Raw genomic sequence first — 72089 nt, 5'->3', positions numbered from 1 at the left:
TACCATGCTACTTTGAGTACCGTAGCTTTGTAATATAGTTTGAAACCAGGGAGTGTGATGACATTGGCTTTGCGCTTCTTTCTCAAGATTGCTTTGGCTATTCAGGGTCTTTTGTGGTTCCATACAAACTTTAGGATTGTTTGTTCTATTTCTGCAAAAAATGCCATTGGGGAGCTTTCTAATTCAAGTTGTAGGGTTAGATAGTTTACTAAAAATTGTTCTTGCTTTTTGAGGTAGGCCTGCAGTGCTATGAACTTCCCTCTCAGGACTGTTCTTGCTGTGTCCCATAGATTTTGGGTTGTTGTGTGTTCATTTTCATTTGTTTCCAGGAAGTTTTCGATTTCTTTCTTGATCTTATTGGTAACCCATTAATTGTTTAATGACATGTTATTTAGCCTCCATGCGTTTGAATGTTTTGAGTGTTTTTACTGTAGTTGATTTCTAATTTCATGCCCTTATGATCTGAGGTGCTTGATACGATTTCAATCTTCTTGAACTTGTAGAGACTTGTTTTGTGTCCTATCATGTGGTCTGTCTTTGGGAACAACCCATGTGTGCTTGAGAGGAATGTATATTCTGCAGGTTTGGGGTGAACTGTTCTGTAAATATCAATTAAATCCATCTGATCTCGTGTGCCATTTAGTCACTGTTTCTGTGTTGACTCTGTCTGGAAGATCTATCCAGTGAAGTCAGTGGAGTGTTAAAAAGTCCACGACTGTAACTGTACTGCTGTTGATCTCTCCCTTAAAGTCCTTAAAGTTATTATTGATAGGTCCTTATTTATTGCCATTTTAATTCTTTATGCCTATGTTTCTCTCTCTATTTCTTCTTATGACAGTAGTCCCTTTAACATTTCCTGCAATGCTGGCTTGGTGGTGATAAACTCCTTTAGCCTTTTTTTTTGTCTTTTTTTTTTTTTTGTCAGGGAAGCTCTTTATTTCACCATCTATTTTAAATGATAGCCTTGCCAGATAGAGTAGTCTTGCTTTCAGATCCTTGTTTAGCATTACCTTGAATACTTCATGCCATTCTCTTCTGGCCTGTAGAGTTTCTGGTGAGAAGTCAGCTGACAGCCTTATAGGAGCTCATTTGTAGGTAGCAGGTTGTTTTTCTCTTGCTGCCTTTAAGACAAACAAATCTATAGTTATATTTAGTGGCAAAAATACAGAAAAATATTTCAAATGACTTTAAACTGCAGTAATTTGACTATATATATATTCCTAGGGAGATATACCCTATGGATTCAAAAAAGCTAAAAAATTCAGTTGTATGTTATAGACCAGATCTGGGCATGTAGCAACCCAAAACTGCCAGGAAATGTGGGAAACCATTTGACTTTCCACTCTCTGTAGTGTGAGGCAGCAAGGGATAATGGGGTTGGAAATGGCTTTGTGACAGCCAATCAACTGGGCCAGCCATTGTTATCTACTGGGGCCACCTCCTCTCAGTTTCCACTTCCCTTGGATTGGGGTACCTAAAACCTTTTCCCAGTAGCAGATAAAATGATGGTGAGGGTTGCTACCATGACAGAGTTGGGCACCAAATCTGGAACTGTGTCTTTTCTGACCTATGGAGGAAAGATTCTAAGTTTGTTATCAGTGGTTACTAATCTCTCATCTCCAGGTTAACAGTGGAACACCACTTCCATCACTTATTTTTATGTTGAAGAAAACAGTAATCATGCTTAGAGACACTTAAATTTCGTAACAAGACCTGTGATTTAAAAAATATATAATAGAAACCTAAAGTCTGGAAAGATGCATGATGTGTAACTTCAGTCATCATTGTGCAAATACATATGCACATAATAAATCCAGAGATGGCTGAGTATATTTTAGAAATATTATAGGCCCATTGTTTTGACATCCTGCAGGAGGTAGATAAATTGTGAAGTATATGTTATAGTATACTGAGTAGCTTGTTAACAAGATGTCTTTTGCTGGAAAATATTTTAGCAGAAAAAACACCCATCAGCACATTTCCAGCTTTGTTCTCCTCCTTTGATTTCACAGGCACATTTAATAGCACACACACAAAAATTCTTATTTGATACTTATAATAGTCAGTGAATTATTGGGACCACAGCTCATTTTCCCATTTTATAGATTAGCAAACTGAGGCTCTTGGAGTTTCAATTATTCGCTTTTAAGATCAGCTTGGAGGCAAATTTGGATTAGAAGCGTATATCTGATTAGTGTCTTTTGCACTGTGACACTTGTACCCTTCTTTCACTCTCTTCACTTTTCAGATTGAGATTGCTTGGGATAATTTGGCACCCTCAGATGAGTGACTAGGCCATAGATTTCTTCCTTAGACATATGGACCTCAGCTGCAGAGTTTAAAGACTGACAAGAGAATTCTCAACTCCCATTAGCAATTGCAGAGTGTAGAAAAGCTGAATTAATGAAGATAATAGCCTTGCTAGGAATTTTAAATAATGCACTTAGTGCTTTCTCTGTTGGCCTCTTAGAAATATCATGGGTGGTTTTAAAAGAGCAAGGAATGGCATGACAAAATCTGCTACCTAAGGACACAGCTGGGTATGGATAGGAGAACAATACTCTGGCAGACATAGTAGCCTGATAGCAGTGATTTTCAATTCTGACCACAAATAATAACCACTTGAGGGACTTTTAACGATTATTTTTAATTGAGTTTTAAAATAAACATATAAATACACACAGAACAAAAATCTTAAGTGTACAACATAATGAATTTTTCCATATGCTTCCACTTCTGTTACCATTACCCAGGTCAAGATTTAGAACATTCCCAGCACTTCAGAAGAATGCCTCTCATTCAGCACCTTCTTTCAAGGGTTACCACCCTTCTGTCTTTATCACTATAGATGAGTTCTGCCTGTTTTTGAACTTCATAAAAATAGAATCATAGCAGGTACTCTTGTTCTGTCTTGTTTCACTCAAAATTATGAATGAGAATCATGCATACTTTGTATGTATCAGAGAGTTACTCTTTTCCATCACTGTGTGGTATTCCATGGCAGGAATCTACTACATTTTATTTGCCAGTTCTAGTGTAAATGGACATTTAGATTGTTTCCAATTTTTCTGCTACTATGAATGAAGCTGCTATGAACACTTTTGTGCATGTCTTCTGGTGGACACGGGCACTCATTTCAGTTGAGTGCATACCCAGGAGTGGATTATCTGGATCACAGGGCAGATGTATGTTTACTCTATAAGAAACTGCCAACAGGTCTCCAAAGTGAATGTACCCCGCCAAAATGACTCAGTCTCTGAGAGTGGGGCCTTATCTGAAGGATAGGAGTCCTTGAGAATCTTGGCTATTCTAATGCAGTGAGAATGAGAGCCTCTGTGTCCCGACCTTAATGCCCAGACATGTATCTTTGTTATTATCTCAGCCCCAAAGAGATATTCCATTTATTGTTCAAAACAAGGAAATCATTCCTTGTTCATAGATCTGACAAAGAGCTGGGATTCCTCCTGTGGGGTTTGCCTCTTAGTTCTCCCTTTCTTTCATTTTACTCAGTGGGGATCAAAATAACTGCCTTACTCCTCCTCAAATCCCTGAACACAGGAATGGAAGGCTTTGTCATATGCCAATGGGATTTTATGCATCAGGAAATATGATGTGTGGGGGTGGGGCAGAGAGCTCTTTCCACATGGATAACCTCAATCTTTTTTCTAAGTGCAAAAATTCACCTCCTTCTAGCATTTCTCTACCTAATTATGCTGAAGGATTGTCATTCTCTTTTCCATCTGTCAATGTTTTGAATCAACTTTGCTTAAAATAAGTTTTACAAGCAATATGGCCCATTTATTTACGGTTCATCTGGGATCTACAAGAATAGCTAAGAACAGCTAATATTTAGCATTTACTATGTGTAAGGCACCCTGCTATGGCTATGCATTCATTCTCCCTCAAAACAAGCTCATGAGCTGTTATCAAGCCCATTTTACAGATGAGGAAACTGAGATTTTGAGAGCTTAAGTAACTTGCCTGAGTTCATGTGCTGATATAGTATGGAGCTAGGATTCAAACCCTTGCATTCTGACTTCAGAGATGGAACTCTTAATCACTAATCATGTCATCTCTACTTGACAATCAGAAGTTTTGAGAGTTATTTATGGTTTGATACATAAAAAACAGACTATAGACCTTTCTGAGTTACAAAGCTCCTGGAATGAAAAATGCCAAATAATGGTAGTGTCTTGAATAATGGAGCAACATGGAACGGCTGAAGGGCATCATGCCATGCATTTAATGCCACTTCTCTTCTGTGGTCTTTAATCTAGAGCAATTATAGAGGATTCCTGTAAGGTTAGGAGGGTAAAGCAGATGGCAGACTTCCCTGAAAGGCCCTGCCTGGAGATGGTAAATGGGAAGTCTGATAGAGATATCAGTTCTTCAGACTAGTCTCAGAGTAGTATTCAAAAAATTAAATTAGCTGTCAATATTTAAACATTGAGAAAATTACCACAGACATCAGAATTTTATTTATCTCCATTGGAGAATAGGACAGTGCATGCTTACTTCCTCAAGTGGCACTAGCACTTGCTGAATCTGGATCCCTTTAGATGGGGCTCCCAACAGCCCCCACCTGGCCTGATTCATGCAGGTATCTTACCTGCCTGCCCTTAACCTGCCATGTTGCATCTAAACCCCTGCATCAGTCTAGAGCCCTTAGTGCTAGAAGACTTTGTCTCTGTTTGGCTGCTAGCCAGTGCCACTGAGAGCCTTGCCACCCAACTTAGGGAGAGTATAAACAGACCAGAGTCAGAGCCCACATCCTCTACTTCTTGGAGTGTTCTGTGTCTCCCTTCTGGCAGGTGTGGATTTCCTGGGCCCTGTTAAGGAGACATTCTGTGCTTTTGTTTCTCTTAATGTCACTAAGAGACTAATTTGAGACTGGCTGGAAAGCACATTTATTCTGCCACCTGAGCTCAGGTGTGCATACTGGCACAAGATAGCTTGACCAATCCTTCCAGAACTGTCTGGGACTCATGAAGAGATTTTGTTATGATTGCAAATGACAGTATCATAGTCAGTTTGGGCTGCTGTAACAGAGTATCATAGACTCAGTGGCTTAGACAACAAACATCATTTCTCACAGTTCTGGAGGCTGGAAGTCTGAGATCAGCATACCAGCATGGTCAGGTTCTTGGTGAGGATCACATGGTGGAGAGAGAGCGAGCTCTGGTCTCTTCATCTCCCCATAAGGCATCAGTCTCATTATGACCTCATATAAACCTAAGTTCCCCCAAAGGCTCCACCTCCAAATACCATCACATTGGAAATTAGGACTTCAACATATGAATTTGGAGGGGACACATTCAGTTTGTAGCACACAACATCAATATTTCTAGCAAATATTAGTACCCATCAGCTATGTATTTTTAAGTGATATTTCCTGGGTTAAATTCCTTTAGATTTTCTGGGTCTTAGATCCTTGAAGCTTAGAATAATTCTACTGCTGCATTCTGCTTGATGGCATTTCCCCTACTCTCCAGGAAGGAAGAAAATGAACCTATATATTCCAAATCAGCTGGAGCTCACCTTTTGCTCTGGGAGATTAATGTGGTTGAGAACACCTTCCCAATTGCACAGCTTAAGCAAATATTGGGCTTTTCCCACTGTGTTCTCAGTTCCAGGCTGGATTTCCACAGGGTTCCCTCAACCTCCACTGCTGAATTCATACTGGGCATCTTGATTCTGCCCTGAACTTACCAGAGTTCAAGGCTCCTCTGCCAGTTTTTTAAAAAACAACATCCATGTAGACTCATTAGCTTACAGATTTAATCCAGCTCTGGGACTCTCATAGAAAGCTTTAAACTGCCTCCTGAACAACTCTTCAACTCTTCATTGTCTCAGCAGCTATTAGCTTACCCCCCTACACACACACCTCTCTCCCTGTCCCTGTCCCTGTCCCTGTCCCTGTCCCTGTCCCTGTCCCTGTCCCTCTCCCTCTCCCTGTCCCTCTCCCTCTCCTTCTCCCCCCCTTCTCTCTCCCCCTGACTCTCCCCTCATGTTTGGCCACCTTCAAAGTTCTCTAACAAGGAGCATGTTTTCTGGGTCTTCCTGCCATTTGAAGCTTCCCTAGAAAGTAAAATTTTCTCTATCTTGTCCCATGTACCAAAAGACAGTATGGAAAGCAGCATTACCTTTCAGCTCAGATATGTTTTTCTGAAAATCACTGACTTGTACCAAACCACAGATTTCATCAGTTCCAAAGCATATATTTCCCTCCTGCCACATTTTAACATCTGTGAAACTGAGACATATATTATGCCTGGTAGTGGGCCATGATTTAATTGCCAGCATGTTTTCTTTCGTAGTGATATATGAAATAGTTGTGTTAGAGTTAATAACATCTTAGATTTGCTGAGCCATAGTAATATGAGCATCTTGCTTAGAAAATGTTTTCTTGAGACATAACCCATGGACACAGACAATAGCATGGGGAAGGCCTGGGGTGGGGCAGGGGGTGGGTGGAGGGAGGCAAGAAGGGAGAAAATGGGAAACATCTGTAATACCGCCAACAATGAAATAATTTAAAAAAAAAGAAAGTTGGTGTCTAAGGCTGTATAAGGATGAATTATGGGAAGGAAGGGGTTGGGAGGTCTAGGGAGAGACAATAATATTTGCAAGGCATCTGAGCTGGGAAGAGAATGGCCTGTCCAAGAAACCAAAAGTGGTTTGGGGAGGCAGGAGTATAGAGAGCAAAGAGGGTAATGTGCCACTTTAAATGGATGTGAGGGTTGCACAGAAATATTTCTGGAAAGTGCTTGGGACTTACAGGCACTCTATAAATGGTACTTTGATTTGGTTTGTTTTCTGGACAAATGAATGAGAAAATTTGTGGTATTTCATCAGTTCTCTCCCGCCCCACCCTCGCCCTCCTCCTTCTTTTTAACATTTTAACGCCTCTGAAATTGGGATGCATCTTATAGGCTAGAGTGTTTTATTTATTTGACAGAATTTCCCCCCATAAGTGGTATCTTAACATTGATGAAACATGGTATATAAAAGAAATTGTTAAAATTGACACACCATCCCCTTGTTCCTGAGTCAGCCTGAATTCCTGATCTCCTACAAATGCTGATCTGTCCACTTGGAACTTTTTTACTGCTGCTTTTCCTAATCCAGGCTTAGATTGTGGCTCACCTGGCCTGGTCCATTTGTGCCTAGACCCTTGATGTCAACAAGGTCTTGTAGGGCTGACCCGAATGTCATTTTGGGCTTCTCCAAACCTGTGTAGAAAGGAACAGATGGGTATTTGAGGAAACAAACTTTATTTGTATGTCACTTTCCTTTGTAAAAAAAATCTTTGATAGATTTCATATTCATATTGTCTTTAGAATCAAATTCAAACTTTTCAGCCTGCCATTCAAGGCTTGCTGAAACCTGAATTTAATTTACTGATTCAGTTTTTCCTTTCAGTGTCCCCTGAAGTCCTTTTTGGAAAGTTTTCTCCTCAACCAAGTTGTTATATCTCACGTTTAGGCTCAAAGAGCTTTTAACAACAGCTCTCTTGATAGAGTTCTATGCTGAAATTGCACACCTCTCCCTTTTTATGGTAGTTTTAGGACAACCCTTCAAGAGAAGTATTATTAGTTCTTCTTCACATATAAGGAAACTGAGACATCTGAAGCATTGAAGTAACTCACTAAATTCACACATCTGGGCGACATGTTCAAACCCACATCTGTCTGACCTCAAAATCACATTCTTTCTACCATACCTCACTGCTGGCTTCTGATGTTCCCTTTCCCTGGAATCTCTCTCTCAGAAGTTTCTCATTGTAGTCATGTTTTTTTGTTTTGTCTTGCTTTGTTTTGTTTTATTCTCATCTGAGGATATTTTTTCCACTGATTTTCAGAGAGAGTACAAATGGGGGGGGGAAGAGAAAGAGCGAGACAACATCGATGTGAGAGACACAAGACACAATCCATTGCTTGCCTCCAACCCACAGCCCAGGGGCCAGAGCCTGCAACTGAGATACGTGCCCTTGGCTGGAATTAAACCTGGGACCCGTCAGCCCACAGGCCCACGCTCTAACCACTGAGCCAAACTGGCCAGAGCTGTAGTCGTGTTCTATCCTCTTCAAGGTCATGTCCTCTAGGAGGCTCTCTCTATCTTGCCCAGCATTTGAGGATTGCTTCCTCTTCTATAGTTACTCTGCACGGATGCTTTATGCCTGCTGCCTAAAACTTGACTTATAATTTGTGCCCCCCCCCCCCCCCGTACAGTACCTTGTGTAGAGTGCCCTCAAATGTGTGTGGCTGAGGTTGGTTGAAAGGGAATTTTAGGAGCTTTGATTGCAGTTGAAAAGCTAACTTAGATCAAGAAGGAATAATGAGAGATGGCCCTATATCCTATTTCTTATTCTTAGGCTTCTCTTGGGAAATGGCAAAGAATCAAAACTTGTCAGAAGGCTAAAATAGGTGCTGGAGAGGATTTCAAACCAGAAGTTCCTGGTGCTAATGTCTGCAAGTGTTTGAAGGAATACAAGCAATCACGAAAGTCTATTATGGGTTCTTAACTACTTGGGCTGAACAGTGGTAAAAGGTCAAGGTGTTATTTATTAGATGTTATTTCTTGGAGGACTAATGAGCTTTGCTCTGGTCCTCGACTTCTGTATTTCCATGAACACTGGCCAGGCTTGGTTATTTAACTCAGGCTAGCTATTTTGCCCCTCACACTGAGGTCCTGGACAAAATGGGGAGTGGATGAGTGACTGGTGAAATGAAACTGACCCCTCTTCCCTAGGGAGTTAACAAAGCATGGCTTGAAACAGGTAGTTACGAGGGCAGAAGGATTACTTTGACCAGGGAGAGGCGCCAAAGCAGACCAAATATTAGACCTGGAAAATGGTTGAGTTGCCTTTCTCATAGGATGGCTGTTTTTGATGTGCTTTGAAACATGTCACTACATGGGAGGCAAGGGCAGGCTGTGGATGTAGGATAACCTGGTCATGGTAGAAGCTTTTCTCTCTACTGTAAGTGTAAAATTCAACTGTGTGTTATTCTAGCAGGCAGCAAAAGGCTTCTAAGCACTAGGCTTTTTAACTCCTTCCAATGAAATTTGAATTTTTGAGTGGATCATATGCTTTGAGGCTCTAGGTGGTAGGAGTGCAGGTAGGGAAGAGGAAGGGACAGTAAATTCTATCCCCCCCCCCCCACACACACATACACATACACATACACAGAGTACAAACTTGAGGATGCTTCTCAGGACCAGCTTGTCAGCAACCACTCTAAATCGACTATGATTTTGTCCTTGCCTCTCTTTGTAAAGGTTTCTTTTTCAGAATTTTCAGCCAACAGCTTCCAAACTGTCATTTACAATTTACGGAAGGACAGAAAGTAGAATAGTTGTCAGCAAGCGGCATAATTATGTGCCAGGAAATGACATGGCAAACAGTCTAGCCTGGCAAGTGCTAGGCGTCTCTTTCCCTATCTTCTAGCTTCAGGCAGGAGAACTACAATATCTGCTGATCTTTTTGTGACTTATTTTACACTTGAAGTGCAAATTACTAAGGAGTATTTGGTCTGGAGATCAGAACTTGGGCAGAAATTTATTTTTTAAAAAGTGAAGCAGTGGTGAAATAGGACTTGGAAAGTAGGATTTTATGTTATGTTATGTTATGCAGTGCTGTGCTATGCTGTGCTGTGGTATGCTATGCTATATACTGTTACATGTTGTTATGTGTTGTTCTGTTCTGTTCTGAAATGTTATTGTGTAACCCAGTGGTTCTTAAAGTGTGGCCCCTGATGCAGCGGCAGCTGTATTACTTGGGTGCTTTTGTGAGCCATCCAAGAGCTACTGAATCAGAAACTCTGCGGCTGGAGCCCAGCAATCTGAATTTTAATGTCTTGCAGGCAATTCTGATCTATGCTCTGGTTTGACAAACACTAGTATGTGATAGATGGCAAGTAAATCCTACCTTGTTTTACTTGTTTATTAGTTATGAATGCAATTTGCTACAGAAACAGAAACCAGAAAGCCTAGCAAACAGTGGGTGTATAAGTAAGAAAGAATTTTATTATTCTCACAAAACAAGAAATACCAAGGAAGGCCATCCAGATTGTTATCCAGGGCTCAAGGATAAAGTCTAGGGATCCAGGCTTTTTCTAGCTTTCTATTCTCCCACTCTTAAAAAGCCGCTTTTGTTACCAGATTTGCAAGATGGTTGTGGTGCCTCCAGGCATTATTTCTATGTTCCAGACAGGGAGAAAAGGGAAGAACAAGGCCTTCTACAACTTCATTCAGGTAGAGTAATTCTGCTCAAGGATTTCTGCCTGTATCTCATGGCCAAAACCATGTCATATGGCCAACTCCTACAACACTAGAAGTTAAATCAACTTTAGCTTTTTAGCCTTTATGATAGAGAAAGTCAAGGAAAAAGGGATGGAGGTGAGAATAATTTGGGGGAAGACCAATCCATAATATCTTGTTCAGCTTGAAACTTGCAGCTAATTCTGTTGCTTTCTTTTATTTTTATTGAAATTCTTGGGGTAGACCATTATGGAAAAAAATCATCACCTTAATGTTTAATAGGAAAGTAGAATTAACAAAATGTTTTCCATTTACACTTTAATTTTGAAATTCAATTTATTAAGGAAAACTCAGGTTTTATTGTCTGAGTAATTATTTTACATTAGGTTAAAGGTTTGGCTGAGTTTGCCTTCTTGAGATTTAATGTAAGATTTATGAAATAATGTAAAATAAAGTGAAGTAAGAAATAATGTGAAATACTGTGCAGCTCCACATATTTGGGCTATAGTGGAAAGTCTGAAAATTTGAATATTTCAAGATATGCATCTAATTTCTTTTTTTCTTTACATGGAAACTGGGGAGCTTTATTGATTATATATTGTGCTGCAGAGCCAACAGACAGCATTAGAGCCAGAGGATACAGGCAGATAGGCAGCTTCAACTATATACATGCACCCAAGGAGCCCTGAGTCACTGCTCATGGCTTTGCCCTCGTTTCCAGTGACAAGGTTCTGGCCTCTTTGGTCCAGTGCTTGGAGCAGGAATGTAGAAGCTGTGGCATCTCTACTCCAAGGGCCAGGGGTGAGACCTGAGCACCTGCCTGAGCAAGTAAGTATGGACCATCTATTATTTCTTCAAAATATAAATAATAATTAGAATTAGGCTCCAGAACTGTCACATACAACTTCCTTTTATTGTAATTCATAGATAATAATGATGATTGATTTATTTATAGTAAGAATTGTTTCCAAGCAGTGTTAAAGCTATTTATAAGTCTCTACAATTCTACTAATTTGAAAAATGTTCTTTTTCTAAAGGGAGAAAAATGTTAAGAAGTAACATTTTTCACATTAAAGCAGATAAAAATAGCAAGCCACTTTATTAACAAGAGTTTTCCCACTGTTACTTCTATATTTTGCAAACTTTATAAATTACAATATTGGATTTAGAAACAAATGTAGGCTGGAGTTTCATTTTACAAACTTCAACATGGCAAATTAATGGTAAAGATTTATAGTTAGCAAAAATTTAGAATTTACTGCAAACACCTAGAGGATGTCATTTTACCTTGCTATTATACTTTCAAATCACAATTGGGGTAACATTCTAATTCTTATTTGAGTTTTTAAAAAAATACGCTTTATTTTTTTAGAGCATTTTTAGGTTCACAGCAAAATTGAGGGAAAGGTACAGAGATTTCCAATATACCTCTTGCTCCCCCCACTCCCTATTCACAGCCCCCCCCCCCATTATCAATATTCCTCACCAGAGTGGTACATTTGTTACAATGGATAAGCCTACACTGACACAGTTTTATCACCAAAAGTCCATAGTTTACATTAGGGTTCACTCTTGGGTATTGTACATTCTATGGATTGGGGCAAATGTGTAATGGCAGGTATCCACCACTCTAGTATAACACAGAATAGTTTCATTGCCCTAAAAATCCTCTGCTCTCCACCTATTCATTCTCCTTATTTGATTTTTAAATCTGCACAACTCTTCCCAACAGTTTCATTTTCATTCAGCCACCTTTTAAAATTTGGGGGTTTTCTTTCTTTTCTTTTTTATCAGTTATTCCTGTATGTAATTTAAAGAATTTAATACTGTACTTCCCAAGACTTATTATGACTAAATATCAGTTCCCAGCTCCTCTCCTCAACCCTCACTTAACCCATTTTCCTTATTTAGAGGCAACATTTTAAACTTCTTAATTTGTAATTTTTTTTTGTTTATCTCTATAGCTTTAATAACATGTTTATGTTTCTACTTTTACTTTTTTTAATTTGTAGAAATTGTGTAATATTTTCCACTATCCTAGACCAGGACTTAACTCTTGCAGATCTCTTCACCCTCATCACACACATAAACATTTCCTATGCACCCATTTTCCAGTATAGTTTTATTATAATTTTAGTTAGCTCAATAATTTGAGTATATAAATGCTATTCATAGCTGAGCCACATTGAGCCTCTGATAAGACATGACTAAAGAAATAATTAAGGAATTGGAATATAGATTTAAATATTGACTCAGAATTCAGCTTGCATAGATAAAAATTCAGCTCACATAGAGAAGTGGTGAAAGAGGGATTAAAGGGACATGAATAGAATGAGAATGCTCAATATATGCTAATGTGAGTTTTGGAAGGAGAAAATTAAAAAAAAAAGGGACCTAAGTGACTGATAATGTAGACTAAGGAAGAACAATCAAATGACTAGCAGGGACATTTTAGAAAAATCACACTACAGTGTGATTTTCCACTTCTGGGAATAAATGCAAAGAAACCCAAAACACTAATCAGAAAGAATCTATGCACCGCTATGTTCACTGCAGCACTATTAACAATAGCTAAGATCTGGAAACAGCCCAAGTGCCCATCAGTAGATAAGTGGATAAGAAGCTGTGGGACATATACACCATGGAATATTATGCAGCTGTAAAGAAGAAGGATCTCTTACCCTTTGGGACAGCATGGAGGGACCTGGGGAATATTATGCTAAGTGAAATAAGCCAGGCAGAGAAAGACAAATATCACATGATCTCACTTACATGTGGAATCTAATGAGCTAATTAAACTTATGAACAGAATAGATTCAATGACATGGAAGCATGGATCAGACTGATGAATCTCGGAGGGAAGTAGGGGTGTGTGTGTGGGGGGAGGGAGAGATTAACCAAAGAATTTACATTCATATATGCATAATCGAAGGACACAAATAATGGTGTGGTGAGAGACTGGGGAGGACGGTGGGGCAGGGTGGAAGGGGTCAATGGGGAGAAAAAGGGACATCTGTAATATTTTGAACAATAAAAAAAGGTCTTTACTTGGTGACTCAGTGATTATTCAGGAAACTTAATCACTTTGCTGAGGTGCAAGGAGATAGAATTTTCCTTTTTAACCTTGCAGGCGAATATTAGGAACCACTGTACAAGGCAGTATGCTGGGCTGTCAGTTATCAAATGTCATTGCTCTTAATAGTACACTGGGTTCTTGGAAGTTTCTTCAACTTCAAATCCCTGAGGTCTGAGAAGTGCAGTGATCAAAGATGTCAGGTTTGTGGGAAAATAAGCTGTGAGTTGTGTGCTGAGGGCCTCTCCTAGAATGGATTAGAGAGCTTTCATGCTTTGGCAATGGACAGATCATGCACCAGTGGCTACATCATGCTGGCGCTTAGTTTTCATTTGCTGCCCTCTGCATCCTGGGGTGCTTTAAACTGCAGCCTCTATGGGAAGAGTGTATTCAGAATCCATCCATTATTGAACTGTTGATTGACTTTTCAGATGAGAGAAAGACTTGATTTGACAAATTTCATCCTTATGGACATTAAGGAATTGAAGAAAAGACAAAATTGCTTTTACTAATTTTCTGACTTAGATGCTTCAGAAGTCATTTGTCATTTTTACAGTCTGAGATTAGGGAATGTTTTAAAGTAGTGAAAAAATTAGAATGGAGTGTAAAAACAGGATATTAAGTTTGCATTTCAGTATTTCGTGGTCTCCAAAACTTTTTTCTTTTTTCCAAATGGCAGTTAATTTAGTAGTACATTTTGTGTGGTAAACAAGGGCTTAAATTGCCTTACATTGAATCTGTCTTAAATTAAAGCTGAAAATAGAAAGTGTTATGGTACCTAGAGCTGTTTTTCTTCATGATGTTCTTACTGCTCAGGAACTTAGTGTGAGCTGAGGGTTGAGCATTGAGATCCAATGGGTTTGGCACCTATGAGTTAGCTTTTTTGTTGTTTTTATTCCACATATAAGTGAGACTATATGGTATTTGTCTTTCTCTGACTGACTTATTTCATTTAGGATAATGCCATCAAGATCCATCCATGTTGTCACAAAATGGCAAGATTTCATTCTTTTTATGGTTGAGTGGTGTTCCATTATATTATATATATAATACCACATTTTCTTTAGCTATTCATCAATGTTCAATCATTGATGAACATTTAGATTGTTTTCATGTCTTGGCTATGGTAAATAATGCTGTAGTGGACATGGGTGTGCATCTATCTTTTTGAATTAGTGCCTTCATTTTCTTTGGATAAATACCCAGAAGTGGAATTACTGGATCATATGATAGTTCAATATTTAATGTTTTGACGTAACTTCATACTGTTTTTAATGCACCAATTTACATTTTTACCAACAGTTAACAAGGGTTCCCTTCTCTCCACATCCTGGACAGCACTTGTTATTTCTTGTCTTTTTAGCAATAGCCATTCTGACAGGTGTGAGGTGATATCCTGTTGTGGTTTTGGTATGCATTTCCCTGATGAATTGTGATGTTGAGCATCTTTTCATGTACCTATTGGCCATCTTTATGTCTTCTTTGGAGAAATGTCTATTCAGATCATCTCTCCATTTTTTTAATTGGATTGTTTGTTTTTTTTTGTTTGTTTGTTTTGTTTTGTTTTGTTTTTTGCTATTGAGCTGTATGAGTTCTTTATATATTTTGGATATTAACCCCTTATCAAATATATGATTTGCAAATATCTTCTTCCATTCAGTAGGTTGCCTTTTCATTTTGTTGATGGTTTCCTTTGCTGTGCAGAAGCTTTCTAGCTTAATGTAATCCCATTTGTTTATTTTTGCTTTTGTTGCTTAAGGCGACCTCTTAGACAAAGAAAACAAATTAGATTCAGATGAACTTAGTCATTAAATTGCTAAAATGTTTGTGTCGGGAGAGATAATATCAGCAAATTTATACTATTTATTTATTTACTTATTTAATTATTTATCAAGAAAGAATATGAAGCTCATAAATAAATGAAAAGCAACATGCCCAAATCATATAATGTATAAAGAGCAGGATTGGGATTAGAAGCAGGTCTCTTGACTTTTTTACCAGAGAGTTTAAAAAAATTATTTAAAATAATATATATATTAATATTAATGATATGAAGGTAATATTCCAAAATGGAATAATATAAAAGTAAAAGTAAATAAATATTTTAGCAATTAATTATATTAATATTTAATGTATATAATTAGTAATTTAATGCCTATTTTAGTCTGGCAACTTACAGTATTATCCCATTTAACCTCTACCACAATTATGTGCATTATAATCCCATTTTACTGAAAATTACCCAAGATCAGAGAGGTTATGTAATTTATATGAATTCACACAGCCAGTGGATAGCAGAAGCGAAGAAGCAGAAGGTCCTTCTGTTTTGAAAGCCTACTCTTCTTTATGTGCCAGATTGTCTTTATGAAAATGACATTAGCAGGCTGAGATTGTACCCCAATGAGGGACACATTTATTTACTTCAAAAACACTTTGGAAAAAATTTTTTAAAAACCTAAGCACAAAAATGAGACTTTTCTTTTAAACTATAATGTTTCTTTCTATAGCAGTCTCCTCCATCTCCTCAAAGAGATCTGTACAGGAAAACAGCCTTCCATTTATAGCAGTTAGCTTCATGCCTCTGCAGTGATCCCTTGAGCTTGCAAGATTCCTGCTGTGTCACATTGGATTGATCCTGCTGGGAAAATTTACTGATCAAGCTTTGATTTCTCCACTGATAGCACACCATCTATCATTTTGGTTAATGTGCATCTTATCCTTTTATGTGGTCAACTGGAGGGAAATTTGGCACAGCTTCTGTTTGCCTTTTATGAAAGTGAGCTTTCTTTTTTGTTAAATTGTGTCCACAAGTATATTCTTGTGTGTGTGCTTGTGCGTTTAATACCCTAGTTTGTAAAAGAAATTCTTTTTTGAAGCAAAAGTAATTCTTCATGCATAGAATGTAACCTTAAACTTTCATAGCATATATGAACACTTTCTTGAAGCTGAGAAATAAATCTCCTTTAGCTAGATGATTAATTTTTGATTTGGGGTATTTTCTTAAAAGCTAAAACATTGAGCATTTTTAAAATGAAGTAATAATATTTTGAATATTTAAAAAAATGAAGTAATCGTTCCAGAATGTGTTCCCAGATTGCATTGCCAATTCAAGTCTGGCAGTAGTTCAAGTAAGCTGTAATAAACAGATATAAAGGCTTGGAAGTCTGTGTTCCTGTCAAGGGCATGGGCTGGAAGGGCTATAATTGAAGAATGTTTCAGAGCAGCTGTATGTCTTGAACCCAAGGTGAAATACCAGCTAGATTGCTCATGTGATGCTGTATTGGATAAACACAGTCACCCATGTATTTGGGAGGGAGAGTGCAGCTACATTCATCTTTAACCTGGGAGTACTCCTCTCTGGTAAGGTTGTCTTGGTAGGTTCAGCATGCAGCTAAAGTGAACAGTTCATATCTTTGAGATGACTATGGGAATTGTGCAGTGACCGAAGAGCCAGACAGATGTTCTTATTCAAAGACTCTTCTAGCTGTCTATAGCTGGATATCAAACCACCCCAGAAGGGGGGCTTAAAAAATAACAATTACTTATTTTGCTCACCAATACAGGAGTTGTCTGGGGCTTAGCCAGACAGTTTCTTTTGAGATCTTTCAGATGGTTTCAGTCACAGTAACTGAGATTAAGACCATCTCAAAGGCTCCTTCACTCTTACATCTGGTGCCTGTGCAGGGGAAATCCAAACAGCTGGAGACTGAAACAGATAGGGATTCCCGGGCATCTCTGTCTCTATATGGTCTCTCCAACATGGTAGCTACAGGCAGCTGAACTTATTATATGATGGATAAAGGCCCTCCAAGCCGGTGTCCCAAGAGACAGCATTTAAAAGGTGCCAGACACAAAGTAGAGTGCCTAAATGGTAAAAATTATGTTTGTCAAAGGTATTTTGATTATAGAATTCCAAGTAAGCTGATCGCAACTAAAGCACATTAGTCTCTTTATAGTAGAGTACCTAAGGCTGACCTGGGGGATTGGAGAGTGTGAGGTGTGTAGTTGTGTGCTGTGTATGTGTGTGTTGCAAAGCATAAACAATCTTATGAATCTTAGAATTCCCCTTGTTCCTGGTTAGAGAAAAGAGAGAGAGGAATTCACAAGATCCTGTCCCTCTTCATCTCCAGCTTTTTTTTTCATAATCTGAGGATTCTGTGTGGCTCTGTATCACCTTCAGTCTTCCATGAGGGAACATGTCTAACTACCAAGTTGTGCAGCAATAATTGGGCATATCATAGATGAGGCTATGCATTTTACTTGGTTCTAACCAGGCTTAAGTGGCTCAGTCTTTAAAGCTAATGAATTTAGTTCAACTCAAACAGAGGAAGGTAGCTTGATTATTGCTAACTGGCTATAAAATATAATTACTGTAAAAGTAAAAACATCTTGGAAATTAAGCAAGGACTCCTTGTTTTAAATGTGTTTCATTTAGAGAATAGGGGAAGCTTTTTTCAAGAAGTGTAAGAAGGGCAGGCATTTTGCTAGGGAAATTGAACCTTGAGAGACCCAAGTTTAAATATATTATATACTTACTTGAGTAACCCTTTTAATATCTAATTAAAGATTAATTTGTATAATCAGCTCTAGAAGCTTGTTTTACTTACTCATCTTTAGTCTAAATTGGTATTTGTTTAGTTTTAAATGCACCTTGGATGCTGTTCTTTGGGACTTATTTGTGGTAATTATTAAGTTTACTGAGAGAAGTTGGAACCTAAGTATTTAAGAAATAAAATTATATGGCCATTAATTTGTGAGGTTACTGATTATCTTTTAATTTTAGGAGTTTAAAGTTCATTTCAGAATCATAAAGGAGAGATGACAAGTCAAGTTTATAAACTAAGGCACTGGCTTCGACAACTTAAGGAAATTATCCTAAGTCTGGTTTCTAATTGCCTTGATCCGTTGTGTGAATTCCTCCCCCCATTTTGTTTTTGATTTTTCATAATAATAATGGGACAAGCATTTCTTGTAGAGAATAGTTGGCTTATTAAGAGCATGTTTAAGCTTTAAAAAAAAATGCACCAGTGTATTAGTAGAACTTCCTTATGTAAATGTAAAATCTTTATGGCTACATCTGGTCTCTCAAGCCATACCTGATTGTCAAGAAAGGAAGGATTACAGCTTCTACACTGTTCTCAAACTAATTATGCCAGGTTAATATTTTTCATATAGTCTGAAGTAATGCATTTTATTTTTTAATTAATTAATTATTTTTACATTTACCTTTATTGTTGAGAGTATTACAGGTGTCCCCTTTGCCCCCCCCATTGACCCCTTCCACCTCACTCCCACCTCCTCCCCAGGCCTTCACCCCGTCATTGTCTGTGTCCATGGGATATGCATATATGCATATAACTTCTTTGATTAATCTCTTCCCACCCTCCACCCCCCTTCTCTCTTCCCTCTGAAATATGATCTTCTGTTGCCTGTGTCAATGTCTCTGGATCTATTTAGTTTGTCAGATTCTTTTGTTCATTAGCTTCTTCTTAAAGAAGACCCTTCAACTTTTCCTGTAGTGCTGGTCTGGTGGTGATGAACTCCTTTAGCTTTTTCTTGTCTGTGAAGCTCTTTACCTGACCTTCAGTTCTAAATGATAGCTTTGCTGGGTAGAACAGTCTTGGTTGTAGTTCCATGTTTTTCAACACTTTGACTATTTCTTGCCACTCCCTTCTGGCCTGCAAGGTTTCTGTTGAGAAATCAGCTGACAGTCGTATGGGGGCTCCCTTGTAGGGAACTAACTGCTTTTCTCTTGCTGCTTTTAAGATTCTCTCTTTGTCTTTAACCTTTGGCATTTTAATGATGATGTGTCTTGCTGTGGGCCTCTTTGGGTTCCCCTTGTTTGGGACCCTCTGTGCTTCCTGGACTAGTAAGTCTATTTCTTTCCCCAGGTAGGGGAAGTTTTCGGCAATTATTTTTTCAAATAGGTTTTCAATTTCTTGGTCTCTTTCTTCCTCTTCTGGCACCCCAATAATACAAATGTTGGGCCTCTTCTTGAAGTTGTCCCAGAGGCTCCTTATACTACTTGCATATTTCTGGATTCTTTTTTCTTTTTGCTCTTCTGGTTGGGTGCTTTTTGTTTCCTCATGTTCCAAATTGCTGATTTGATTCTCAGCGTCCTCTACTCTACTGTTGATTCCATGTAAATTCTTCTTCATTTCAGTTCATGTAGCCTTCATTTCAAATTGGTACTTTATTATGTCATCGATTCTCTCAGTTATTTCCCTAATAGTCTGCTTAAACATCCTTATAAACAAAATTCTGAACTCTGTATCTGTTAGCTTGCTAGGATCTATTTCATTTAGTTCCTCTTCTAGAGATTTCTTCTGTTCTTTCCTTTGTGACATGTTTCTTTGCCTCCCCATTTCGGCTGCTTCCAGGTGTTTGTTTCTATGTATTAGGTAGAGCTGCTATGTCTCCTGGAATTTGTAGAGTGGCTTTGTGTAGTAGGTGTCCTGTAGGGTGCAGTGGCTCAGGCTCCCCAGTCCCCTGAGCTGGGGCTTCTAGGTGTTCCCCTGTGTGGGCTGTGTGCACTGTCCTGTTGTCATTGAGCCTTGGTTGCTATTGGCGTCACTGGGAAGAACTGACCCACAGACCAGTTGGCTGTGAGGACCAGCTGCAAGTACAGCCAAAGAGCTGCTGTGCTGGAGACACTGGTATGGAGCAGGATTTACTTCAGTGGGGCTTTGGTGTTCACCAAGTGCGCCCTTTGAGTGTGTCCCTTGTGGATATGGTAGGGTTGAGTCTGACCCCCAGGTGCACTGTCTCTGGGGCCTCCCAGGAGGTGCAAAGTCACCCTGTGCCAGCACCTTGCCCAGGGCCCCCCAGCATGAGCTACACAGCAAACCGTAGTTGGCTGCTCCTTGTGCTGGGCCTGGAGGTGCCCAGGAGAGGCCCAGCTATGAGCCAGTGCAGCTGCCGCTAGTGCCAGGCCTGGGGCCGCTTATCAAGCCACATGGGGCAGCTGCTGCTTGTTTGAGAGATTTTAGGAAAGTCCTAAGCATGAGGCTCAAGAGGCCACTTGTACAGAAAAGCCCCTGGAAATGGCCTGGATGAGCTGCAGGTGGGGAGGGGCGGGGCCTCCGGGAATCACGGGGCGGAGCCAAAGGTGTGGGTCAGGTGCTGGCGATTCAAACATGGTGCCTGCCTGCGGGCTGTGCAGGGGAGGACTCGCCACAGGAGCCATGGCCTCTGCCAGCCCTTCTGCCCAGGAGGAAGCCGCCCTCTGCCTGTCGCCCGGATCTCAGGCAGGTCAGTTCCTCCCCGAGTGTCCCGGGTCCTTTCAGGCTGCTGCCCGGCGCTGGGCTCAGAGGGAGCGTCCGAGTGAGTCCGCGCCGGGCCCTTGAGAGGAGCTGCTGGGGCTCCCGCGGCCTCCGCGACCCTCAGGGACAGTCCCCGCTGGTTTCACAGCCCGGAGTTCTGGGGACGCCTCTTCCCGGCCTGGAGCCCTGGGCTGGGGCCTGGTGTGGGGCTGGGACCCCTGCTCCTCCGGGAAACCCCCGCCGCTGAGATTCCCTCCCGGGTTTCCCCGAGGCCCCGGGTGTGGACCCGCGGCCACGTCTCTGGGATTCAGCCCCGACCCACCCGCGTCTCCCCCTCCTCCCGGTCTCAGTGCTGCTTCATGTCCCTGGTTGTGGGGCTTCTGTTCCGCCGCATCTCAGGAGGCTCTGAGTGATGGAGGTTCTGTATTTTCGTTGTAATTTTGATGTGGTTGTGGGACTCGGCGGGGACAGCTGTGACCTATGCCACCATCTTGATATGTCTCCAGTAATGCATTTTAAAACATTTTTTGATTGATTTTTTAGAGAGAGAGGAAGGGAAATGGAGAGAGAGAGAGAGAGAGGGAGAAACATCAAAGTAAGAGTAAAACATCAATCAGCTGCCTCGTGCAGGCATCCCAACCAGGGATTGAACCTGCAACCCGGACATGTGGGCTGACTGGGAATCTAACCAGTGACCTTTTGGTGCACTCGTCTGTGCCCAACCAACTGAGCCACATCAGCCGCCGCTGAAATAATGCATTTTTATTGCCACAGAGATATCCACATTTGTGGTTATGACATTGTTGCTTATAACTGAGAAACCTAGACCAGTGCTACTGGTCTATGAGCTGTTTGCTACTGGTCTGCAATGAGATATGGAGCGTGCACCATATATGAATCAACTGTGTCACTAAACACACACTGTGTAAAAGAAGGGAAAAAAAGAGCATGTTTAGTGCTATATGGCCAAAGATAATGTTCTGGGGAATTTCTTTACATAAAACCCTTGGTTTATTCCATCCTTTTGGCCAGATATCTTTTTCCTGTTCCTCTTTATCTCTGTGATGATCTTGCACCCTTGAAGACTCTACTTAGGCCTTTACATCTCCTCTCTTCCTGTTGGATTACTTGCCTTGTCTTAGCAAACATAGGACTACAATGCACACGTTCTTTTATGGTTTCTATCGATTGCAATGAAAGCAAGTAATTATCTGTTTAGATGTCTATTTCCCCACTAGATACTAGCATTTTGAGGATGGGAACCTCCTTATTCAAAGTGTACCTCTATAATCAAAGAAAATTATATATGCTAAGAAGATATCGTGCCTCAAACTCAGGGCACATGGTATGTACCCAATAAATGCTTGTGGAATGAATGTATACAAATATCCTGGCTTTTGAACTGTTGCTTTTCAAAAACCCAAATCAATGGAAAATTAACTTGATAAAGTGGGCCGTGAGCCATTTTGATGAATGAAAAGCACAGTTTGAATCCTGAAGAATAATTTGCTAACATACATTGCAAACCAATTATTATGCTTAATAATAAACCAAACTGTGAATTTTGCTATTTGAGGGTTTTATTATCTGTGAACCCTAACTGACTGATAGGTAATATTAGTTACCAACGACTGTGTAACAAATTACCCAAAACTTAGTGGCTTACAACATGCCTTTATGATCTCACAGTTTCTGTGGGTCAGGAATCTGGGTGTGGCTTAGTAGGATCCTCTGCTTCAAGGTCTCTCACAGACTGCAGCCATCTGAAGGCCCCAGCTGGGCAGGATCCAATTTCTCATGTAATTATTGGCAGAATGCAGTTGCTCGCACATTGTTGGACTGAGGCCTCAGTTCCTCATGAGCTGTTGGCAGGAGGCCTTCCTCAGTTCCTTACCACATGGGCCTTTCCACAGAGCATGTCACAACATGACTGTTGGCTACATCAAGGGGAGCAAGTGAGAGAGCAGGAGAGGGAGCCACCAAGAGAGAACATGTTAGCAAGACATAAGTAACGATGTTCTGTATCTTAATTTCAGAAGTGACATGTCATTACTTTTACTATATCCCATTGGTTACTAAGCCCAACCTACACTCAAGGGGAGGGGATTACACAAGAGTATAAATACAAAGAAGTGGGAATCATTGGGAGCTGTATCAGCTGCCTACCACAAATAATAAATAAGAATTTAAGAAAATTACAAAATGTATAACAGTATCAGGGAGTACAAAAATATAACATACTACTGTGATTTAACTACTAAAGAAATGGAAATATGGGAGATACAAGAAAGTATAACCCAAATTCTTTAATCCTTAATTCCTTAATCCATAAGCATTCATTGACTGTTTACTTCGTGCCAAGTATCATAATACACTCGTGGCACCCCAGAGAGGAATAAAACTGTATTAATGACTGAATGAGCTTAAAGATCAGAGAAGGAAATAAGAATGGTGGAAAAAAATCATTGTGAAAAATGTCATAATATCAGTGCTTTAATAGTGTATAGTGCTAGAGTGGGTGTCAGGAAAGTATACTGAGAGTTGCTGAAAGTTGTTCAGGGAAGGGAGCAATGAGAAAGAATTCCCTTAGCAAAGACTGGTGAGAGGAAGAGCCTGTGGAAGAAAAGAAATGTTGCTTATTTAGAATTAATGAATTTAGGATTTTGCTGATCAAATAAATGCATAGAAAAAATTATTAACTGTCCCCCAAGTCTCAATCTCACTGCCAAAGGAAGCAAGGGCAGTTCAATTTTACAGAATGAATAGAGATGACTAAGTAAAAATAATCTTTAGAAACTGCTCTTCTCTCCTTGGAGATTGGTTGGGCTGGATTTATCTGAATTCATGACTTGTTCCTGATGAAACTTTGAAACATGCACACTTTGTCATTAGGAACATAACTGAAGCCCCTCTGTGATATTTCTCTAACCCTAAGAGCCGGGTCAGTTCCAAGTGGCTTCTGGCCACCTGAGACTCCACCAAGCCAACCTTGATGGGCAGTGTTCCCACCAGGCTCCCCTGGAGGTGTCTCCTTCCTCATACCCATCAAAGCCTACTTAAAATGTTTCCTCTCCAGAGGGGAGTGTAGGAGGAGACTTGGAGTCAACATCTGAGCTGGCAGAGAAACTGAAACCTGTACCACCTGATTTTAAAGCCGGCATCTAAGGTAGCTACAGAAATTATCCATAGTGATGTGGAAGAGAGAGGTATGCAGGACTGTAGATTATAATTACACCATTTTGCTTTTAATTATCTTATTTTTTGCTTTTACTGTCACCCCAATTACATTTTCACAAATATACCTCCTTTCTTGTGACAGGAGCATATATTTATTTCTGAGTTTAATTGTTTTGAGCATTATTCAATTTCACATTCTTCAAAATAATGACTATGGGATGCCATTATCTAACTATGAGTTCTCTACTCTGCCAAGTCGTTGTCTCCTATTTTAAAATGTTAGGTTGTATAAAAAAGTTCTGTATGCTAGGGAGAAACTGTAGTTCCCAGAGGGTGACAGAGTTAACGTATGAACCCAAAGCCTGTGTTTCCTGTACCAAGCCAAGCAACAAATCCAGTAGATAAAAATATTGCCTGGAATCTTTGAGAAATCTGCAATGTCAGGAAAGCTTGCAGGCAGTGATAGCTGGGCAAATGGTCTTTCTCTTTTCCAATAAGGAGGAACATTCTTCAAGCTATAGGTTGATAAAGCTTGCTGTCAGTCCTTGGAGTGAGCAGGTGAGTAAGATGAGCTAGGAAATTTTATATAAGGGAGCCATATTAACTTTCTGATCCTCTACACTTCCACAGCTATCAACACTACTTTCTGTATGTAGCTTTTTTAATTTGCTTGTCTATGACATAAGATCCAGCATCCCCTTGTCTACTTGAGGGTCACAAAGACCCTCTTTCTTGTTGACCCCAAGGCAGTTCTCAGAAAGCATCTTAGTTTCTATTTGAATATAAAAGAAAGCTTTTAATTTCAATGTTTGCAAGAACTAGGATGGGCTATCAGCAGGGTCTCATTGGTAAAAACTTTCCTTTTATTTTTCCTGCAGTGCACCTTTTCTAAGTGACATAGTCTGATTTTTAAATTCTGAGCCACAACAGCCTCACATTTGAAATTACACTATAATTATATCCTTATATATCTGCCTCTCCTACTAAATTGGGAACTCCCTGAAGGTTGGAGTCCTGTGCATTCATTTATGTATTGAAATGTATATAACAGTACCTGGCACCTAGCAAATTGTAACAAATGCTTGTCCAAATAAAGTCATTCATTCATTTATTCAGATTGTTTAATCTCCCTGAACTTCACTGATTTACTAGGATAATAGTACAAAAACTACCTGGCAAATTGTCCGCTACATAGTGGATACTCAGTAAATAATGTGCTATTCCTTCCCACTACTCAGAGATGCAATGCACAAAACCTAGAGAGGCAGATACTATTTTAGAGCAGTTAAGTGTTCTGGGACCACATTCTCATAATCTGTTCTAAACTCATCCATGTCAGCTTCAAATTTACCAGTCTATACATCTCTCTCCTTGGCAGGAAAACAGAGGGAAAGGCTTCCTGGGCATCCTGCTTTCTCTGTCTTCCATCAACATGATTTGTGTACAGACTGTGAGCCCTGTTACTCTTGCTGGGTGAGCACAGCTGTAAATAACCCCTAACCTTCCAGATGCTATTTGTTTTGGTCCAGGCCTCTTTTTATTCATCCTTGGTTAAACATCTGCATTCTAATTTTTGTACGTGACTTTTTTTGTGTCTGAGTTCATCAAATGACTTTATCATTTATTTTCCACTTTTATCAGGAGAGCTCAGAACTGTTTAATGCTTACAAAATGGAAACATAAAATATCACACATCACTAATATAGTCAAATTGTTACATGTGATTTGAAATCTTATCTCTTCATTAAGGAACTTCATTTTGGCCCTGTCTATTTTTATAAGAGGCAAACTTATTAATAAAAGTTCTGTGAAAATATTTTTAATGGTTCTGCTTATCAGGATGAGAGCCTAAATCATGAACTTGATTAAAGAGGCTCAGGTCTATAGTTCCTTAATTGCAGCTCTGAAATCCCCAAACTCCTGACAATCTAAAGGATGTTTTTTTTTGTAACTTATTTGGAAACAAAATTTGAGCTGAACTTAAGAGAGGTTATTTATAGTCTCTTTTTAACTTATGTTGTGTGAATATTCATGTTTCATGGCAAAAATATCAACGTTTGCTTACTGCATGCTGCCCTAGGCCCCATTGGAAATGTTCTGTGATATATAGTTTGTGTTCTCTATAGCCTCCTTAAAATATGAAAAGTCTGGGTTTTGAAATATGTTTAGTCCCAAGAATTTCTTTGGGGGAAGGGATTCTGGGCCAGTAGTTATCAAGCTTGATCCCTGGGGTGTTGGTATACATATATAAACACTTATGTGTAATTAAGTTCCATCATCTTTAATTATAATGGTTTAAAATAATATTAAAAATAGTTTCTACCTACCAAAATATTTATAGATGAAATAATGTAATGTTTGAGATTTGTTCAAAATGGGAGGAAGTGGTTGTCAAGAACTTTGAAAAGCCTTAGATTTTACCCTACTTGCAAACTCACAAGTTAGTCTGCCACAGTTTCATGGACATAGGCAGGAGACATGAAACACTTGGGTCAGAGAAAAAAATACTTTATTATTCACCAAACAGCAAGCAGCATTAGTTTTATGTTCACATCATATCCCTCTGCCTTCCAAGTCCCAAGGGGCAATGTGAAGTGGCCCAGGTGAATGCTGTGCAAGCAGTGGGTTTGCACCACAGCTGGGAACTTCTGAATTTATGGAATCTGAATCTTTTATATGGCAGTAAGCCAACCTGCCTGACCTTGCCCTGGATGGAGCCATTATCTTTGTTATACTGGTCAGTAAACAGACTTGCCCTCTGCTCTGAGGAGTGACACTATCTTTATTATCCAAGATTGTTTGCTGTACAAAAATCCATGAAAAGATAGTCCATAACAAGGCAGTCAATGTATCTGCTCACAAGATATGCAGAAAGACAAGACACTCACAGAGAATTGTCACCTATCAGTGGCAGTTGTGGTGGAGATGAAACAAAATAGACTTAGTTGATAATTATTAAAACTAGGTGATGGATACATTGAGGTACAGTCTATTTTTGTATATTTTTAAAATTTCTATTAAAAAAACAAGTAAAAAAAAGCAGCTACTATAAGTAATATGCTATGTGACACTCCATAAATCACCATTGAAAAAACCCATAGATAATTGTGTTGACACTTCACTGTCTTGCATCTCTACTTCCCTGAACAAATGTCTAAAGTCTGTTCAGTAAAGGTTCTTTGAGGCTAATTACATTATTGGTTTGCTAGAGTATTGACAAGTTTATATGATTAACTCAAACCTCTACTGGTTAAATAGCCAACTGTGAAAGTAGAGAATATTTGGAAATGATAGAAAATAACTTTTCGGTTTTTAATATGTGGGGAACATAACATACATATCACATATACATAAATACACACATCACAATATACATATAACATATACATATCACATAGTGTATCAGTGAGATGGATCCAAAGGAGGCTTCATTAATCTGCAAGGCCTTTTATTCATATGAATAGTAATCAGACTGTCGAAAAAGGAAATCTTGAAAATAATGCTAATGTAGATGTTTTGAGCAAATATATGTTCTTAAAATATACATATTTTAGTAAAACATAAATACATTCCTGTTCTAAAAACAAAAGTGTCAAGACTAGAAAGTGAATGTCTTAATCCCCACAGACCAAGCACCACCTCCTCTCCGATTTCCTTTTTGCCTCCAGGAAGGTAATTACTGTTAACAGTTTGGTGTGTATTCTTCCCAGCTAGTTTCTATAAATTTACATACATTAATATGCAAAAGTATAAATACAGTTTTAAAAAACATAAATGAGATTATACTGTGCATACTTTTATATATCCTATTTTTTTCACTTAAGGGTTTCTTGGAGATATTTCCATTTCAGTATATAGAAAACCATTTCTGTTTTTAAAACTGTTGCATAGCAGGCCTGGCTGGTTTGGCTAAGTTGGTTGAGCATTTTCCCATGCACCAAAAGGTCACTGGTTAGATTCCTGGTCAGGGCATATTGTTAGGTTGCAGACTCGATCCCCAGTAGGGGGCATGCAAGAGACAGCCAATCAATGTTTCTCTCACACATAAATGTTTCTCTCTCCCTTCTCCTCTCTAAAAACAAAACAAAACAAAAACATATTTTTTAAAACTTTGCATAGCATTACATAGGGTATATGTATCATTTGAAATATCTAAGCTCATCTTTCGCTGCTACAAATAATTTTTTATAGTTGTTATGAACACATATCACCATTGCATTCTGTATGAAGAAAGCTTCATGGACCAGGTCCTGCCTACCTGGATCTATAATCTAAGACAACCTCAACACAGACATGTAGCAAAAAACACCCAAAAAAACCTCTGTACGTGTCAAGAGTTTTGAGACTATATTTTAAAATTGTGAAACTTAAATTCTCTTGCTGAATTGAGGAGGAAGGGAGCTTAATAAGGAATCGTATGTTTATATAGTCTTGAAGTATCACCTCATTAATTACTTATAAGTTACAAAAGGAAAATCCATACAGTGAAAGAAGCAGACTTTAACAAAATGACCAAAATCAATATCACCAGTAAGGCCAAATGGGCATCATGTGCCTCTAGATATAAGACCCTAAGAAAGACACATAATTTATATAGTATTCCAGTTAGATATGCATTACTTGAATCAAATCATGAGAAAACATTAGACAAACTCATATCAAGGGACATTCTATAAAATAACTGGCCCATACTCTTTAAAAATAATGAATAAAATAAAAATAATGATGAAAGACAAAAAAATAAAAATAGAAGGCTTAGGAACTGTTCTAGGTTGAAGAAGACAAAATATACATGACAATTAAATGCAACCTGTGATCCTGGACTGGATCCTCTACTAGAAGAAAATTTCCATATAGTATAATCGTTGGAACAAGCAGTAAAGTTGGAACATGGACTAAAGATTAGATTTTTAAAAAACAAGATCAATGCTAAATTTTCCAATTTCAACAGCTGTATTGTGCTTATGTATGATATGTTAGAAATACATTAGGATATATAGGAAATACATACTGAAGGATGATTAAGGGTAAATGTGCATGCTATCTGCAAAAGGTTCAGAAAAATGTGTGTGTGTGTGTGTGTGTGTGTGTGTGTGTGTGTGTAGAGAGAGAGAGAGAAGGAATATGATAAAGTAAATGTGACAAATTATTAAAAATTTATAACTATGGATATGGTTAATGGGTACATGAAAGTTTTGTTACTATTTTTACAACTTTTCACTAAATTTGAAATTATTTCACACCAAAGCTTAAAGAGCATGTCTTGATTTCAAGAGTGTGTAGAGACCTGGAATGGATGAATCATACATACAAATCATTATGTTTCCTGTTCAACCTTTTTCTGCTTTGAGTGAGCTCTGGTTATAAGACTTTAGTGAATGGTTCTTTTTCAATAGATTTTTTTCCAGAGATATTTCATGTATCTCACAATTAGGAACTGCCAAAACACTTCAGTTTCAGAAATACAAATAGCTGAATAGCTGTTCATTTTCAGAGGCAGGAGAGGAACTTGTATTTTAAAAGGCAAGTTGTTTTAATAAAACATTGCCTTGCATCAACCTGCTGTACTAATTCTCCTTTGATTGGCGTCTTTCACTAAGCTACGTCTAAACAGATAAACTTACTCTCACTTTTAATCCTTTATTTTTTATAATACTGGTGGAGTTAGTGAACAATGGGTCATGGCTATAAGTTTAGAGATGCTTAAAAGCATATAAATTATTTTAACAGATCAAAATCCCTCTTGCTTATCTGTCTCTGAATTGCTCTAAGGACCTGGCAATAGCAATTATTTTATTTATTTATCTCAGTAGCTTTATTGATATATAATTCACATACATACATTATACATATTTTAAATGTACAATTTATTTTTTTTATATATTCATGGAGGTGCAACCACCACCACAATCTAATTTTAGAACATCTTCATCACACCAAAAAGAAACTCCATGCTCATTAGCAGTCGCTCCCCATTCTCTCTTCTCCCTCGGCCCCCAGGAACCACTAATTTATTATTTGTGTCTATGGATTTGCCTATTCTGGACATTTCATATGAATGAAATCATACAATATGTGGCTTCTTTTTCTTAGCATACTGTTTGCAAGGTTCATCCATGTTATAGCATGTATCAGTGTTGCAGTGCCTTTTTTTTTTTTTAAGGATGTAATAGATCCGATTTATTTATTTATTTTTAATGTTTCTTTATCTTTATTGTTGAGACCATTACAGATGTCCCCCTTTTAACCCCACTGATCCCATCCACCCCACATCCATCCCACCCCCAACCCCTCCCCACACCAATGTCCACGTCCATGGGCCATGCCCATAAACATAAAAGTTCCCTGATTAATCTCTCCCACCCACACCCCCCTCCCCGCCTTTCCTCTGAGATCCCTCAGTTTGTTCCAAGCTTCTATGTTACTGAATCCGCTTTGTTCATCAATTTATTTTGTGTATTATATTCCACATATAAGCGAGATCATTTGGTACTTCTCTGACTGGCTCATTTCACTTAGCATAATACTCTCTAGTTCCCTCCATGCTGTGCCAAAGGCCAAAAAAGGTCCTTCCTCTTCATAGTATTCCACGGTGTAAATGTGCCACAGCTTTTTTATCCACTCATCTACTGATGGGCACTTGAGCTGTTTCCAGATCTTAGCTATTGTGAATTGCGCTGCTATGAACATAGGGGTGCATAAGTTCTTTGCGATTGGTGTTTGGGGTTCCTTAGGATATATTCTTAGAAGTGGGATCACTGGGTCAAAAGGCAGCTCCATTTTTAATCTTTTGAGGAACCTCCATACTGCTTTCCATAGTGGCTGCATCAATCTGCATTCCCACCAGCAGTGTACTGGGGTGCTCTTTTCTCCACACCCTCACCAGCACATGTCTTTTGTTGATTTGTTGAAGGTATCCATTCTGACAGGTGTGAAGTGATACCTCGCTGTGGTTTTGATTTGCATCTCTCTGATGATTAGTGACTTTGAACATTTTTTCACATGTCTCTCAGCCATCTGTATGTCCTCTTTGGAGAAGTGTCTATGTAGGTCCTTTGCCCATTTTTAAATTGGATTGTTTGTCTTCCTTTTATTAAGTTGTATAAGTTCCTTATATATTTTGGATATTAACCCTTTATCTGATGTGTAGTTGGCAAATATGTTCTCCCATACAGTGGGCTCCCTTTTCGTTTTGTTGATGGTTTCCTTTGCTGTGCAGAAGCTTTTTATTTTGATGCAGTCCCATTTGTTTATTTTCTCCTTAGTTTCTCTTGCCCTAGGAGATGTATCAGCAAACATATTGCTATGAGAGATGTCTGAGATTTTACTGCCTATGTTTTCTTCTAGGATTTTTATGGTTTCATGCCTTACATTTAAGTCTTTTATCCATTTTGGATTTACTTTTGTGTATGGTATAAGTAGGTGGTCCAGTTTCATTTTTTTGCATTATCTGTCCAATTTTTCCAACACCATTTATTGAAAAGACTGTCTTTACTCCATTGTATATTCTTGCCTCCTTTGTCAAATATTAAGTGACCATAATGGCATGGGTCAATTTTTTGGTTCTCTGTTCTGTTCCACTGATCAATATGTCTGTTCTTGTACCAGTACTAGGCTGTTTTGTTGACAGTGGCTTTGTAGTATAACTTGATATCTGGTATTGTGATCCCTCCAACTTTGTTCTTCTTTCTCAAGATTGCTGTGACTATTTGGGGTGTTTTTTGGTTCTAGATAAATTTTCAAAGTGTTTTTTCTAGATCTGTGAAATATGCTGTTGGTATTTTAATAGAGATTGCATTGAATTTATAGATTGCTTTGGGTAATATGGACATTTTAATGATGTTAATTCTTCCAATCCATGAACATGGTATATTTTCCCATTTGTTTCTATCTTCCTCTATTTCTTTTTTCAGTGTCCTGTAGTTTTCTGAGTACAGATCTTTTACAACTTTGGTTAAGTTTATTCCTAGGTATCTTATTTTTTAGTTGCAATGGTAAATGGGAATTTTTTTTTTTTTAGTTTCTGTTTCTGAGAGTTCATTATTGGTGTATAAAAATGCCATCGATTTCTGGATGTTAATTTTATATCCTGCTACCTTGCTGAATTCATTTAATAAATCTAGTAGTTTTCTGGTGGAGTCTATGTACAGTGTCATATCATCTGCAAATAATGACAGTTTTGTTTCCTCCTTTCCAGTTTGGATGCCTTTTATGTTTTCTTCTTGTCTAATCGCTGTGGCTAGGACTTCCAGTACTATGTTGAATAAGAGTGGTGAAAGTGGACACCCCTGTCTTGTTCCTGTTCTTAGGGGAAATGGTTCTTCATTGCTTTTTATTGCTGAATAATCTGTAATATGGATATACCATATATTGTTTATACATTTATCAGAAGATGGGCATTAGGGTTGTTTCTACTTTTTAACAATTATAAATAATGCTGCTATGAACATTTGTGTGGATGTATTTTTTAAAAAATATTTTATTGGTTTTTTTAGAGAGAGAGGAAGGGAGAGGGATAGAGAGAAACATTTAAGAGAGAGAAACATCATCGATTGGCTGCCTCCTGAAGGCCCCTGCTGGGGATCAAACCCATGACCCAGGCATGTACCCTGACCAGAAATCGAACTGTGACTGCTTGGTTGCTGGGTCAATGCTCTACCACTGAGCCACACCCAGCTGGGCAGTGTGGATGCATGTTTTAACTTCTGTTGAGTATATATGTAGGAGTGGAATTGCTGGGCCATGTGGTAACTCTATGTTTAACATTTTGTGGAACTGCCGAACTGTTTTCTAAAGTGGCTGCACCAGTTTACATTCCCACCAACAACATGTAAGGGTTTCAATTTCTCCACTTGTTATTGTCTATTTTTTATTATAGCTACTCTAATGGGTGTGAAGTGAAATCTCATTGTAATTTGGATTTGCATTTCCTTTATAATTAATGATACTGAGCATATTTTCGTATGCTTAATGACCATTTTTATATTTTCTTTGGAAAAAGGTATACTTAGAACCTTTCCCAATTTTTTAATTGGGTTACTTATCTTTTAATAAATTATTTTTCAGACTTCTTTGTATATTCCAAATACAAGTTTCTTACTGGATATGTAATTGGCAATAACAATTTACACAAGTTGGCTATCATTTGGCTGCTTTTTCTACTTTAAAAATCTCTTGGATATATTTCAACTTTAATATGTATGAGCAAGTCTCAATTTCTTTAAGAAAACTGTTGAATAGCATTCCATATTTGAAATATCCCCTAATAATTGCACCTGAATGAGATCTTCCATCTGTATTCTTACAGGGCATATTCTGAACCACACTTTTCTATTCTATATTTTGGGGGTATTAGTCAAATCCACTCTACTAGACTTATGCTAAACTTACCACTCTGCTGGTTGGTAAGTTTAGAGTTGAAGAGTCCCACTGGTTTGTTGTAAACTCTCAGAAGAGAAGACTTTTCCCCTTTGGGTCTTGTTTATGATGCTACAGGATACATAATCTTAGAGTTGGAAAAGACCTGATGATTCTGTAGTCCAGTGAAATTCACAGTGTTGTCGAAAGACTGGTACCAGTCCATAATCTCCTACTGAACCATGATGATTGAGCACAGGAATGGAGAATGTTTAGAAACTGTTCATGTATTTGATTTTGCTGTGAAAGCCAAGCGAATGATATTGTATTATACAAAATATCATACCACAATTGATAGAAAAATTTTTAAAGGTCTTCACCAAAAACAATTGAGAAATACTTCTGTAGTCCAGTCTGTCACCCACAGCAAAAATTCCTTCTGTAACCAATCAACTAGAATTCAATCAGTTTAGTTTATTAGTTCAAGAAAGATTTATTCACCCTCTACATGTTGTGAACTGGTTAAGCTACAGGCTCATATCTTGATTTTTCACTTACTAGGTGTGTGAACATGGGAAGGGTTCTTAATCTCTCGATTTTCCAATTTCTACCTCTATAAAATGGGGGAAATAAGAGGACCTATTCTCAAAGGGTTATTCTGAGGAATAGATGAATAAATAAATATATATATTTAGAATCGTTTATATATATTACATGTTATATATAATATATATTTAGAACAGTTTTTATATACTACATATTTCTATATATTTAGAATAGTTTTTATAATTACTTATTATATATAATTAGATATATAATTATGCATATATATAATTAGATATATAATTAGAGCAGTCCCTGGTACATGATACTCATTCAATAAATGTTAGTGAAGTTAATGATGCTGCTGATGCTGGGGATAGTGATGTTGGATTGTGTATATATTATGTAGAGGCATAGCCCTTGCTATCTGTTAGCTAATGAGGGAGCATGGACAATGAGACAATTTCAGTGTAGCAAGTGCTGAGACAGGATGAGTGCATAGGGTATCCAATCTTGTCCAAGAGGGTATATTAGTGTAAAGCTAAGCTTCTGTAATGAAGAGAGCTCAAATACAGTGGCTTAAAGATCACAGAAATGTATTTCTCGTTCACCTAATAGTTCCAAAGTGGATAGTTGTGTTAGTAGTGTAGGCTGACTCCTATAACAAACAATTCCCAAATTCAAAGGACTGTTAACAATAAAGTGCTTATTTCTTGCTCCCATCATTATCCAGTCAGGCGATTAAACAAGTTGGCCTTCCTTGTGGTCATTTAGAGACCTAGACTCTGACTCTGTTTGAGTGATGGTGTGTGCATGAAGTGGGGGGAAACAAATGGATCTGGGGGGATGACTACTGCCACAGGGGTCCACTAGTGGTGTATAGCGACAGACCAAAACATGGGGGAAGCGGATGACAAGAGATAAGGCTGGAGAGGCAAGGAGAGCCAGATCGCAAAGGGCCTTAAATGCCAGGTTAAGGAAGCTGGACATATGAATATTATAGAGGAGTTGACATAAGAACATAATGTTATTTTTAAAATTGTTTAAGAACACTGTGGCTGTAATATAGAGATAATTTTGGAAGGAATCAAAAGGGTGCCATTTAGAAAAAATCTATTACAGTAATCCAGGCAGAAGGTGAGGGTTTAAATCAAGGCAGTATCAGTGGGAAAGAAGAAAATTAGATGAATCTGGAGAGTGTCTTCAGGACTTGCGGACCGATGGACTAGGAAGAACTGGCAAGAATGACGATGGCATCCTGCCAGCTATTCTCTGAAACGGGGAAGCGGATGGAGGAGGGTTTGAGGGGTGGGCCAAAGTGGGAGATTATGAATTCAAGTTTGGTTACATTGAGTTTCAGGTGACTCTGGGGTTTGCCAATGATGCCCTCCAGTTGGTCTTTGGAGATAGTCAGGATTTCAGAAGTGAAACAGAGCTGCACTGGGAAGTAAGGTCTCATAATTTATAAATGGCAGTTATAACAATTGGAGTCACTAAAACAGCAAAGGATACCATGTAGAATGAGAAAAGAATCGACCCAGGACAGAGCTTGGTGGAATCTCAGTGAGCCTCAGTGAACATCAGATGTGAGAGAGACCACAAAGGTGGCTTAGAAGTGTGACCAGAGGAGGCAGACAAGTGCAAGAGAGTGCAATGCCAGAGAAACCACGGAAAGAGGCGATTTCAAAAAGGAGGATGTGGTCAACAGCGTCATGTAAGAGAAACTGCAAAAAGCATTTATTGACAGTGACATTACAAAAATGGGTTTGGGCCATGGGGACAGAAGCCAGACTGGCTTGACTGATAGAGGACTGAAGGCTGTGGAGGGCAGGTCACAAGTGCCTCCCACTCTCCCAAAGCCTGACTTCAAAGAGGATGGGAGAAAGAGGCAGTGGCTTGATGGAATGTGACGCTGGGGAAGTTTGCTGTATGTAAGTGATGGGAGAAAACTATGCATGGTCACCGATGAGAAGCTGAGGTTGGATAAAAGCAAAGATGAGAAAGGACATAATTGATGGAGGTGGGAAAAGAATTTAGAGTCTCCGTAGATGGGATTAGCCTTCAATATGAGTCCCCTTACCCATAAGTAATTTCCTTTGCATACAACTCTAAATATTAGAACTACACAGGGTTGGGGAAAATTAGGTTTACAGTTGTGAGTACATGAAACATAGAATTTATTCTTGTATTATTATTTATTAATTATTGTATTATATTCCATACAAACAACTGTAAAACTATATTTGCCCCACCTGGTATTTCTTTTTTTTTAAAGTTTTATTATTGTTTAAAATATTACAGATGTCCCTTTTTCTCCCCAATGACCTGTTCCACCCCCTTCCCCCTCCCCAGTCCCTCTCCCCACCATTGTCCATGTCCTTGGGTTGTGTATATATGCACATAAATTCTTTGGTTACTCTCTCCCGCTCCCCCCACCCGCCCTCCTCCATCCCTCTGACATTCATCAGTCTCATCTATGCTTCCATGTCATTGAATCTATTCTGTTCATCAGTTTATTAAGTTCTTTAGATTCCACGTATAAGCAAGATCATGTGATGTTTGTCTTTCGCCACCTGGCTTATTTCACTTAGCATAATATCCTCCAGGTCCATCCATACTGTCCCAAAGGGTACAAGATTCTTCTTCTTTACAGCTGCATAGTACTCCATGGTGTAAATGTCCCATAGCTTTTTAATCCACTCATCTACAGATGGGCACTTGGGCTGTTTCCAGATCTTAGCTATTGTAAACTGTGCTGCTATGAACATCGGGGTACATATATCCTTTCTGATGAATGTTTCAGGGTTCTTAGGATACATTCCTAGGAGTGGAATCACTGGGTTGAACGGCAGCTCCATTTTTAATTTTTTGAGGAGCCTCCATACTGTTTTCCATAGTGGCTGCCCCAGTCTGCATTCCCACCAGCAGTGCACCAGGGCTCCCCTTTCTCCACACCCTCGCCAGCACATGTTGTTTGTTAATTTGTTGATGGAGCCATTCTGGCAGGTGTGAAGTGATAGCTCATTGTGGTTTTAATTTGCATCTCTCTGATGATTAGCGACGTCGAGCATTTTCTCATGTGTCTCTTGGCCATCCGTATGTCCTCTTTGGAGAAGTGTCTATTTAAGTCCTTTGCCCATTTCTTAATTGGGTTGTTTGTCTTCCTCTTGCTGAGTGCTATGAGTTCTTTGTACACTTTGGAGATTAGCCCCTTATCAGATTCATCCTTGGCAAATGTGTTTTCCCAGACCATCCCACCTTGTATTTCTTATACTGAAAAGAAATATGTTTCCTTGTATTTCTCATTTGAGTCTTATTTCTGCTTCCTCAACTCTTTTTTTAATTTTTATTTTTATTTTATTTTTAAAATATATCTTTATTGATCTCAGAGAGAGGAAAGGAGAGGGAGAGAGAGAGACAGAAACATCAGTGATGAGAGGGTCATTGATCAAGCCCGCAACCGGGCATGTGCCCTGACCAGGAATCGAACCCCAATCACCTGGATCCCAGGTTGATGCTCAATCGCTGAGCCACGCCCGGCCGGGCTGCTTCCTCAACTCTTACACGGCTGCAATCTTGTTTCCTTTTCAGTTTCATTTATAAACAAGTATAGTTCCTTCAACCATTTTTTCGTATGAGTTGATTTCAAAGTTTCATTTGAGCAATGTTCAGCCTAAAATGTCAAACCCTGAACTGCTAAAAAATATTCCAGATGTTTCTTGGCACATACACTACCAAGTCCACTGTTTATGTTTTCTTTCTTGATCTGGACACTATATATTTATTATTGCTCTATAAACTGCATTTTGAGCTTTTTTAAAAATCACATTATATAAGCATTACTTATTGTGCTTATAAACAATTGAAACCCCCAAGTTTTTCCCTGGAAACTGCTTTTAAGTCAGCTCTCCTATACTAAAGGCTAACTATAGGTCTCCAGTTTATTTTTGCTACTTTTGAATTATTATTCCAAGCTGTCATCTTCTTGGCTAGGATATGGATTCTGACATCCAACATATTTACTCTTTCCCAGTCATTACCGTCAGGTTCAACATTCACAAAGTTGTGGGAGACAGAATTCAAAGGTGATTCTCACCCTCTGGAGTCCACACCTTGGTGTAACCCTTTCCCCTTGTGTGTGGGTAGAGCCTGTGACTTCCTTCTATCCAATAGAATATGGAAAAGGTGAGGGATTTTGCAGATATAATGAAGGTCCCTGAGCATTTATCTCTGAGTTAATAAAAAGAGAGCAAATCCAGGATTGGCTTGACCTAACCAGGGGAGTCCTATAAAAGAGGGTCCAGACCTTTCCTGAAAGAAGAGACATGAAGTGGCAAAGACTCTCTCCTGCTAGCCTTAAAGAAACAGCCATATTGGGAACAAACTATGGAAAAGGGTGGCCTCTAGGAGTTGACAACCTCAGTCCTGAATGCTGCCAACAACCTGAATGAGCTTGGAAGAAGCCCTTGAGTCTCAGATGAGACCACTGTTTCCACTAACTCCTTTATTACAGAGAATCCAGCTAAGGACTCATGAACACTGAAATAATAAACAACGTATGTTGTTCTAAAAGGCTGTTTGTCGTAATCTGTTATGCATTATAGAACATGGATATACTTGTTATCAGCATTACCATTCATGTCTTGGGTGTAAAAGAGTTGGACTGTGTACGCAGAGGGCACCATCCTTCTAAATTCCCTCCTCTGCTCCTCATCGGTGGCTTCCAGAGCATCCCTGATGCTCCTCACCCATGCAGGTTAATGAACTTTGATTGGTGAGAGATAGAAAAAAATGACCACAGTGGACTATGTATCAGCTTCTGAGCCAGAAGAAAACTGCCTTCTTGAAAACAGATGCATTGAAAACCAGTACTGTTTGGGTTATGACTGCAACACTTTTTAATGGCTCTGCTGATTCATTCTATGACAGAGCATCTGAATCAGGCATTAGTGGATCATCTCTGTTATTGTCAGTGAGCCATTTGCCTCAGGATAAAGAATGTCTGTTAATATTCTGGGCACGCTTGAGACTCTTGACTAAGAGGCCAACCTTGCCCTCTCATTAGTACTTTGTGGGTGTTAAGACCTTCATTAAGATTCCACTTCCTTTAATGTGGTCACCTTGGCATGTTTTCTGAATGACCTTAGTGACTTAGGGAGGATTGGTTTTTCCAAATAATAGGCAAGAATGCAGAAAGTAATTGGATTTGGCATGCTTCGTAGGGTCTCATTGGATTGCTTTTAGAAGAGCTCTTAAAGAAAGGCTTTATTTAAATCAGAACAAAGAGGAAGATTTGGCTAGAGATGCTGATGGCTTCTCTATGAGCTTCTCCATGAGTTTAATAAAGTCATGTTGAAAATTCAGAAGGAAGTGGGCAACTCTGGTTTCCTGTCAACAGCAGGCGCCCATGTAGATGGACATTATGACACCAATGTGTATAGACTCCTTAACCCTGAGGGAGGAGGGGAAGGCAAAGTTTCCCCTTCTACACTATTGTAGAAAGTTAGGAATATAGTGAGAATCCAGGAGGCTGGATGGATTCTATGTTGGTTGATGGACAAGTGAACAGAAAACTTCAGTTTGTAGGGTGATTTTGGATCTCAGAGATCCCCTCAGGCAACAGCCCTGGACCTGCGCTAAAGCAGGCTTTCTTAACCTCAGCACTATTGACAATTAGGGCCGAATTATTAGTGTATGTGTGTGTGTGTGAGTGTGTGTGTGCGCTCGTGCGATGCGCGTGCATGCGTGTGCAACAGAGAGAGAGACACAGGGAGAGAGTACTGTCCTGTGCATTGTAATATGTTCAGCAGCCACCCTAGACTCTACTCACTAGATGCCCCATTCTAGGCCCCCCCCCCAAGTTGTGACAAGCAAAAATTCTGTAGACGTCAAATTTCCCCTGGGGGCAAAATCACAGTTGAGAACCACTGCTCTAAAGTCAGAAAACGCTTAGTTTTTTGCCCAATGTCTGTTTCTTGTGATGCTTTAATTTTCTCAACTCAGTTTAACCAAAATAGTTAACAACAGACATTGGGGGGGGGGGGGGATGGAATGTTTGTTTTTATTTGTCTATGCAGATGCATACAGAGACTGCGATATGTAAAAAATTAAGTATTGAAGGGTTTCCAGGACTGCGGGTCTGCTCCTGAGCTTTGTTTTAAGTATGTGTATCCTTTGCCTATATTTTGTATTAAAAATAAGAAAAAAAAACCCTTTATTGTTGAGCATGTTGGCATTGTCCCTTTTATTTTTTTATTTTTTTATTTTTTAAACAAGTTATTTTTTTTCTGTATCTATTTTTCTTTTGTAAACTTTTTTGTTTTATTTAAAAATGGCTTTATTAAGGGCTTTTATACCCCCATCTGCCCCCCCAAAAAACAGAGTTTTTGTTTGCTTGTTTTAGAGCAGTGGTTCTCAACTGTTATTCAGGTATCTTTTTGTTTTGTTTTGTTTTGTTTGCATTCTTATATGAATATTGGCTTGTATAATGACCTGGGAATTCACCTATATTACTACCATAAATTTAATAAAGTCACATTGAAAATCCAGAAGGAAGTGGGCAACTCTGGTTTCCTGTTCTAATATTTTGCTCTTTTTTCTAAAACCCACACTCCTATGGAATCATCCTTAAAATTTTCAATCTAATTCTAACCTTCGTATAGAAGAAATGTGATCAAGAGCATAGTTGTTCAAGAGCTTCCACCACACAAAAAGCAGGGCATTGAGTTGTCACTGAGCTAATTAGTTTTTGTTAGTAATTAGAAAGAGCATCAGTTATCAACAAATAAAATGCTTAAGTAGAAAGAAGTCTTAAACACTGAAAAGCAAGATCTGAAATGTCATCATTTTGTCCATGGATATTCAGTTAATTATTAGCTATGAGAGTTAATTTTCAATTTTCAAAACACTGTATATGTTCAAAAGGATATTTCTCTAGAGGAGGGTGAAGCGCCATGTGCTAAATGAGGAAACCAGCCTGGCTAAGCTAGCAAATGGAAGTAAGAGGTCGAATCCATTTACAGAACTTAGTTTCCTGCTGTTCATTCCATGTTACCCAAGCTTCCTGATAGCAATGAAATTATCTTTAAGTGAAAGACCAACACTTGGGAGAGAAATTGAGCACAGAAAATCAATACTAAGTTTCAGTGGTTCCTGACCAGAACATTAAACTCCTTTTTATAGCACAGGGAGAGAGAGATCTAAGTGACTCAGTCCTTTCTCCCTGGTTGGTGGGCAACATCACAGACAATATTAGATTATGGTTTCTTTAAAAACTATAAAGATCACATAACTGAGAGGTTAGCTATTTTTTTCAGTGATGTCAATACTGATTTGAGATTTTCGTCTTTGAGTTGGCATTTTAATTAGGTATTAACTTTTTTTGTGAAAATAAAGATAAAAGGAATTATTTGGGATGCAGCCTTTTGAAAGCAGAACACTTGTCAATAATGTCAGAAAATATTAGCAGTGAAGAAGGGCAGAAAAGATCCCCTGGCCTTTTCTGATGAGGTGTGCTTTGAATCTGATGTTGTTAAATATGTGATAAATAAATGTAGTACAGTATGGAAAAGGTGTTATTTCATTCAATCTGGTAAGAATGTGATCTTGACCTTTTTCCCTCAAAATTGCTGAAAATCAGTTTTATAACTTGTACATATCCATATATTATTTATATGTATATTTTTGTATGTATGTATATATCTGTATGTGTATGACTCTATAGCAAAGGTTGGCAAACTATGGCCTGAGGGTCGAATGCAGCCTGCTGCGTGTTTTGTAAATAAACTTTTATTGGACCACAACCATATATTTTGATAAATTTATGTGTTGTCTGTGCTTAGTATCATGCTACAATGACAGAGTTGAGTAATTTTGACAGACTGTATGGCCTTTACAGAAAAACATTTACTGATCCTTGTTCTAGAGCCAGATCTTTCTACTTCTCTCTACTTATACTGGAATCGGACAGAAGAAATATTCTTTTTTATAAAGCTTTGTAATTTTTTAAGTATTTAAATTATGTAACATTTGATATATTTGGGGGTAGGGGGTTATTCTGTTTTCTTCTAATTTTTGAAGTTAGATGCTTATTTATTTAATTACAGTTGACATTCAATATTATATTAGTTTCAGGTGTACAACATAGTGATTAAAAATTTATGTATCTTATGAAATGATCACTCCAATAAGTCTAGCACCTACCTGTGCTGTACTTTACATACCCACAACTGTTTTTATAACTGGCAGTTTGTACTTCTTAATCCCTTTACCTTAATCCCTTTACCTTTTCCACCCATCCCCGCCCCCTTTCTGGTAGCTATCAGTTTGTTCTCTGTAATGAGTTTGTTTCTGTTTTGTTTTGTTTGTTCATTTATTTTGCTTTTTAGATTCCACGTATAAGTGAAATCATGCTGTATTTTCCTTTCTCTGTCTTATTTTACTTAGCATGATACCCTCTAGTTCCATCCATATTATTGCGAATGGCAAGATCTCATTCATTTTTTATTGCTCCATAATTTTTATCCATTCTTCTATCAGTGGACACCTAGGTCGCTTCCATAGTCTGAGTATTGTAAGTAACTGCAATGAACATTGGGGTGCATATATCTTTTCAAATTAGTGTTTTTGTTGTTTTCAGATAAGTGCCCAAAAGTGGAGTTGCTGTGCTCTATTTTTAATTTTTTGAGGAGCCTCCACACTGCATCATTTTACAATCCCACCAACAGTGCATGAGGGTTCCCTTTTCTCCACATCCTCACCAACATTTGTTATTTGTTGACTTTTAGATGATAACCTTTCGGACAGGTGTGATGTGATACCTCATTGTGGTTTTGATTTGCATTTCCCTGATGATTAGTGACCTTGAGCATCATTTCATATGTCTGTTGGCCATCTGTATATCTTCTTTGGAGAAATATATATTTTTTAACCAGATTTTTTTTATATGGAGCTGTATGAACTCTTTATATGTTTTGGATATTAACCCCTTACCAGATACACCATTTGCAAGTATCTTCTCCCCTTCAGTGGGCTATCTTTTTGTTTTGTTGGTGGCTTCCTTTGCAGTGCAAAAGCTTTTTATTTTTATGGTTCGATGAGAATAAATATTCTTTTTTATAATGCTTCACAATTCACATGTCATCCTTATGCAGGCATCATGCTAATCTTCTCTGTACTGTTCCCATTTCAGTATATGTGCTGCTGGAGCAAGCACAAGAGAATAAATATTTTTATAAAAATGTCTGCTTATGGAGCATATGCTATGCAAAGAAGGTGCTTGTTGACATGGAAGTAAAATTGTGTGGAAAAATGTGAAGAAACTCAAGAATGTTATTAGAGGCCTCTAAAGAGATAGAGAGAAAAGTAATATTGAGTTGTCAACCTGGAATTAATTAGAACTTTACCAAAATGCCTATGTAAATGCATATATCAGAAGATTCAATATATTTCAATTAAAGAAATTAAACAATTATTATGTAGTAGGCATTGTGCCAAGCCACAGAGGTTACAGGATGGGTGACTCGTGGACCTACCACATGAAGAACTAAAAAATATTTGTGTTGGGTTTCATTCTCAGACCTGTTGCTGGCTAGAGCACTGATCAATTAGGCCATTGAACTGGTACATTGGGGAAAGGAAGAAAAAAATGATCAAAATTGAGCTCTTTATCGTTCCCTTTAAACATGTTTTTCTTCATATACTCTTGGTTTGTGGGGAGACATCACCACCCAGCTGACCAACTTGATTGTCAACTTTTCTGCTTTCTCTCTCATGTGCTAGAATTTGCTTCCCACTTTACCTCACCTGGCTCACTGAGGTACCATCTTCTCTCAGAGGATTCCCTGACCTTATCTCTTCTTCTTTCCACACCAGCACAGCCTGGGTTATGTATTTGCTCTGTACGTTCCCATAGATCCCAGTACATATTTCCCATGACAGGTCTCTTGCCACCATGTTTTAATGGTTTCTTTACCTGGGAAGAGACCATTTTATATCACATAAAACTAGAAAATGGTAATGTTTATATGGAACACGAGTAAATGGCAGAGGGTAAATCCAGGTTTTTCAGCTGCCCCAGGGTCAATGCATATGTGAGTATATGTATGTTCACTTATTAATTAATTAATTAATCAATTCTTATTAAGCATTCTCTTCATGTTGGACACTGATATATAACAGTGGGGGATATAGCAGTGAACGAGGCAGAAAAAGTCCATGTTCCCATGCAATTTGCATTCTAGAGAGGACAGACAGACAATTAAGATTTTGAAGCCAGTCTCACCAATACCACTGCCATTTTGAAGATGAAATAAAACTGAGATCCATTACCTATTTTAAACTCATATTGGAACCATTAAACCTTTATTCATGTTAGAAAACATTGTAAATAGGTAGATTTTTCTAAGCTGTCACACAATTAATAAACTTTACAAAAGAATATAATAATATTTGAAATTCATGAGAAGAAAATCAGCCATAAATATATAAAGTGTGGTAATGACAAGTGTCATGAAAACAAAAGGCAGGAAAAGTGGGCATTGAATGTGTAGCTGGTGACTGTTTTGGGTAAGTGGTCAAGGACAGCATCTCTGAAGGCATGATGCTTAGCACTGGCAGGGACAGGATGAAAACACCGGTGGGTGAGGAGTGGCCAAAGCAGAATGAGAGTGTCAGAGAGGAAGGAATGGGATGGGTCAAATTATGTAAAACTGGCCAGCCTTCGGAAGGAGTCTGGATTTTATTCTGAGTATGACAAAGTAAACCATTGGAGGATTATGAGCAGGAAAGTGACATGGTTTGATCTAGTTTTACAAAGTTACCTAAGGCTGCTCTGTGGAGAACAGACCAAGGGTCTATAGGAAGAGAAAGTGGAAAGGTGAACTTGGACAATGATGTTGGCAGTGGTGGCAGTGAGAAGTGGTCAGATGTGGGATTTGTTCTGAAGGTAGAGCTGCCACAGTTGATTGAAGAACTGACTGTGGGGACGAGGAAAACAAAAGGGCCAATCACGGATGACTCCACGGGTTTGGTCTGAATAGCTGGATGTATGAAGTGATTACACACACACACACACACACACACACACACACACACACTCACCCACTCACCCCCCCCCCCCCCCGTGCATGTCATTGTGCCGGCTTAATGACATGAAAACTATTCATTAAAGAATTTAAATAATATTGTACATAAATTCTCCAATAAAGGTAAAAGTTTCCTCAAGCCGCTTGGCTTTTATTTTATGAAATAAAAGTGCCTAAAGAAAGTTGGCCTTTAGACCTTCCTTCTGATTTAATTTAATGTCCTCCAATGATAAGTGAAGGAATGGAGACCTAGAGAGAGGCTCAGAGGCTCATCCTACGTCACAATGTTAAAGTTTGCTAGAACAAGTAGTAGAAACCTTTTCTTGTGTTTCCTTTACAAATTTAGACACAAATCACCTTGCCTTTTATAAAAAGCACTATTTAATTTTGTATCTACTAAAATAAAGTTTGATGCCCAGCATGAGAAGTCAACTCTTGGGAAGTGTTTTAAAGTAGTGACTTAATAGTTTAAAATTTTCCTCAACACTATAAGTTACCTAGGTTACACATTCAATTTCACTCCCCCCCCCCCCAAAAGCAGGTAAAATCCAATCACATCTCTTTCTTTTAAATTCCATTTTCTTGTCTACTCTTAGTTATTCTATATGGAAAAAATCTACTGAATCTAATGAATAAAATAAACAAAATAGAAATAGACTCAGATACAGAAAACAGACTGGCAGCTGTCAGAGGGGAGGGAGGTTGGGAAGTTAGATGAGAAAGGTGAAGGGATTAAGCAAAACAAAAATGAAAACAAACCAAAAAAACACAAAACCTCATAGACACAGACAATAGTAAGGTGATTACCAGAGGGAAAGAGAGGGGGGGAGGTAGAAGAGGGCAGAGGGGGGATAAATGGTGATAGAAGGAGACTTGACTTGGGGTGGTGAACACACAATACAATATACAGATGATGTGTTATAGAATTGTACACCTGAAACCTATATAATTTTATTAACCAATGTCATCCCAATAAATTCAAGAAATTTTTAAAAAAATAAATAAAAATAAAATAAAAATTCTGAATTTCTTTTAAATTGCACATATAAACTTTTCCTCTTTAGAATACCTTTTGACTTAAGTTTATAATCTTCAACACAAGATAGAAAAAATGTACTTGAATATATTAAATGTTCTTTCCCCAGAGATGAAAAGAAGAAAGTTTAATTACGAGGGAGTTTTTTGTGCTGAAGTGAGCATAATGTAGTCTTATTAATAATTTTCTTCTTTGTCACTCAGCACATCTTTTGATACTGAACAATCTTTTGTGGTAGTTTCTTCTCATGAATTTATAATATTACCATATTTTTTAATGTGAAGTTTATTAATTGTGTAACAGCTTAGAAAAGTCTACCTCTTTATAATGTTTCCTATCATGAATAAAAGTTTAGTGATTCAGGTAATACATTGCAAAATGGCAGGTGATGGTGAAGTTCATTTTTAAAATCTTCAAGATTCTGTCTACTTTGAAGACACTATGAATCTCATCTCTATGACATTTGGGTTATCCTTCTAGGCTAGATTGAATATTATTTCGCATTAAAATTTAAATGTCATGGCCTTATATCTTTAATTGTGACCTTTAGGGGATGTCCCCTCCCAAATTAATACAATTCTCATTGCACTAAATTGAAGTATAGTATTCAATTCTTATTTCTCTAGGGTTAAGAGAAGCTAATGGAGGAAATTTTTGTAGAGAGATAAAGAATTGTACCAAGTTCACAATCTGGGAATGTTTACTTTCCACACAGCGCCAAAATGATGATTTTAGGTACATTGACCTACTGAAAATGCAAACAAAAAATACAGTGGCCCTGCCCGGTGTGGCTCAGTTGGTTGGAGCATCATCCCTTGCACCAAAAGGTGGTGGGTTCCATTTCCGGTCAGGGCACATGCCCAGGTTGCGGGCTCCTAATCCTAAGTGAGGAGGAATCAACTGGTCCTGGGAACTAAGAGAAATCAGAATACACAGAGGGCAGTGAAATCCATGAACCTAGAGGGCCAGAACCACTGAGATAAAGAAGCACAGCTTGGATCCCTTTCTTCAGGGCATGGTGACTAAGAGAAGACACTAGCCACCTGCCTGACTTATAAGCCACATTTGATAAGTTATTCTCCTTTGGCTTTAGTTATTGAATCCTTATCCCACAGCCCTACCCAAACCACTCCTGCCCCCCTCCTCCAACATCCTTGCGCACAGTTTTAGTCAACACTGCCCCTTATTCAGGTCAGGCTGCCATTTGGATTCTAGACAAGACTACAAGGATAGGAATAAAAGGTCAGCATTTGCATCTGCTTGGGGATAGGCTCAGAGGAGGCAATTGACCATGGTCCTATCTTTATATTAAAATATGCTATCATGACTTCTGATTGCTCATAAACAAACTGGGATATTTATTACACCCAATCCATTTCCCTCTGCCATTTGCCTGTGTAAATTCAGTCCAACCACCTGTTTGCAGCTCACTCCATGGTCTGTCACCCTTCACTTGGGCCTTATTCTTTTCTATAACCCAAACAAGTCAATACTATTTTCCAAAAATCATTGCACATTTAAAATAATACGAGTTCGTGATGATATCGCATTGTTAATTTCTGTCTGACTTGATGGAAACAAGGGGAACATTTTAGCTTATAAAAAATCCTTTCTAACTTATTTGCTAAATGTTTTTCAATCCTAATAACTAATAAAGATTTTTTATAGTGTTGATTAGCCATAAGGGTACTGAATACTATTTCAAATCAGCCCTAAAATATACTTAGAGCACTTGATCTGAGGGTCACCATGAGGTCTGTCTTTGTGTCCACCTAGAATTTATGAATATGCAAGTGTCTGCTTGGCTTCTTCAAGGCATTTCTAGAGATCTGGTAAATGGAACATGGGAACCAGAGGCCATGTGGAGGTAACACAGATAATAGCTGGTTTCCAGTCTTAGGAATAAAAGGGAAGGCAAAAGTGGGAGAAAGTTAAAAGACTCATTCCCAACTCTCAACAAGAGGATGGAGTGAGTGACATCTAGGGTTGGTGGAGCTGGATTCCCTGTAAACGTTCCTTGTTTAAAATGCATCTTTGCTTAAAACTTGGGCTCTTGACTTTTTGTGTTTTTTGAGGGGGGGTTGTCATGAGCAATACACTTTGATCTGTGTTAGATCAGAGTTCTTCAAGGTTTCCCTAGTTCATAAACCAAGGCTCATAGAATTTTGGAGCTGAAGGGAACTGTGGGAGTATGTGGTAAGCAAAGGCATACCTTTGTGTTGTCATTCATTACTAGAAACAGGGAGAGGCATATCAAAAAGCAAAAGATTACTCATTATGTTTAAAGAAGTTCAAAATTTGTCATTTGACTTTTATTTCACTGTGCTCATAATGTTGATTTTAGATCTCTGAATCATGCCCTCCCATGCCTTAATCTCAACTTCAGTTTCAAGCAAGCTCATTTATTTCCTGGCTCTCTAGAGCCTTCTATGCACCCCCATCCCCCTTGCTTCTTGGAGGGTGTGCAATTTGAGCTAGCCAGACTCTGACCAAAAAAAGGATTTTAATAGTTTGGGAGGGAAAAGAAGATAGAATGGCAGAGATAGCTACTTGTCAGACAATATTCAGTCTCCCCTTTCAAATAGAATCTGCCCCTCCCATTTAGCCAATCATATGGTCTCCTAGCCTCCCTGGTTACTACATGTGGTCATGTGATTAAGTTCTGGACTATTAGATGGCCAGAAATGCAAACACTTAGGCAACCCAGCCTTAAAAGGAAGAAGGTATATTCTTATCCACACCCCTACCCACCTCCTCCATTTTATTGATTAGAATGTGATTGTGGTGTCAGATCATCTTAGACCATGAAGATAAGAGCAACACAGGGTGTCAGAGCAGATAGCTGGAAGGGGTCTGGTTGTTGGGTGCCCTCGTGGAGTAGATCTGCCATACTATCCCTGGACCTCCTATCTCTGGACTATTTCATGAGAAAGAAACTCCTATCGCGTAAGCTACGTCATGTAGCCAAACTTGTTGCCTAGTAAATACAAGCATTTTAGGTATAGGGAATAATAGGGGCAAGAGCTTAGAAGTATGAAAATAGGGGCTGGCTGAAAAGAAGGGTGAGAATTCTGGTTCCAAGTTCCTCCTCCACACTCCATGTGTTACCTGGAGTGATTTCTTAACAATCCAAATCTGACCAGGCCATTCCCCCATTAAAAACCTTTCTGTGACTTCTCACTCCATAGCATGGAATTCTGAAAGAGGCAAAAAATGGGCCTTCCTCCAAAGAAGAGCACCAAGGTACCCAAAGGCCAAATCACCCTGGACAACAGAAGAAATCCCCATAAATTAATAGAGAATGATAATTATGATAGTTGGGGAAAATATTAGTTTGGGGAATTGTAAAAATCCTGCTTTAGATATTTGAGTTTGAATAGCTCAAGATAATTTGTGTGTCCGTAGCCTTCTTTTCCAAACACCACTGTTTGTTTTTCATTTTGTGCTTGGCACATCTTCTGTACATTTTAAATATTATTACAACTTCACTGCTGATTCTTTTTTTTATTACTTTTTCCCCCTCTTTTACCTTCTTCTACCTCCTCCACCCCCTTTCCCTCTGGTAATCACCACACTGTTGTCTGTCTTTGTGTTTATTTGGATTTTTTTGCTTGATCCATTCACTTTTTTCTTTTATCAAGTTTATTGCATATCTACTATATGCCAGGCACAGTTCTAGGTCCTGAGGAATACAGTGATGGACAAAATAGACATCGTCCTGCCATTATAGAACTTTTGGTCAGAGTGCATGATGAACATGAAGCAAATAGTTGCACAACCCCTTAATTGATTATAATTGGGATAAGTGCTCCAAAGGAGAAGTTGTAAGAATGCACCTCTCATTTTTACTTTTCATTCTCAAATTACCAGTTCTATAGTGTTCTCTATACCTCCTTCAAAAACCTATTTGGAAACTGTGGTAATTGTAATGAGGAATGTTCCAGCTCATCTGGTTTCTCTCTCCCCACAAACCCCATCTCTTGCACCACACACAGGACATGGTACCACCTCAGTTCCAAGAAGCCCTGGATTGCTTTGGGAAGGCAACATGTAAAGGCCCGCCTGGCTGGTGTGGCTCAGCAGTTGAGCATCAGCCTAGGATCCAGGAGATCGTGGTTTGATTCCTGGTCAGGGCACATGCCCAGGGTTCAGGCTTGATCCCCAGTGCGGGGCATGCAGAAGGCAGCAGATCAATGACTCTCTCATCATTGATGTTTCTTTCTCTCTCTCCCTCTCCCTTCCTCTCTCTGAAATCAATAAAGATATATATATATATATATTTTTAAAAGATATAAAAGCCCTAACCCATGGAACAGGGCATTAAAAAAATACTGGCTTCATAGGAGGTCTCCAATGCAAAAGGACAAACCTCTGTCATCTTTAGAAATAAACCACTTAGACTAGTGACAAGAGGAACTTTTTCATGAGTTCAAGTCTGCATTTATTAATTTCTAACTTTACTTTTATCTCATCAGTAGTTTTTAAAAATATAAACAACACTTCACCTAGCACTGTTAAAAACTTCAGCAAACTCAGAAAGTCAGTCAGGGACAACCAGAAAGCATAGTTTTATCCAAGCAAGAAAATAAAACTAAAGCAAATGTAAAAATTAACTGGTAAAAATATACCAGACATTTCCTTTAAGTGGCTCTCACCCAGTTTTGAATGGACAGTTTTCAGAAGACCATCTTCATTATAGTCATTTTTTCATGGATCAGTAAGAGTTAGATCTTAAAATTCTGTTAAAGCTCAAACTGAAAGCCTGTTCTTTCTAAAATGAGAATTTATAGTGCAGTTACAATTGGGGTACTAGAGCAGTCCATCGGGCACAGTAGGATGCAACTTCACCTTCACATATTCCAGAAATCATCCCATACAATTGTAAATAATTCCCAGCCATGCTTGGTTGTAATAATTCTCATATATTCCTAGAAAACATCCAGAATCTTTTCAAAGCAAAACAGAACTGGAAAATTATTAAGTTTTAATCCACTAACATTTATACTCAAGTCCATTTTTGTATTGGCACAAGGTACGCAAATTGCATAGAATAAATGTCCCATGTCAAAGTCCTATTTCTTCATCCTAAGTGACATTCATGTTGTCGGACACTTTTACCTCAGTTAGAAAGTAGGTTTGTTTCCCATTCCAGACATTACAGTCTTAAATCTTTTCCCCTAATGCCTCTGTCCCTCCTTCCCTCCCCTAACTTTCAGCTGATGACATATCATACTTGAGAAAATTGAAGTCACTAGACAGGAAACCATCTTTTCCATATTTGCCATCTTTCACACTGCTACGATGGAAGTTATATGCCTTCATCTATTAAAAGTACATTTTTGTTGTAAGAGTTATCTCTATGTGCTGTTTTCACTTCCTTACCTCCCATTCTCTCCTCAGCTTATTCCAAACTGGCTTCCAAACCCATCACCCCACTGAAACTGCTATTGTCAATGTCATCATAGGTCATAACTTATTAAATCCAATAATCACTGTTTGCTCTTCATTTTACTAGATCTCTCAATAGCATTTTAAAGAGTTGACTACTGCTCTACTGTAGAAATACTTTCTCTTTTAGCTTCTATGAACTGACTGCAATGATTCTCAAAGTGTAGTTCCTGGACCACCAGCAACAGCATCATTTGGAAACTTGTTAGAAATGAAAATTCTTTAACCTAGCCCAGATCAGTTGAATCAGAAACTCTGGGGCCCAGCGATCTGAATTTTAACAAGCCTTCTAGGTGACAAAGTTTGAAAATCACTGCTCTATTGATTTTCCTCCTATCTCAATTAGAGTTCCTTTTTCTTTTCTTTTTCCATTACATTTTATGTTTTATTGATGGTGACATATAGTAAAAATATAATATACATTAGGGACTACCCAGTCCCTTATAAATATTTAAAGTTCCTTTTCACAGGCACAATCACACTGTAGTCATACTGTAAACTAATTTTTTAGAAGACAATTTAAAAATACACTTAAAGATGTCATAATTCATGATGATATATTGAGAAGGATTTTAACTCTAACTTTAAAGATTATCATTATAATCAGTGTAGACCTTTACCAAGAAGTTGATAATTCTGAGGAGCTCTTCTGAGGATTTAGTTTTCATATAATTAATGGCTAGATTAGCATACCTATATTCTTATAAAGCTCATTCAGAGTCCATAAATGCAAGCAGATTATAAAGTATCCTTAGACACACAAATATCTTTTTAAAAATTTAATGTATCAGTTTGCCTTAAGATATGTTCCTTGAATTGACCATTGTTGAGGTTTCCAAATACTATCTTTTCATGTCTTCACAGCCTGAATCTGATCTTGAAGCCAGTCTACACCTTCTTGCAATCCTATTATGCCATCACTAGCACAAATATGCCATGGCATATCTTTAATTTTTTCTAAACACAGCAACTGAGACACTTTCTCTGGTGTCACTGCATCTCTAAGATCCATTTTGTTTGCAAAGAATAAGATTGGTATTTGGTGTAGCTTAATATCTGGATGATTCAAAAGAGTATCAAGTTCCTATTTGACCATAAATATTCTTAATCTATTAGTACTATCAATGACAAAAATAATGGCTTGTCCATCTTTATAACAGTGTTCCCAGAGATTTCTGTATTTTCCTTGACCTGACATGCCAAACACTGAAAAAAACAAACTAGATTATTTGAATTTCTCTATGCTTAATTCTATCACTGGAGCTATATATTCAGATTGAGCATTTAAAGATTTAAGTTTCTTAATAACTGATGTTTTGCCACTATTATCCAGCCCAAGGCACAACATGAATCTCCTTCTTCTTCAGGCCAAGCAACCTTGAAAGGTCTGGCAATTGCATAATTTTGAATATTTACAAAACAGCTGGTCTTTGAGGTTAGTTCTGCAAGCCCAGGAACTGGTGAAGAACAGAAATGGATTCACTGGGATGGAAATCTGGTGCAGGTGTCCCTCAGCCTTTTTCTCTTTATGCCACCATAGAGAGAATCACTGGTCCTAAGAAAAGCCACCTATAGAAGTTGAATGACCTGGTAGCCTCTGTCTCAGCTGGAACAGGTGTCTAGGCCTGTTGCGTTCCCCTGGCAACCGGTTCTTCCTCTGAAATCATAGAAAGTCAGCAGCTATTCTCTTGCTTTTCCAATTGAAGAGTTCTTAAAAATGCCAGAGGCACATGTAGGAGTATTAAAGTAGGTATGAGCACGGGTGGCATGGTCTATAGTTCCTTCTTAGTGTTTTTTATTTTTTGGCTTGTATCAGTTAGCTTTTGCTAAAAATAATATAATAAAATAATAATAATTTGGCTCATATATATTTTTCCCAATTGCTTTGTATATTTTCTTAGGTTGGGCTCCCCAGAAGTAGGCTATGGGGCAAGAATTGGAGTATAAGTGGCTTATTTGAGAGAATCCCATGAAGCATTGCTAGCGGCCCAGGGAGGTCAGATAAGAATGGCTAATATGAGATGTAGTGACGACCAGGTTATTCACATGGACAACTGGGTTCTGTTCCTCAGGGGTTACTCCATCCAAGGGTGAAGAATTTGGGAAATGTTTCCACCAGCTCCCATTCTCCATTGGTTGAGGGCTGCTTCTTACAGCTATAACTCCCGTATACTTGCTCACCTATCTGGTGTTGAGAGCCGAGCTTGAAGCAGAAAGTCCAAGTACAGTGGTGCCTGGGTTTTCGAATGTAATCTGTCCAGAAGACCGTTCTGAAACATTCGAAAACCGAGGGATCAACAGCCTACAGCTAGGCCTCAGAATCTTGCATTCAGCAGAAGCCACCGTGGCATGTTTGACTTGCAAGGCAAGTTCGAAAACCGAAACATTTCCTTCCAGGTTTACGGCATTTGTAAACCAGAGCGTTCATCAACGGAGACGTCTGAAAACTGAGGTGCCACTGTACTTCCGCAAAAAAGGCCTTTTGCATACGATGATGACCAGCTGATGTTGGTGGGGTACCACAACTTCTGGTTCAAGAATCCCTGATGGGCCTCAGGTGATCTCAAACCTTGGGAAACTTCCCCCAGCACACTGAGCATGGGTGGCATGGTCTATAGTTCCTTCTTAGTGTTTTTTAGGGTCTCTCTTCTCTGCTTCCCTGTCCTCTTAAGTGCATTTCACTAAGTTTTGTTCCCTGTCTACGCCCTTGAACTTGACCTATCAGTTCCTTAAAAGTAGTGATAGAATTAAGGACATACTAACACAAAATATGGTGCTTTGGCATATTGAATATTTTAAACTGAAGGAATTTGAGAAACAGGAGATAAGCATTTGACCCAAACTAGACCAATTAGAGTTTTCTGTAGAATTTTCTAGATTCAAAGTGTGTGTGCATGGGGGATGACTCTTCTTGGATTTTGTGTTAGGATGTATGCCAGGAACTGTTGAAAGGTGTTTAATTTACTATGTATAGCAACATCACTTCTAGTATGAGAGAATGAGGCCAGTACACAAGTACAAGAACAGGTCAGCAGAGATGAGGAATAGATGGAAAGCCAGAGGGCATTAAGTTTCTGGTTCCAGCCCCTAATTCTGGACTTCTTGCAGACTCTTCTCATTTGCCTTTTAGAGCATGTTCTTTCTCGTTTCATCATCCCTGATTCTTTGACTCTGTAACTACCAACTGCTGCTTTATATCCTCTGGCTCTGATCCACCTTGGTGTTGGCTTTTGTATCTCCTCAGTCAGTTTTAGTTTTGTGAGCTATCCTAAGAACCTTCTTTAGCTAGGTGAGTTAATAACTCCCTTTCTTTGTTTATCATAGTTTGATTTGGATTTTACGGGGGATTTTTTTGCAACAGAAAGAGTCTTAACTAATACCAATGTGAATGCATGAATGATCTCAAGACAACTGAGACTGAAGCAAACCCATTACTGTTTGCTAGTAATGGGAGCCTAGTTTGTTTAGCCACCACTACTTGGCTACTCATGCATTCATGAAATTACCTCATCACTGGGTCTAAGAAATAAGGGGAGGGGGGGAATCTTGTTCTTAGAATGATTCATGAATAAGGGTCTATTGATATTGTTGATACCCTCAATGCCTTAAGTTCTGTAGTCTTTTTATGTCATCTTGTGAAGCCATCTAGAATGAGCAAGTATCTACCTACACTTCCAAAGTTCCCTTATGGTTTTCTATTTATCCATCAAATGAAGCTCTTCCACCCATTCAAAGAAGAGGACTTAACTGTGGCATTCTACTCCTCTTTCTGGACATTCAGCCTCCTTTCATTTGCCTGATGGGAATTGTTCCTCATACTTTCATCACTCCTGGTTCCTTAGCTCTTGCTTTGGGTACCCTGGCTTTGACAAACTACTTAACAACAGAACTATGGGAAGAGAGGTGGTTTGCAAAAGTTCTTTTCTCTCAAATTAGTTTAGATGGTTATCCCTTGATCCATTGTTTAAAAAAACTACAGCCTATTTACTTTCAAAACTGAAGGTGTTAGTAATGTGAGATTGTCATACTAGTTATTTTAATCTTTCAAATCCCACCCCCCAAAAGATCTCTCCTACCTCATCCTAAACTAATCAGAACAATGCCCATCTGGTGGCTGTTTTATAGTTTTGGAAACATGCTGGTCCACCAGCTTTCCTAAGGCTTCCTCTCAAGTTTAAAGATACTGCTTATTAGCCACACACACACACAAAAAAAGATTAAAAAAGTACTCAACATTGGGTAGATTCCCAGCTAGTAATATGTAGAATCCTAAAAGGTGACACTCAGTAGAATTTGGAAGCCAATTAAGAATACTTTAAAATCAAGCTTTAAAAACTCTGTGTTAGAAATTTACATGAATATTTGAGTATGGAGAATTCCCATACAAGCTGTAGTACTTTAAGGAACTAACTTTATGAGTATTCTGAAACATGCAGAACAACACATCACTTGCAAAATTGTCTTTTATACTCCTAATCCCTCAACATAATGGCTTGAGAAAGCAGTTATGAAATTTCCAATTGGGATCACCATCATTCTAGCAGTTGTTCCTAGGGACAACTTTTGATTTTCCATCTTAATGATGCTGATGATAGAATGAGGGAAAGAATCTTTTCCTCTCTTTGACACTTCAGAAAGCAATTTTGCTGTTAGAGCATTTTTTTTTTTACATTTTGTCTTTTTGTTTTTACAACTTATCTTTCAGAAAAGAACTTTTGGGGCTTTTTGATTAAAAAGAATATAATAGGAGAAATGTTATTAAAAATAAATAACTTCTCATAAATCACTATAGTAACAAAACAATCTGGTTCACCTTTGTGAATTTTGAATTTGTCTTTGTTCATATTTATCCACAGATATTTTACATAGTCCTTCAGAATGCATATGAAATTTACATATCTGCTCTTTCACTAAATCTTCATTGTTAAATTTAAAAATAATATATAGTTAATATGCAGATCTATAGTGAATATTTTTAATCCCTGTTGTTAGACATTTTGAGTATTTGTAAATTTTGCTGTTCTAGATATGTTTTGTAGAAGCTGTTAAGGATCTGGAGCCAGCCCAGATGGAAAGAGAGCTGGGATCCAGCATTCTTGATATTCTTAGTGAGCTAATGCTACTCCTCACCTACGTCTTTCCTCTAAATATTTTAGACAATGTTTTTTACCTATTTGTGATCATCCACAGTCATTTTGTACAAGCCATTGCTACAGATTGCCACCATGGTAACTGTAAAATATCAACTATATTGTAGTGGTTTTCAAATTGGGCTTTGAAGACTTTTCCAAAGGCTTCTACTAAAAGGAGTGGGGTGAATGGTTGAGGTTCCGAATCCCTACTCCAGCTCCAGCCAGAGCAGTTCTGTATTATCAGGGTCTAGTATTAAATAAAAGTTTGAATACAACTGGACTAAATTATTGAGGTTCACTGTAGTGGCAAGTGCACACAAGTGGGCATGACAGAAGTATTTGAGCATTCAAAGACCTTGGTGGTATAAAATGATGTAACCACTTTGGAAAGAACTTCGAGAGTTCTTATGTTAAACCACTACAGTTTAACATAAGTTACCATATGACTCAGCAATTCCACTCCTAGGTATGTACAAGAGAAATAAAAACATATGTCCACACAAAAAAACTTGTACATGAATGTTCATAGCAGCATTTTTCATAATAACTAAAAAGTGGAAACAACCCAAATGTCTGTTATCTGATGAATGGATAAATAAAATATAGTATATGCATAAAATAGAATATTATTCAGCAATATAAAGAAATGAAAGTGGAGGGAGTCAATGGAGGGAAAAAAGGAGACATTTATAATACTTTCAGCAGTAAAGATAAATTTTTTAAAAATGAAGTGCTGATACATGCTACAACATGGATGAACCTTGACAACATTATGCTCAGTGAAAGAAGCCAGGCATAAAATACCACATATTATATGATTACATTTATATGAACTGTCCAGAATAGGCATATCCATAGAGACACACAGTAGATTAGCGGTTGTTTAAAACTGGGTGGGTGGGGGGTGTTGTGGAATGAGGAGTGAGAGCTAATGGGTACCAGAATCCTTCTAGTGGCAAAGAAAATATTTTAAAGTGAAATGTGCTAATGGTTGCACACCCCTAAAAAATACTGAATTATACACTTTACATATGTGACTTGTACATATGTGAATTATATCTCAATAAAGCTGTCAAATGAGGAAAAAAGAGAAAGAAATAGAACCTTGTCAGTATCCAAGAAGCTCCTTTGTTTTAGGTTAGGCTTCCTGGAAGCATAACCAGAGATGGTGATTCTTGCGCAAGGGGTTTCCCGAGGGAGTGCCCTTGAGAGACGGCGAGTGAGGAAAGCAGCAGAAAGCTAAGTGTGGTCTCAGCTGAGTGTGCACCAGCCTCGGCCTAAGCCAGCGGGGTGCTCTGGAACATGCTGAATGATATTCTGTGAACAGCACCACAGCGTGTCCCAGACAGAAGCGAGGGAGCTGGTTTATTGTTTTGTATCCTTGTCAGTCAACAGTCTTTGGCTGTGGGCTTCCTCCCCTTCGCAAGTGTGTGCATGTGTGAGTGCGTGCCTGTAAAATCTAAAACCAATTCTAGAAAGGGCATCTGTGACCTATTAGCAGATGACAGTCACAGCAGCTGGAGGATGATGCCCCAGCCAGGACCGAGGATCTGGGCAGGACACCAACAGTGTCCACTACATGTCCTCATGTCCCCTCTCATTATTACGATCTTGATCCTTCCCACATTCTTACTTTGGTGGGGTTGTCACCAGCACACGATTCATGAGCAATCTGATTTATCTCAGTGTTTTACCTCTTCGAAAACTCTGTGCTTCACACTGGAGCTAATTGGTCCCTGTTCTGTGTCAAACAATGTATTAAACTTCAGTCTTCCACGAAAATTAATAGCACAGGCCTATTTACTTATTATCAGCATAAGTGTTTTCAGACATTATTTCCTCTAAGAAAACTAAGAGAGTCATAAAAACAGAGCATGAAGGTAGGAAAGAAAAGAAAGAACTTTCTCATAGAGGAATGCTGAAACCTAGATACTATGTCTCCCACTTCCCTCATCAATATTCCTGTGACAATATTTCTGTGACAGTAGGAATATTCACCAGGTACCTTGGAGTTATGAAAAGCCAAGAGGGTTTTTGATGCTGAACTAACCTATATTTCTGAGCTCATAAACAAGCCCCAAGAGAAAATTTGCTCCGGGAAAGTTGAAAAAAGAAGAAAAAAAAATTTTATTTAAGCTTAAGGAGAAAATCAAGGTTAGAGTGTGTATTAGTTTTCTACTGATGCATGACAAAATACCAGAAACATACTGACTGCAAATAACCCATATTTTTTATTTCAGTTTCTGTGGTCACTCTCTAGGACCTTCCTCTCTGGGTCCTCTGCTCAGAGGCTCACTGGGCTGCAATTAAGGAGTCAGCTGGCACTGCAGTCTCCTCTGGAGTTTGGGGTCCTATTCCATGCTCATGTATTGTTGGCAAAATTCAGGTCTTTGCAGTTGTAAGGCTGAGGTCCTCAACTTCTTACTGGCTGTGAGCTGGAGATTGCCTTCAGTTCCAGAGGCCTCCCACACTTCCCTGCTACATGGCCTTCTCCACAGGCAGTTCACAACATGGTTACTTCTTCAAAGCAACCAGGAGAGTATCTTTCTCTAGTCAGCTACGATAGAATCTCATGTAACATGAAGTAGTCATGAGAGTGACATCCCAGCACATTTACCATCAGTTGGTTAGAAACAAGTGACAGTTCCCACTCACATTCAAGAGCAGGGAGGATTATACAAGGGTTTGACTCATTGGGAGTCACCTTAGGATGTTTTGGACACAGGTGGAAATGATTATAAATTTCTCCACTTCATTTAAAACTTTCTCTAAAGATCTATTGTCTTAAAAATAATCTTAATGTTTTGCTTTTAAAAACTTTTTTGGTAAAAAGATAATTGAATATGGCTTATTTCACTCTGAATATGCATAAGCTACACAGAGCTCCTACATGGTCTGGCTTCCTGGTACTTGCTGTTCCCTCCGCCAGAAAGGGTGCTTACATTACATAACAGCATGCCATGGTTCCAGGCACATAGTAGGTGCTCAATAAATACAGGTTGATTAAGTCAACAGATGCATAAAAAAGTGTATTTTCCATGCATATGGTGGATACCTGGCTTTTTTTTTTATACCGAAGAACAATATCATAAGTGTCTGTCTTAGCCTAGCTTCCCTGATGATGGAGGACTCAGGAGGAAACCAATAGCCTCTTGAGTGTGAAGGTGACAGTATCATCAAAAGTTATATCTTAGCTATAGTTTGTGGCACGCACAATGGGTTTCATGGTCAGCTACCCACTCTTCTAAAAAGAGTAGATAATATTTGGTTTACAAAAGCAGAGGCAATATAAGTGCCCAGAGTGTTACCCCTCTGAGTCACCAATTCTTGGATTAAGAACCCTGTGCGGTTTATATCAGGTTGATTGCTTATGGAATGGAATGTGCATGTATCAGTACAGTCCTACTGGGGACAACCCAAAGCACAGATAAGCTTCTTTGTTCAGTGAGCACATTTCCAAGACTCATGGCAAAATATATTTGAAGTTGATTAATTTTCAGTTCTTGTGGAAAGGATGGTCAGCATGTGTAAAAGAGGAAAAATTTATCTTAAAGTATCATCTGACTCTTCCATGACAATACCCAAGGGTTTTATTACTCATAGTACCACACAATGAGTGAAACAAAGTAACGGGGCATTCAACTATTTATTCTGATGAGTTACTCCTTGAAAAGAAAAACTTGTATGTCTATAATTGTAATGGTTAATTACATATGTCAATTTGACTGGGCCACAGGGTGCCCAAATAGGTGATCACACATTATCTGGGGGTGTCCATCAGGGTATTTATGGATGAGATTAACATTTGAATTGGCAAACCCAACTAAAGCAGATTGCATTCCCTAACGTAGCTGGGCCTCACCCAGTCAAGTGAACATCTTAATAGAACAAAGATCCTGACTCTCCCCAGAGTAAGAGGGAAGACCTCCTGCCTGACTTTTGAACTGGGAGCTCTTTTCCAGAGGTCAGACTCAAACAGAAACATCAGCTCATTTTGGTCTGAAGTCTTCTAGCTTTTAGGCTGGAACATATACCATCAGCTTTCCTGGTTCTCAGGCCTTTGGACTCAGAATGGAACTACACATTGGTTCTCTTGAGTCTCCAGTTTGCTGGCTACACATCTTGGGACTTCTCAGCCTCCTATTGGTTCTGTTTCTGTGGAGATCCCCTACTAATGTAATCATATAATACTGGTGGGATTTATTACAGCTTAAAATGTGATAACAAATGTATTTGGTAATTATTTACTTTTCCCAGGTTGACTCCTTATGTCATCTTTACCTGTTTCCTAAATTCCCTTCCAGTGGCTTTTTCAAACTTTACAATTCTTCTCAGGCCCCCAAACTAATTTTTCTCAATCTCAGACAATGAACCAGGTCCCAGTTTCAATGAACATGTCTTGGCTTGCTTGGTATCCCTTGTCTCAAGGTCAGAGCAGCTATCAGATAGTCCTTTCCATACGGCTTGTGCTTACGCTCACTCTTTCTCTTTCTCTTCTCATAATTCCTCTTGTTATTTCAAGCCTGGGAGTGGGAAACTGGTCCCGATTGTTGAGTTTGGGTTTGTACAACTTTCTCTGTGTAATTTTCCTGCTTCTCACTCAAATCTTCATATACAGTCTCTCTTTTTTTCAACTTAAAAAAACATATAAACTCACAAAGTCTTGGAAAATAGTACAGAGAAATTCTGTGTAACTTCCCCCAGCTTCCCCCAATAATAACATCTTACACATGTAAGAGTACCAAAATAAGGGAATTTACATTGGCACAATATTATTGACTACAGTATAGACCTTACTCAGATTTCATCACTTTTTACATTCACTCCTCTTTTTTTTTGTATAGTCCTATAACATTTTATTACATGTGCACATTTATGTAATCACCACCTCAGTCAAGATAAGATTGGTCCATCTGTATACAATTTCCTCATTAAAGCCTTCTGAAATTACCCAATTTGAGCATGCCTTCTGTTTCTTGCCAGCATCCCTACTGATGGACACTTAGATTTTCAACATTCCAATAGTGGAAAGGATCTATCCTTTTGTTTCTGAGTGAAGACCAAGAAGGCAGCAAGCCTCTGACAAAGGAGGGTTCAATGTGGCAACTGCAAAGTAAAAGTGGCAATTGGGCCTCTCTTGACAAAGAATATAGGAGATAGTTTTCACAGTGATATGGGAGATAATCTGAAGGTTTTATTTTACAATTGTTCTCACGCCTAACCATGTATCCAAATCACCCAGAGAGCATTTAAAAATCCCATCCATTAATCAACCAAACCAAAACAAACAAAACAAAAACAGAGACTTGGGTCTCATCACCAGAAGTTCTGATTCATTTTGTCCAAGGTAGAATGCAAGGACTGAAATTTTTACAAGTTCCTCAGGTGATTCTCATGTGCAGCCAAGGTTGAGAACCAGTTTTATGATATCTGGGTTTTATATCTTAATTAGAAAAAAATTACACATTTTTAAAATGATGACCTCAAGCTTTCCTGTATATTTGCTTTAATTTTTATTGAATTTAAATGTTTAATATATCTTGAATTTATTTTTGTTATAGGGAATGAGATACGAATTCATTTTAATTTTCCCAAACACAGGTATTTTGCTGTTCTAATATAATTTATTGCATAATCCATATTCTTTCCACTGATGTAAAATGTTACTCTGATGATTTACTGAATCCTTGAATTGTTTCACTCTATTTTAAAGTCTATATTTTGTTACATTGATCTATCTTTCTATTAAGTGCCAGAATCAAACTGTTTTAGTTATACTTATTTTATCATGCTTTAATTTCTGGTAGAAGTAGAGGGAACTGTTATTTTTAAGATATTGACTCTTTCCATTGAAAAAACAGATATATTTTTAAGTTCATTCCCCAATCTCTCTGTCTCTCTGCCTCTCTCTCTCTCTCCTCTTTAGAGTTTTAAAGTTTTCTTCATATAGATTCTATACTATATACAGGTTAAAAATATTTTTAAAAAATGGATCAGCTCCCTATTCACTAAAATTAATTTTGAGCCAGAAGGGAAAAAAAAGTCTGTGTTACTTATTCTTGATCATAAATGATGAAAATGACTGTCTTGTGTTATTCCATATGGGAATAGAACATGTGTTTAATATCTGGCATGATTAACAAATGTGTGCTACATTATCAAAACTTCTGGTATATCATATATAGAATAGTAAGTTTTAAAAACTAGAACCTAATAAAATACTAAATCCTACAGCAATAATATAAAATTTATTTTTTTGAAGACTCAGAAGCTATGTGTCATTATGAGCATGATGCACTGTAGATATTAATGGAAATTTTAGATGAGAAAATGCCAGATAAAAATGACTTTTCAGAAAGCAGGCACTACCCACAAAGACTCAGGATGAAAGCTACTCATTTTTTTCCAGCTTCTTTCCTGAAAGATAAAACTCCTACGGCCATGAGATACATAGAAACTTGGCTTTCTAAAATAAAATAAATGTTGGGATGAATCCATCTCAAGACCTAAATGCTCCAATATTTTCTAAAGTTGTAAATATTTAAAACTGAAAGATTTGAATCCATTTGCTGGGAGTCCTTTGTCCATACCCAAAGCTATACCAAAGGAATTTCTAGACTTATTAACCTGTGTCAAAGGTTTTTAATCAGTTAAATGGACAGTATTTGTGATTTCACAAAGAGTTAACATTTTGAAATAAATGGTGAAAATTCTGGAATAGGAAGAAGGGAAACACCCACAAAAACTTTAGAAATGCTACTTGGATATGCATATGGCAATATTATATTATAGTTAGTGGAAATATTATAAATATCAAGAAATAGCCATGACTGAACAATGCTTTTTATGTAACATTATCAAGGAAAATTAAACTATTCATAGCTACTATGTGTGTGTATTTTATGAATGTGTGTGTGTATATCTATATGTGCATATATGTGAATTTATATATATGTATATGTGTGTATATAATGTCTATAATAAGGTTAGAGCATTCTTTTTGGGGGGACATAAATAGGCACGGGTGCATCTTGGGGTAACATTTCTGGGGCTACATCACTAGCATATATTGGCCTAACTGGCTGTAGAAACTTAACTTTAAACAACTTTTGTTATCAAGCTAACCACTTACTTACAAAAAGTGGATTGGTTCATTGTATCTAAATATGCTTTCCTCAAAAGAAGAGAGTGTTTTATGTAAATAAAATAAAGAGCAGTCCCCCTCCTTTAAAAAAAACAATGCAGTTGTCTGTTTACTTTTGAATACCTAATTGTAGAGTGCTGGGAACTGGCCAGCATGATTTGGAAATCAAAGGCAGACCACTAAAACCTTGCTGCTGCTCTTAGGCAAGTCCTGTGTCCCACCAGCAGCTTCTTCTCTTCTAAAAGAGAGCTAATCATTGTTCACACTTGCTTTCTGGGCAAACACAATCAATGATCCTCCTCTGTGTGTCAGACAGTATAGTAAAGTAATGAAGCATTCATACAAGCGCGCTCGTGCCATCTACGTGAATAGCTGGGTGAATTCCTAGGAACTGTTTGGTGAAAGCTGGTGGTCTAGTTTCATTTTTTTGCATGTATGTGTCTAATTTCCCCAGCACCACTTTTAACAGCAAAATCTGTGTTTTAGAAAAAAAAAGAATAACAATAAAATATTGCTAATATTTCTATAAATTCCAAATTTTGCTAAAATATTTTGCTTGTTTGGCACAATTATGTTGTTTAAAAATGTTAAATTGAATTTAACCCTGGCTACTGTGGCTCAGTTGATTGGGTGTCCTCCCTTGCACCGAAGGGTTGCTGGTTCAATTCCTAGTCAAGGCACATGCCTGGGTTTCTGGCTCAGTCCCCAGTAGGGCATGCAGGAGGCAGCCGATGTTTCTCTCTCTCTCTCTCTCCCATCCTCTCTCTCTGAAAATCAATAAAAATATTTTTCTAAATGTTAAATTGAATATAGACAAATTTCATGGAATAAAATTTAATTTGGCTTCTATTAACCTACTTTCTCCAATATTCTAAAACAGCTACATCTGTTAGAACCTATTTCTTTGCATGAGGTAGAAGCTCTGGCTTTTAGCAATGATCTGGGAAGAAAGGAATTGAAGAAAAGCAGTTGAAGTAGTTATTAGAAAGGAAATAAAAGATAAATAATGGTAGCAGAGCACAAGAGTGAGTCTGCAGGGTGACAGAGGACATGTGCTTTTATCACACACAGTTATGGTCACATGAGCATCCAGTTATGCAAGTAATTTTGTGTCAAGTCTGTTCCTTGATAAAATAATGCCATAGTGAGTCTTATGGAAAAAAAAAGGGGGTGAGATGCTAAAATGGAAAGGGCAGGATCTAGCTGGTAAAGGCAGAAATCTTCAGGAGAAAAAAAAAAGGAGAATCTAGATAAGTTGGCAAGACTCAGCCCACCAATCTTGTCCCTGTCCAATTACTTAATAAAATATATACAATCTGGCAATTTTATGACTTCTACTACATCATTTTGGTGGGATGTTATCCAAATAGGGATAATTCCCATTCCTAAGAAATATTATCTGATGTGGCTGACTAGCCATTTTCAGTCAGCACAATGAATGGATCACCCACTAGGAAAATTGAATTACTTTAGGGAGATACTCATCTGTCTTTATTGAACACTTGTACTCAGAAGCTTTTCTGTTATTGAACTTTAAAGACACGCACTATGATATATGTCAATGCTGCTGTGCTAGAACCAAAACAAGTTAATTATGCCGACCCTAACACATGCCAGTTGCTACCCTTGGTGTAGGTTTGCAAACAAAGTTTTTGCAACCCTATCCACTTGACTGTAGAGGAGCTGCTGATCTAGCCTTGCATTTGTTTCTCTATTTTATATGTTTTTAAACATCTCAGTGTGATCCTAGCCATGAACAAGGACTATGATTGGTTCACCTAGAATTCCCCTGATTCAGTTTATTTATTTATTATATACTTAATATATGCTGGACACTGTTCCACATGCTTTACAAATAGTCACTCATTTACTCCTTCTAAGGACCTTCAGGTGGGGTTTATCATTACCCCCATTTTATACATGAGGAAACCAAAGCACTGAGAGGTTAAGTAACTTGCTCAGTGTCATACAACTAGTAAGTCAAGAAGCCAAGTTTTGAACTCAGGAAGTCTAGTTCCAGAATCTGAGCTTAAACACTGTGTCCACTTTTTCTGGTTTCTTCATTCCCTTACTCACTCTTTCACCACCACACTTGATTGAGATGTTCTGAAATTTGTAATGCTCTTACTAGTTCATTATTTTAGCTAGAGCAATTTTATCATCATGCTGGTTCTTAGCTTCTGGTCAGACTGGGAGGGTAGAGGTAAAATGGTGTGAGATTACAGTGAGAGAGGTACACATTAGACTACAAGTCCTGGAAGAGCCACAGTTATCATGTAGTCATGGCAGTGAGTTTTCTTTCATAGATTTCTCTTTAATGTGGAATCAGAGGCCTGGATTCAGATCCTAGGGGCACCAGTTGCCACTCTGTGACCTTGCCTTTGTTGCTTATCTCATTTCACAGACTCCTTTCCTACAAAATGGAAATTAATCTTAGTGCTTACCTCATAGGGTTATTGTGGGGATTGAAGGGGACAATATACAGAAACTAATTAGAATATGTCTGGCATATAATAATTGCTCAGTGAACATTATCTAGGTTGTGATTACTGTGATGGCTCTATCGATTTCAGGCATGATCTGTCATGTAAGACCCAAAGCATCAGAGAATAGGTTATGTTTAGTTGTCAGCTGAGGCCATTCTCAGGCCAAATTTTCTAAACAGTTGGTATGTGATAGTAGTTTATTGAAAGGGGAAATGGAAGGCACATATTCTTTTTTTTTAAGTGATGAACGTTTTTTGTTTTTTTCCCATTTATGTATTTTGTGGGTTTTTTGGGGGGGAGGGTTGTATTTTATTTTTGTTCAAAATATTACAGATGTCCCTTTTTCTCCCCATTGACCCATTCCACCCAGACCACCCTCCCCAGTCTTGTACCACACTATTGTCTGTGTCCTTGGGTTGTGCATATATGCATATAAGATCTTTGGTTAATCTCTCCCCCTCCACCCACCAGCCCCCTCCATCCCTCTGAGATTCATCAGTCTGATCCATGTTTCCATGTCATTGAATCATTTCTGTTCATCAGTTTATTAAGTTCTTTAGATTCCACATATAAGTGAGATCATATGATATTTGTCTTTCTCTGCCTGGTTTATTTCGCTTAGCATAATATTCTCTAGATTGGAAGGCACATAATCTTAAGAAATACTCTGCTTCTATATTTTAATCATGAAAGGTCTCTCTAACATGCTGATTTGGGAATAGGGAATAATATTTTAAATTGACATTGCAAAATGAGCCTCAAAAGTGCCTGACACATAGTAGGTACTCAACAAATATCACCTTCTACTTATGTTATATAACCCACACCCCTGCTGTCATTCTTATTTCTCACATCCCCAAACCTTGATTCTAGTCAAACCACAGTCACTGCATTCTTGTTCTCACTCTATGCCTTTGTTCACATTATTATTCTTGCATGGAATGCCCTCAACTCTCTTTTCCATGCTTCCAAGATCTACATGTACTTCTAGGGCCAGATCAAGTATGATGTTCTTCACCAGGCATTTCTGAGCCACACAAGCCTGCTTAGGGGTGAAGGTGAATTGAGAAAAGGCACTGTGTGAGCTAGAACTGAATGTACAACCTTCCAGAGCCCCCAAGGTCGGTTGTCCTTCCAGAAAGAACAGATGACAAGACATCAACAATGAACACAGAGGAACTTAAGGCAGAGTGACTCAAAAGTAGATTGTATCTTCCCCTTGAAGACACTTGGCTGTAGTTTTTCACAGTATCCTTCAGGCTTTGGAATTAGTGCCAGGGAAGAGAGGGGAGGGAGCTTGGAAGTAGACTGGGATTCTGCTAATAATACCAAATTTGATGGCAGAGTCACAGGACTGGAGTGAATTTACCTCACACCATCTAGAATAAGCTGATTGCCAGGGGTCAGGCTGGAAGTCCAGAGTCATAAATCAAAGTCAGTCCTACAAAAAATACTTTTGCTCATGGGAATTTTGAAATCTATGAGACTGAAATTCTATGCCTATTGCTAGTCAAACAGTTTTTAAATATAAAACTTGTTCAGAAAAATTATCTAAAACTTGGAAATAAAACAAAAGGATGACTGCATGTCCTTTCAGTGACATGTAGTAACCATTCCTAACAGGCCTGTCCACAGATTATTTTACCATAGAGGGAAACGTACCTCCGTTTGATTTCTTACTATTTGCTCTTGATTGAGGCCCACCCTCTGAGAGGTTAAATGATCACTTGAACCTTTTGGGGTTTGGTTGAGATGTAAATAATTTCTGTTCAGTGAAACAAAACCCCAAAGGTTGCATTTTTGTTGATCTATAGGACATTACTTTTATATCTAATTTAGTCATCTTACTCCTGCATTCCTTCTTTTAGTGCCTATATAGGCTCAGTCCCTCAAATTTTCCTTTGAACCAGCTTTACTATCTTGCTATTCTCTGATTACTGAGATAAATAAGACTGTGATATGTACTCACGCTATATTTGTATGAGAGTCACATTTTTAACATTTAAAATATTATACTTTGATAAACCCTGATCAGGTATTGGTGTGAACTCAATGTGAAAACCTCTGTGTGAAAGTTTTCCAATTCTTTTAGCAAATTTGAAAGAATCAGAGGTAAATAGCTGGAGCACTTAGTCGCTAATGAGACAGTGAGTCCAGACAGTGCCATTGTGAAGGATTCAAATGTGATCATCAGAAAGATGTACTAGGAATGAAATAATGCATAACAAAGAGCTGATGTGAGTAATTCACTAGCCAGGCGCCTTTTCCCCCCTTAGTTTGGGCTTATTTAACTTTAAACCCTGTGTCAGTTTTGGATTTAAAATAAACTATTACTTGACAATTCTTCTAACCTAATAGAAACCCAGAAAAATGAATTAAGATGAAAATGCTATAGCTTTTTTATTTTGCTTTCAGTAGCAGAACTTTTAATTTTCAACAATCTTCTTGATTTGTTTCATTCTTTGCCATGTATCCATGGGTATGCATCAAGGTTTACAATTTACTTTTGAGATACTACTATCTTTTGTTCTGAGAGATTTGATAGGTTTTTATTGTATTTTTCCTTGCAAATCTTTGGAAGAGACACTGGTGTTCCCCATAATGGAGATGTGTTAGAGTTTAGGGCCTAAGGGCGCTGAAAAGTTCAGGCTCACTGGGTAAACTCTCCAGGTTCAAATCGCAGCCCTACTGTTTCCTAGATTAATTCCAATTTTTTAAACCTCGCTAAGCTTCAGTTTCCTCACCTGTAAAGTGGGGATAATAGTAGAACTTATCAAACAGAGTCCTTCTGAGGTATTTGACATAGTCACTGGCAAATAGTAAGCATTTAATAAGTGGGTGCTATTATTATTTTGGGGATGCAGAACACACAAATGTGCAATCTTTCCCATTTGTATGTAGTTCACATTTTGGGTATCTTTTCAACCATTCCCTCTCTTTCTCTTCTGTACGAAGTAAGGCCATAGTGAGAAATTAATAGAATTTGAATATTCATTTGTATGTATCCAATAAAGGTTTTGGCCTATCTTATTTGAAAACAGAAAAAGTGAAAATCAGAAAAGTTAAACATTTCATATTTCTGAAGGAGATGGTTGATTAAATTGTATTATTTCCCAGGAGTGCGTTCGTATATTTTTTTCCTTGTAGACAAGAATGCTCCCTCCACCCCTTTCATGGAATCGTTTGTCTTCTCCTGGGCCTTCAAGTCCAGTCATGGAGAGGAGGTCTTTGCTCCCTCTCGTTCTTACAGCAGCAGTCTGCGTGTAGCCTAATGCTGTGAGCTTGTACGAGAGGGGAAAAGCACATCCACGTCAGTCGTGAATTGAGCTCGTTGCCAACCCTGGCTTCATCGAGTATGACAGCCTAATTATGAGGCTTCCTGTATTAGTTACGTAGGCAACCAAGATCCTCAGCCTGCTTTCTTGTTCTGATGTGTGTCTCTTGTGTTGTAATGCAGTTTTTTTCCTGGCATATTCAAAGAACATGCTTATATGAGACTAATCTTTCAAAGGTCTCTGGGTGATTTTAGCCCAAATTTCCTAAAGTTGTCTAAGCTATTCTACTTATAATGATAACTGCAGGGGCCATGAGTGGCTTATAGAGGAGGAATTCTAAAGCGGCTGGAGAAGGCGTTGGTGCTTAGTATAAATATTAACTATGCTAACGTGAACAACTGGATGAGAGCATTCAGGGTTGACAGAATTCACTTAGAAGTCCTAGCTGGAAGAGGCTAAAAGTTTAGTTAATTGCAAGCCTAACATGAGCCAACAATGTGATTCAACCTAAACATGAAACAGAGTAGGCTATGATTTTTTGGTTCCCCTAACTGAAGCTTAGTGGTGATCCACTTGGGCTGTTGTATGAAATTTTCTGACATTGAAATATAGGAGATTAAGGTGAAATGACCTTCAAGTTCCTTTACAAGTGTAAATTTGGATGCTACTATATTTTTATCTTTTTCTCAATTAAAGTGTAATATACTTCTAATGATATAAATGGATATTAAGTGTAGTGTTTGATGAATTTTGACAAATATTCCCTCCCCATTCAAGACATAGAACATTTTCATCATCCCATAAAGTTTATTGTAATCCTTTACAATCAATGTCCCCTCTCTATAGGAAATCACAGTTTTGATTCCTATTAATACAGATTCTAGAACTTCATATAAATGGAACTATATAGTATGTGCTTATTTATATCTGGCTTCTTTCGCTTAACATAATATTTTTGAGATTCATCTATGTTGCTGTATGTATCATTGGGCCATCCTTTTTATTGCTGAGTTGTATTCCGTTGTATGCATATAACACAATCTGTTTATCCATTCTCCTGCTGATGGACAATTGAGTAGTTGGCTATTATGAATAAAGCAGAATAAATGCTCTTGTATAAATCTTTCGGTGAATATGGTTTTGTTACTCTTGAGTAAATACCTAGGAGAGAATTGCCTGGTCACAAGATAGGTGGATTTTAACTTTATAAGGAACTGCCAAAAAGTTTTCCAAAGTAATTGTACCGTTTTACACTCTCACCAGCCATAGGTGGGCTCCAGGTGCTCCACACCTTGGCCACTCTGTTTTTCTGTTCATCATGTGTTCATTCCTTTGGGTGTGTTCCTAAGGAAACCAAAAAAATGATCACCTGTTACTAGAAAAGGTTCACTTGAAAAATTACCCTAAGGTAATAGGATTACCAGAAAACAGCACACATTGATCACATTGAAGGTGACTTTTGATTAAGGATTAGTTATAAATCATCTTAAAGCAAGTTAAAGCTACAGTGTGATTTACAAATAACATGTGGGAGGAAATTTGCATCATAGCTTATCATTTCCTCATAGCTTGTTAGAATGGCCTGAAAGCTCTAATTTCTGGTGTTTTTATATTAAGAAATTTGGCAGTTTGCCCTGGCAATGGGCAGACAGTCAAGAGGAAAGTAGTAATTTGCTCATTCATCAAATTTTGAGATGCTTTTGGAAAAAGAATTCCTGGCAAAGTGGTGGTTTGTGTTAGTGGCTCTAGGAATAAAGAAGTAGGCTTAGACAAAATATGGATCTAGTATATATGGAAGAAAATGTTGTGCAGGGTGGCGCTCATAATGTGAGTGAAGAGGTATTTTGCATGATAGATGAATGATTTGTCATCATTTATTAAATGCTTACTAGATGCCAAGCACTGGACTAAGAATTTTCATATATTGATTCATTTAATGTTTTCAACAACCTTACAAAGTAGGTAACATTAATTTCTCAAATATTGTGGAAGAGGAAACTGAAGTTCTTAGAGGTTAAATAACTTACTCAAAGACAGAACTATTTCACAGTACAGCTGGGATTTGAACCCAGCAGTGCCACCCATGGCTGAGCTACACTTTGGTAAAAATGTTGAACTGGATGGTCACATGGAAAAGTGTGTGTGTCTGTGTTTTGGATAACCAGAGTCTTTCCAACATAAAAATAAATTTCATTAGCACAATTTCAGTGGGAGAAATAGAGTGAAAATACGAGATTTGGTAGGAAAAGAAACTAAAATTTCTTTCTATATTAAAAAAAGTGAATGACGATAGGTATCAAATGGCATTTAGATTCTGTTGGATACATTGAAATGAATGATATATCTGTTTTATTTTAAAGTGTTCATATTTATAATGCATTGGTAATTCTAACCTTTATAAGTATTTAAACTTATGATATAAAACTTGAGATATCAACTTAAAAATGGATGAGGAAGTTCGATGGGTTTTCAAACTTCTTTTAAGTGGCATGGCAGTTAAATTTCAAATACTGTGACTTGTGAAGGGTAGGGGTCTTGACTACTTAGTCACTTTTTTTGTTTGTTTTGTTTGTTTTGTTTTTAATCTCAACAAAAAATATGTTTATTGATTGTAGAAAGAGAGGAAAGAAGAGAGAGAAACATCAATGTGAGAGAGAAACTGACCAGTTGCTGCCGGTACGCACCCTATCTTTTGGTTTACGGGATGATGCTCCAACCAACTGAGCCGCATCGGCCTGGGCTACTTAGTTACTTTTTAATCCTTGCATTTAGCAGAGTGCCCAGAATATACAAAGTTCTCAATTTGCATTTA

The 72089-nt window shown here is 38.1% G+C and overlaps 1 non-coding gene and 1 pseudogene across 1 annotated transcript; both read right to left on the bottom strand.

Moving 5' to 3' along the window:
* Nucleotides 1-42780: 42780 nt before the first annotated feature.
* Nucleotides 42781-42886, bottom strand: LOC148090645 (U6 spliceosomal RNA). The gene has a single exon (XR_015713821.1). It is a non-coding gene; the product is annotated as a U6 spliceosomal RNA (small nuclear RNA).
* Nucleotides 42887-52090: 9204 nt separating this feature from the next.
* LOC107529499 (ADP-ribosylation factor-like protein 6 pseudogene) lies at nt 52091-52640 on the bottom strand (annotated as a pseudogene).
* Nucleotides 52641-72089: the final 19449 nt, after the last annotated feature.

Source organism: Miniopterus natalensis, chromosome X (genome assembly GCF_054644295.1).
Source record: "Miniopterus natalensis isolate mMinNat1 chromosome X, mMinNat1.hap1, whole genome shotgun sequence".
Taxonomy (NCBI): Eukaryota; Metazoa; Chordata; class Mammalia; order Chiroptera; family Miniopteridae; genus Miniopterus; species Miniopterus natalensis.
Note: the sequence above shows the minus strand (reverse complement) of the source record. Positions and strands in the feature narration are given on the sequence as shown.